Source organism: Amia ocellicauda, chromosome 12, assembly GCF_036373705.1.
Source record: "Amia ocellicauda isolate fAmiCal2 chromosome 12, fAmiCal2.hap1, whole genome shotgun sequence".
In the NCBI taxonomy this organism is placed as follows: Eukaryota; Metazoa; Chordata; class Actinopteri; order Amiiformes; family Amiidae; genus Amia; species Amia ocellicauda.
Window position 1 is genome coordinate 39,228,532 of NC_089861.1, and position 72,089 is coordinate 39,300,620.

Genomic DNA, 72,089 nt, shown 5'->3' on the forward strand with positions numbered 1-72,089 from the left:
TTCACTGCTATATCAGCGATGACATCATAGAAATCTCTCACCTGACAGCAATGACATTACAGAGCACATACATTATGTCTCTCGCCACACTGTCAGTGTTGACTTTCTCGCTCAGTATGCCAGCTCTCCCGGAAACACTGCAATACGTGGATGAGTTTGTACCATTTTTGGATGCTCTACCCTGCTGGGGCGGAGCTGTGATCCAGCTGAAAAGCAGGTCAGGCATGTGGGCACCTGGGCAGCGAAAGATGTATTCGTAATGAAGAGAAACCCAGGTCCAACCCTCCGGTTCAGCCACAGACAGCCACAGAAGTAGTATAGATGGCGGCATCACTTATTTTGACAGCTGGAAGTCCCGCCCTCCCTATGAACCTTTGAACGGGAACTCCTCTCTCCTTCCCAGCACCCCCCTTAGGTTACCATTTGACCCTCCCTTGTCAGCCATCTTGGATGATATCGGCTATTTTGGATGTCAGCCATCTTGGCTGATATCGGCCATTTGTAAGGTCATAGGTCATCTGGTAAGATGGTAGCCATTTTGATAGGGTGACATCCATCATGGTGAGTGTCCAAGTGCACCTCACCCTGCTGGTGTGGAGATGTAACGTTTAATAGCGTAAACTGTGTTTTTAAGGTTATATTGTTTTCATGATACTGTGTTGGAAAATTAAGAAATAAGAAAATAAAAGTTTTATATATTTTAGGTTATAATGTTTTATGATACTGTTTAAGTAAATAAAAAGAATAAGAAAAGTTATATATATATATATATATATATATATATATATATATATATATATATATATATATATAGGTTATATTGTTTTATGAAACTGTTTTAGTAAATTAAAAAATAAGAAAAGTTTTAAATATATATATATATTTAAGGTTATATAGAGAATAAGAAAATAGAAGTTTTAAATACATATATATATATATATATATATATATATATATATATATATAAGATTATATTGTTTTATGAAACTGTTTTAGTAAATTAAAAAATAAGAAAAGTTTTAAATATATATATATATATATTTAAGGTTATATAGAGAATAAGATAATAAAAGTTTTATATTCTATTTTAGGTTAAAATGTTTTATGATTTGTTTTAGTAAATTAAAAAATAAGAAAAATAAAAGTTTTATATATATACAAGATTATATTGTATACATTTAAGAAAAATAAAAGTTGTAAATACACATTTATATTTTATTTTAGATTATGTTTGATTATACTGTTTTAGTAAATTAAAAAATAAGAAAAATAAACGTTTTATATATATTTAAGGTTACAATGTTTTATGATACTGTTTTAGTAAATTAAAAAGAAATATGAATATTTACTCACAGTGGGATTTGAACCCACATGTGTTTTTAGTTTATATGTTTTATGATTAGGCTTAGGATGATACTGTGTTTGCAAAATAAAAAGGTAAGAAAAAATCAATTAAGAAATGTATAGACTTACATATATTGCATGTCATTACATATATATTTAAGCAAACACAGATAAACACACATACCTATATCTCTTTAGTTTATATTTATCAATAGACAATAGAGAACAACAGTGAAATGTATAGAATTATATCTGTACATTTTGACCAGCACTGTACTTATTATATTTGTTACATTAGTGAATGCTCAAACGTAGCCTTAACATGTATCATATTTAAGAATATACTGCATTTCATTCCATTACACACACACACACAAACACACAAACATATATATATATATCTTGTTAGGTTTTATTTATCAATAGACACTAAAGACATGCACACCACTTTTCTTAGAGAGACACAGTGAAGCACTATTTGTGAATACTCATATGTAATAAATAATATATGTATATATGATTTGTTTGTGCTTTAATGTATAGAATTAATAAAATACACACACACACACACACACACACACAATGGTGACTTTTATTGTGACAAACAAGCATTTTACAACATGGAACATAGTCAGAAGTAGAAAAAGATACTCCATGAAATGTTTTATAGATACTTGTAATCATTAATTTCTTGTTCACAACACCAACATTGGACAGAAAGAAACACTGACCTGTACAGAGTAATGTCATTTCCAGCATATTCCATATATATTCCCAGTTCCTTCTATTGGGAATCCGGTGTTGGCTTCAGCTGAGTCGCAGTAGCCTGTTAGGCACTGGCTCCTGGCTTTTCTATCCCTGTCTGCCCCTGTTGAGCATGCTTGGGAAAAGCAATGCAGAACCGTTATCCCTTCCTACCGGACTGTGACTTGTATACAGTTCATTCTATAGGTGGGAGTGCATGTGTTTTTTACACGTGTACCCCGCCATTGTACATAGTTCCTTTGTCAGCAGGCCTTGGCCCCTCCCTAGCTATACTAGCTGAGGGCCGCTGCTGCTGTATTCAGCAGTAGGCTTTGAGTTTGCTCTTGTGCCCCGCTGTGTATATAGTTCATTTATTGACATCAGTAGAGCATCTGTTGCCGCTAGCTTCCGCAGTGGGTATCCTGCTCCTGTGTCATGTGTGTGGTGCATGAACTGGCTCCTGCGCCCCGCAGTGTATATAGTTCTTTAGAATATACAGTTGAGCTTGTCCGCTCCTTATTAAGTTTAGAATGGACAACTGCTCCTGTTGTTAGCGAGGGCACTCGTGCTTCGCTATGTATATAGTTCCTTTGCCAGCAGTCTGTGGCCCCGCCCTAGCTATGCTAGTGCTGAGGCCACTGCTGCGGTGTCCAGCGGAAGGCACTTGAGTTGGTTCTTGTTGGTCCACTGTGTATATAGTTCCATTATTCGTAATTGAACTATCCAGCAGTGGCTATCTAGTCTGGGTAGCCCGCTGTATGTTGAGCACGGGCTCAACGGACTGCGACCTGTGCTTATATGGTGTGGTCTGGGTATTGGCCCTGCTCCTAGCCCTGCTAGTAGAGCAGGAGACTGCTATTACTAGGCTTCATGGTAGGCACAAGGTCTTGTTGCCTGTGGATACACCATTGCTTATTTCTTCCCAGTTCAGCGTGACTGTGGTCTTCGCGTCTGAGCAGCCCAGATGTGGCCCAAGGGGCCCCTGTGGTTCTATCATAGAGTTGGTACGGCTCCTAGTAGGTTCGCCTCGGGGCAGGCTCTCTTACCAGCTCGCTGCCTCCTCCCTTGCGACGGTTTGGTTATACTGTAACACCTCCCCCTTGGGCAGTGCTTCTGACTCGAAAGATAACGATAGGTTGCGTATGAAACCCCGGTTATCTGAGAAAACAAGCACTGCCCAAGGGTTGCAAGCTCGCGCAGGAGTTCAAGCTCCCGGCAAAAAGAGGAAGTCCTTGTGCAGACGTCACCTTTTATACAAACAGGAAGTGGAAGGGTCCTGTTTGAGTGACGGGCACAAGGGCCAATGGCAGCTTTGATAGACAAAAGTCTTCGATGCGTTCCAGCGATGCACGCTGAAAACCCCTCCCCCTTGGGCAGTCCTTCTTTTCTCAGATAACCGGGGTTGCATATGCAACCTATCGTTCTTTGTCTATGGTTAAATCCCTCTCACTTTGTAACTTTTACTAGTAAGTCAAATTGAGATTTTAAAAGTTGGTACATGTGAGTCAGAGCCAAGAAGGTTGAATTCAGACTGTAGGTTGTTTATGTACATGGGTAAATTACTTTTGCTAGCCTAGTATAGTACTATATACCAATGCTTTATTGTCCTTCAGGCTAAATCATTTTGTATACCAAACAATGGTGAGTGACATATTCTGAGTAATGTACTTAAACTAGTGCTAATCATGCTCTGAAACCAACCCATAGAGAACAAGGTGAAAACTGGAATTAATGGCAAAGCACAGCCATAAACAGTCAACATAATCAAGCCCAGTTAGAAATATAGATGTCTAATTATTTTGAGCACTAATCTTACATTTCATAAAGAAAAGCATTTAATTCTTAGCAATTGTTAGGTGTATGCTGTACGTATTCCAGTTAGTTCACTGTAATGACAGAAATGAGAAGTTCATTTCTTTAGCACACTCACGGAAAACCATTTATTTTTAAACAGTTACTAGATAGCCAGTTTAGGCCTTCATCTTAGTTATTTCTAATAGCAAGAGTGCTTAAAATTATTAATTGAATTATATATCTTTGTTCCCCCTTTTTCTTACTGCTCTCATAAAATAACATTTTATTCAAGCAATAACAGGGTAGCCTAAATATACAACATATCTTAAAGTACAAGGCATCTGAAAGCTGTGTATGGTCTCAATGCATTTGATGCGGAGGATTAATTCAACTGAAAATGGTCAAAACTGTGGACTTTTATTGAATGTTAAATTTGACAGTGTTCTCTCTTAAGGACCTGTTGCCTGTGGGACGTTGCTGCTTTGGTTGTGTCCAGTGCCATTTCAGATAAGAGAGGCTCTGCAGGACAAGCAGGACAGAAACCCGTCTCACAGACACTCTGCCTGCTCTGCATCTCCATTTCCCCTCTCCACCGCACACAGCTGAACGTTATTCTGAATCTTACACAGAGCGCTCAGCTTCTGACACTGATGGCAACATGGGGCCTGGCTCCGAGCCTGAGGAAAACCATGAGGTAATTCAAACTTATTTAATTTCTATACTGTGAAATGTCAGATTGAAAGTGGTTTCTGTTCTTAATGTTTGTATTGTTTATGTATTTCATGTATTTTTGTACAGTTTTGTGTTGACGAGTCCTACATCAACATGAATGTGAATTTCAATGTGAAGAGCACGTGTCATGCTCTGTAATGCAAGGGAGCAATGAGGGGCTGTAGAGACACTCATAAGAGTAGCAGGAGCACTTTTTTATGAACTACTAATTTGTTATATTTTAATAGAATATGAAATGTAGTAGAAAGTTGTATCAGATCAGACCACTGGACAGAAACACCCCACCAAGACTGAGTTTTCATGTTTCTGCACATGTCACCTACAAACTGTTGACAGAATGGATGAGGGTCTACAGCAGAGGTTCCCCATCCTGAGGTTGTGACAAAGTCAGGGTGAGTTTTGTTTAATATGTTTTTAAATTATTATTATTATTATTATTATTATTATTATTATTATTATTATTATTATTATTAAATTATTATATTGTTATTTTAAATATATTATTCTGTAAGTAAAAATATGATTGCTTAATATGTTTTTGCATTATTATTACTATTATTATATAGTATTTGTTATTTATATATATGAATTTGTAATTAAAAATATGATAAAATTATGTCAAATTAAATAAAAAATTATAAACCACATTAATGTACATAGTATAACAACATGATACATATGATACAAAAAACATGTCTTAGTATTTTAGGGGTTGGAGGCTAATTTGAAAATGTTACAATGGGGTAAGGTTTTAAAGCCCTGGCCTACAAAGTCATTTTAAACCCCACCGCACAGCATTGTCAAAGCCCTGCTACCCGCTATCAATGCAGTTGTTAGCTCTGTATTAGACAAGTGTCTAAAAGTTGCATGAATAGATTAATAATACCCCTGTACTACTGGTAAACCTTTAAGTTTACATCATTAATTTTTGTAAGTGTTGGAATATGTTGAGGGTGAGCCTATTTGTTTCTGTGTCTGTGAAATAAGCCATTTTACAAAACATAGAGTTTGTAGTGATTTTTCAGAGTTTCAGGGTTTAGTAGAATGCAGTTTTGGTTCATATAAATATGACGTTGTGCTTATTTCAGTCTGCTGTGTGTGTTTCCTGAAGACTGACTGCATTTTCACTATGTAGTTTGCAGATTACTCCTAGAAGTTACATAAATAATTTTACAAAACTTAAAATTTGCAGTAAAATACCATTTGTGCTTATTATATCCTTGCAGTGTGGTCCCTATTTCTGTGTTTTGTATGTGTGTCATGCTTGCAGTTGTCACCATGTATTTGTAGGTTTGAAAAATAAGGTATTTCCAAAGGAATAGAAACTTAAGAGTTTCTCACTTTATTTACAATAGATACCTGATGTACTTTGTCGCCAGAACCTGGTATAACTTTGAAAAAGAAGCCAAGAGTGAAAGACTGAATAGAATATATATGGAATATGCTGGAAATGACATTACTCCGTACAGGTCAGTGTTTCTTTCTGTCCAATGTTGGTGTTGTGAACCAGAAATTAATGATTACAAGTATCTATACAACATTTCATGGAGTATCTTTTTCTACTTCTGACTATGTTCCATGTTGTAAAATGCTTGTTTGCCACAATAAAAGTCACCATTGTGTGTGTGTGTGTGTATTTTATTAATTCTATACATTTGAGCACAAACAAATCATATATACATATATTATTTATTACATATGAGTATTCACAAATAGTGCTTCACTGTTTCTCTCTAAGAAAAGTGGTGTGCATGTCTTTAGTGTCTATTGATAAATAAAACCTAACAAGATATATATATGTTTGTGTGTGTGTGTGTAATGGAATGAAATGCAGTATATTCTTAAATATGATACATGTTAAGGCTACGTTTGAGCATTCACTAATGTAACAAATATAATAAGTACAGTGCTGGTCAAAATGAACAGATATAATTCTATATATTTCACTGTTGTTCTCTATTGTCTATTGATAAATATAAACTAAAGAGATATAGGTATGTGTGTTTATCTGTGTTTGCTTAAATATATATGTAATGACATGCAATATATGTAAGTCTATACATTTCTTAATCGATTTTTTCTTACCTTTTTATTTTGCAAACACAGTATCATCCTAACCCTAATCATAAAACATATAAACTAAAAACACATGTGGGTTCAAATCCCACTCTGGGTAAATATTAATTTTTCTTTTTAATTTACTAAAACAGTATCATAAAACAGTGTAACCTTAAATATATATAAAACATTTATTTTTCTTATTTTTTAATTTACTAAAACAGTATAATCAAACATAATCTAAAATAAAATATATATGTGTATATACAACTTTTATTTTTCTTATTTTTTAATTTACTAAAACAAATCATAAAACATTATAACCTAAAATAAAATATAAAACTTTTCTTTTCTTATACTCTTTTTATTTACTAAAATAGTAGCATAAAACAATATAACTTTAAATATATATATGTATTTAAAACTTTTCTTATTCTCTTTTTATTTACTTAAACAGTATCATAAAACAATATAACCTTAAAAACACAGTTTATGCTATTAAACATTACACCTCCACACCAGCAGTGTGAGGTGCCCTTGGACATTCACCATGATGGATGTCACCCTAACAAAATGGCTACCATCTTACCAGATGACCTATGACCTTACAAATGGCCGATATCAGTCAAAATGGCCGATATCATCCAAGATGGCTGACAAGGGAGGGTCAAATGGTAACCCAGGGGGGTGCTGGGAAGGAGAGAGGAGTTCCGGTTCAATGGTACATAAGGAGGGAGGGTCAAAGAGTAACCCAGGGGGGTGCTGGGAAGGAGAGAGGAGTTCCAGTTCAAAGGTACATAGGGAGGGCGGGACTTCCGGCTGTCAAAATAAGTGATGCTGCCATCTATACTACTCACAGACACAGTTAGCCACAGCCACGGCTTCTTCCAATTCTCGTCAGTGTTCCAGATTCGATGTTTTTTTTCTTCAGTGACGTTGTAAACACGCACGTGGGGAGCACATCAAAACCCAGTTTTGTGATTCAGTTACAGAAACAACTGACACAGCGGAGCAGTAGGGGTTGTAACATTTTTTGGTCCAAGGTCTGGACCACAGCGACTGAGTGGTCCGGACCTCGGCACTGTGGTCCACGGAGTGGTCCCGATCACGTAACGCAAATTGGGATGGGTTTTTGTTTAGTTTTTTTGGACACACCGTATAAAACCCATTTACTGTCAAATATATTATCGACATATCCAAACTACAAACATAATGATCATAAATGTACAATATTAATAGTATAATTCTCATTTGTAACATAGCCGATAGCTGATTTCTTTTTTAATCTTATCTATCAGACAATTTGTAGGAAGCTGTGCTAACGTTACTCTGAAAAATGCGCTTACATTGAGCAACTTTGTCATTCTGAATGAAATTATTCAAGTTATCAATTTTTCCTCATCATGACTGAAGAGAAAAGATAGCTTATTTAGAATCTTATCTTTAATTTAATGTCAGCCTATTTACATGTCCTCTGTTTGCGCTCTGCCAAGAAATGTTTTATCAACTTTTTTGGTTAAACCATATCTTCCTTATTTTATCACTGTGAGATCTAGCAACATTAAAAACAAAAGCATAGGTTGTTTTGTTTATGTATGGTTAACATTGTAATAGTTGGTATTTTAAAGAGAGATTATAAGAGATGTATTAACGTATTGATCATCTGATGCCCTTTGTCTTTTCTTGAAGGATAATGTCATTATGAAGAAGATAAAACTTTTTTTTTTTAAACACCTCCCCCCAGCAGGATTTGGGTCGCCTCCGCACTGTTTCTGCTGAAACAAAAAAACAAGTGTCAATCTCTGCAGGAATCTACTCCGGCTCCCCCTTCTGGTGATGAAGAGGAACCCGAGTCCAAGATGCTTCCAACCAGCCCTCAGGCGCTCCCTTCGGCTGTAGGTCACGCTCCAGGGGGCCGGGGGAGTTAAGAGGGTGTCACTGGACGGGGACGACAAATGCCTCCAGTGACAGACGGACGCACACAGAGAGAGAAAGAGACAGAGAGAGAGAGTTGCACTTCCTCCTGCAATGCAATAAATATGCCCAAAATAAGGGACACATTCCTTAACAAAATAATGAATGCCACCCTACCTTTGACAAAACTGAGAAAAAATAAAAATGGTCAGTCCTCCTGGAGGAGGGACACACAGCCTCCCTGGCTGCCCAATATGTCACCGCCTGCCACAGCCTGAGGGGCACAGTGACACATGAGCACCAGCTGTAAATAAAATGTAAATACTCATTTGTAATGCATGTCATTGTATTTCCAAAAAGGAATCTGTAAACACTAAACCTATTTTCTTTAGTTCTATGTATTAAAGATCATTTATAGTTTATTACATTTTGTTTTTCTGTACTTTTATACATCTTATTGTGATTTTGGCAGGACGCTGTCTGTCACGGCATGGCTGCTGCTGACGCACACTAATTAGGTGCTCATGTGTTGCAGCCGTGTTGTCCGCTGCTTCGCAGACAGCTTGTGAGCTCACGGCTGCAGGCAATGATCACTGAGGCGACTGTGACGTCATTGGCAGGTGTGCTTCATCTATTTAATCCCTCTCCTTCCCCGAGGGAGACTTTATTGTGACTGCCCGGAGCACCCTGTTTGTGTGGATGTTTTGTGTGCTGGTTTTGCCTTGTTTTCCCCTTTTTGTGTTTTTTTCTGTTGGACTATTGTGAACCCCAATAAAGCTCGGACACCGCCGGAACCCGAGACTCTCTCCGTTTATTGTGTCCGGCATTTACATTTGGTGGCCAATGTGGGGAAGCTTTGTGACATACTTACCCTGAACTCTGTACCCGGAAGGACAGCTATGGAGGCGTCTCCAGTGGAACAGTTGTTGGCCCCAGTGATGAAGCTGCAGGCTCAAAAACAACAAACTCTCGAGACGCTTGTCCAGCAACTTCAAGTACCAGCTCCTGCACCTAACCCTGCTGTGGCCGCAGCAAACCCGGCTTGGGAAGGTCTGCAGATTCCAAAGATGGGACCGGAGGACAACCCAGAGGCTCTGAATTTCTGTCCAATATTAAAGATCCTAGGCTCTCATTGTCTGATTTGGCTGGGGCACAATTGGGACATGTCTCTGGGGACCGATCACCATTAGTGACTGCAGGTGATGAGAGGGGCAGGGACAGCCTTCCCTCTGACTCCAGTCGTGTAGCAGCCAACAGTACCCTGTTGGACCCATGGGAAGGAACGAGTTCTGGGACTCACCTCCTCTCTCCTTCTTCCAGTGGAAGGCCCGACACTGGATCCCGCCTTCAACCGGGTATCCGATTTCGCTATGGACCAGACACAGGATGATGCCCTGGGACATATATATGACCAGGTCAGAGTTGTTGATGGTTGCATAGTGAATACACAGAGGGCACTTTGTGTTTCTCTCCAAACCAGCAGTCAAACCGATCATGCTGGATGATGTTGCAGACAGAATAACGTTCACCACGGTGCCTCCAGACTTTTTCACGAATACCAATCGAGCTGCACGGTGCTGGGCTGTGAGCACAGGTCCCACTAGAGGATGACGGGCCCTCGTGCCACCCTCATAGAGTCTGTTTCTGACAGTTTAGTCAGAAACATGCACACCAGTAGACCGCTGGAGGTCATTTTGGAGGGCTCAGGCAATGCTCCTCCTGTTCCTCCTCGCACAAAAAAGCAGATACTGGTCCTTCTGGTTCTTCTGATAGCACGGATGAATGTGACATCCTGAAGGAGCTGGACTACCTGTGCAACCTGAATGGGCTGCAGGGAGCGCCTCATAATACCAGTAGTGACAAGGACACTAGCAAAAGGCAAAACTAGAGAAGAATCAGTCAGGAAGGATAAGGAGAGAGCAATCGTCTGTGGCCACCACCTGCAAAACCATTCCCTTTTTGGGGTTGTCTTGCAGTTGCCTCTCTCCGGTGCACCTGCTGTCACTTTAATTTGCACCAAAAAAGGAGAGAGTGATTCACCACCGCTTTGGATTCTTAACTGTACAGATTGATATGCCTGAAGTGTAATTGACTTGGTGTTATGCTGTGATGATTACGTGTTCCCTTATTTTTTTGAGAGGTGTATTATAGAAGATAGCCTTGAGAATGAGGCCACAGAATTGCGGGAATCCGTGACTTTCCATACTTATGCAACCGAGTCGAGGTGACCAACAGCTTAGTGTCAGAAAATAAAAGAACACTTTTGCAATTCCTAGCATTGGTCATGCTATAAATCAGTCTGTCAGAAGTGGTATTTGAACCTACGCCTCCATCAGGAGACCAGAAAACTCTTCTACACTCTTCAAGAAAACAACTGCATTTCCGTCCTTGCACTCTCTCATTAATCCAATCTTGCCCAGTCAGCGAGAGAAGCCATGTACATGCTTTGCCTTCCTCTCCCTCTCCCTTCACTGCCAGTTCAGCGATGACATCTCAGAACTCTCTCACAGCTGACTTCTATGACATCACAGAGTGCATCAATTCCGTGGCTTCTCATCTGTCGCGACACTGTCAGGGTTGACTTTCTCACTCACTATGCCAAGCTTTCTCGGAAACACTGGAATACGTGGATGAGTTTGTACCACTTTTGGAGGTTTTGCCCACCTGGGGCGAGGCTGTGATCCAGCTGAAAAGCAATTCGGGCATGTGGGCAGCGAAAGATGTATCTGTGATGAAGAGAAACCCAGGTCGATGATGTTTCCAATCAGCCCCATCGGTCCAGCCACAGACACACACACAGACAGCCACAAGCACAGACTGCCACAGACACACAGACAGCCACAGATAGACAGACAAACACACAGACAGTGTGCCTGACAAAAACTTTCCCTCACAGTCAAGTCAACATGAGTCGTATTATCTAAAAGAAGAACCCATCATTTCCTTTCATCTCTATATCAGAGAGAGCGATTAAAAAAACACATCTGTAAATGCTACTTGTACAAGCACGCTGAGATGCCCCATCATCAGTAGGCATGCTCTGTGGCGCAATGGATAGCGCGTTGGACTTTTAGTGAAAAGGGCAGTGGTCATTCAATGGTTGTGGGATCGAGTACCACCGGAGTCAGTGCTCACTTCATGACCCGGAGGCTTTTCTTGCCATCTTCAAGCGCACTGCCCGGTGTTGCGACTGGCCGGAGTCGGAGTGGGCGGTACGCCTGGCTCCCCTGCCACCCGAGTGCTTCGTCCCGAGGATGCCCTAGACTACAAAAGTCTGAGGGACAGTGTCCTGGACCGGGTCGGTCTGACGTCGGACGGCCAGCGCCGAAAGCTCAGAAGCCTCCGGTTCGAACCTGGCTCCCGGTGCCTGCCACCGCTGGCTCAAGCCACGGAAGTTGCCGACCTGGTGGCCTTGGAGCAGTTCATCTGCCATCTCCCACGTCCAACCTGAAGGCTGGCACCAGGCTGGCAGAGAACCATCATTGCCCGGGACGATGCCACCTTCTGATGCCCGACGGCGGGCACCCTCCCTTCCATTCCCAAGACCCCCTCTGACCCGACTGTCCTGGATACCAGCATGTTGCCAAACACCACACCTAAACATGTTTCTCCCTGACCCACTTCCCCTTCTCGCCTTGCCTGTCCCAAAAACAAATCTGCCTCCTTAGCTCCTTCTTTTTCTCTCTCCCCCGGCAGTGTGTGGTCCCCTGGAAAAACCACGGTGACGTTGCGGGCAGCCTGGACATCGCCCGGCCGGGTGCTCGCTAGTGAAAACTATCTATCTAATATTAAGGATCATAGGCTCTCATCTGATTTGGCTGGGGCAGGTCACCTGTGTCGTGACAAGACCTTAAGCCGGATAATGGACCGATTCTTCTGGCCAGGCATCAAAAAGGAGGTAGAAAGATGGTGTGCTGCCTGTCCGGAGTGCCAGAAGACCAATGCCAGTGCAGTACCGTGAGCTCCGCTGGTACCGCTGCCTCTCATGGAGATACCATTTGAGCGCATTGGGATGGATTTGATCGGTCCGTTGGAGAAAAGCTCCGCGGGGTATCAATTTGTGCTGGTCATAGTAGACTATGCCACTCGGTACCTGGAGGCAATTCGTCTACGGACAATGTCAGCGACTAGGATCGCCGAGGAGCTGTTTAAGGTCTTCACTCGGGTGGGGATCCCAAAGGAAATCCTGACAGATCAGGGCTCTCCATTCATGTCACGCGTGATGCGAGACCTCTGTAGGCTGCTGGGGATAAAGTCCATCAGGACCTCAATCTATCATCCCCAGACAGACGCCCTAGTGGAGCTCTTTAATAAAACCCTAAAGAACATGATCTGTAAGTTTGTGAGCACAGACGCTTGGGACTGGGACAAGTTATTGCCACCCCTGCTGTTCGCTGTACGCGAGGTGCCCCAGACGTCCACTGGCTTCTCTCCCTTCGAGCTGCTGTACGGGAGGCGGCTGAGGGGCATCCTCGACTTAATAAAGGAGGACTGGGAGGCGACCGCCCCCTCCCAGACCTCTATGGTACAGCACATCCTGGACCTGAGAGATCGGCTATCGGCACTGGGGAAACTTGCACAGTTGCATCTCTTACAGGCCCAGGAGCGACAACAGCGCATGTACAACAGGAGAGCCCGGTTACGATCATTCACCCAAGGACAAGGTACTGGTGTTATTCCCAAATTCAACATCTAAACTGCTGGCTAAGTGGCAGGGACCCTTTTTGGTCACACGCCGCTTAGGGGATGTTGATTATGAGGTGTGTCGCCCAGATCGTCGGAGGTAAAAGCAGATCTATCATCTGAACATGCTGAAGAAGTGGCGAGAGCAGGAAGCATTGGGTGCTTTTAGTTCCCCCACAATAAAGAGTCTGAAGCCGCTGTTTCTGAGGTTCGCACTGAACTCAATTTAACAAACGCCCATTTAACAAACGCCCAGAAACAGCACGTTTGCTCTTTATTGTGCCGCTTCCAGCATGTCTTTTCTCACCGACCCGTGCTCACACCTCTCATTGAACACCACATCCACACAGCACTGGACCACTGCGTGCGTGTCAAACCCTATCGCACCCCCTATTACAAAAAGTAGGCTGTCAATGAAGAGGTGCAGAAGATGTTGGAGCTGGGAGTCATTGAAAAGTCACAATCGGAATGGTGTAGCCCTATAGTCTTGGTGCCAAAGCCTGACGGCAGCACTAGATTCTGCGTTGATTATAGGGAGCTCAATGCAGTGTCTAGGTTTGATGCCTATCCGATGCCCCGTGTGGATGAGTTGCTGGATCGGCTGGGCGCTGCTCACGGAAAACCCGGGCAAGTGAACAGTTGGGAGGAGGGAGACCAAGTATCTGGGGTACCTCTTAGGAGGGGGGCAGGTACGGCCAGTCGTTGACAAGGTGACCGCTATTGCCTCCTGTCCGCCTCCTAAGTCCAAAAAGGAAGTTCGGCAGTTTTTGGGGTTTTCCGGGTATTATCGCCAGTTTCTGCCGGACTTTGCCACACTGGCTTACCCCCTGACCGAACTGATGCGAAAAGGTGCTCCAGATACGGTCCAGTGGACGGAGCAGTGCCAGGTGGCTTTCCAGGCGATTAAGGACCGCCTCTGCCAACATCCTTTTTTTAAATGCCTTGACTTCTCTCTCCCTTTCATTCTACAGACCGACGCCTGAGAAGTTGGAGTGGGCACGGTCCCGTCCCAGAGTGTTGGGGGTCAGGAACACCCCGTCCTCTATCTAAGCAAACAATTATCGCCCAGGAGCGTAAATATAGCACCATTGAAAAGGAGTGTCTCGCTATAAAGTGGGCTGTGCCCTGTTTATTTAATCCCTCTCCCTCCCCGACGGAAGCAGCTAACCGACAAGAAGGTGGACTGAGTCTATTACCCCTGTCTGCCCGGAGCACCCCGATTGTGGACACTTTTTGCTTTTGCTTTTGATTTTGTTTTTGTTTTGTATCTCCGCCCTTTTTTGACATACCTGAACAAAATAAAGCCCGGACACAACCGAAACCGGAGACTCTCCCTCTCTCTCTCCAAGTTATTTGTGTCCGGCTTTCACAGTAGGCTATTCAAGAAGGGGGGCTCAAAGATGGCCAGATATAAATTTATCTATTTTATTTTATTTTATTTATTGTGCTTTGTTGGCACAGTGTTTAATGTTCAGTCTTAAATACATATTTTTTAATTGTAGTTTTGTAATTGATTTTGTCTTTGAAAAGCAAGACAAAATAATAAAAAGCACATTTTAGATTATTTAATTTATGCAATGGTGAAAAAATTGTCAAATTAACTGAAATGTAAAAAACAACAAACAAAAAAAACTATCAAAACAATCTGATGCATTTAAAAGAACAATAACGGTCAATGCATTTGACAAATAAAAAAAACATCAAAACATTCAAAAACAGTGAAACCAGTGCTATTTAGAAATAATTAATACAATCATTTCCATAATTTCTTTACGTACTGTTGGAAATATACCATCTGGCCCAGGTGATTTGTTTGTTTTTAATTCTGCTAGTCCCTTTACTACCTCCTCCTCATTTATCCTGATCTCTCTTAGGGTTTGACTGGACTGGTTGTTAACCTGTGGCATGTTATCTGTTTTTTCTTTAGTAAAAACCTCAATATCGTCAGCTCAGCATACCTTAGTATAACTTAATATAAGCAACAGAGACGCTGCTGTGAAGGAGCGCAATAGTCTCTATAGCCACTCTGTCACAGCCACCTCAATAAATACATCAATTCATTAATCACTGGATTGACTTCAACCATTTAAACACATGTAATGTTTTGCTTTATGCTAGGGGTGGCTAACCCTGGTCCTGGATTTGAGCCCCCACCTCCCCAGGGATCTGTATTGGCAAACTGCTGAGCTGATGATATTGACTGCAAAGGGGAATCTCTCTGGAATGGTCCATTACACAGGGGAGCTAAAGACCTCCAGGAAAGCACTAACCTGTGGCCCTGGGGCCCTGGGGTTTGTCTGCCTAACGCTCGTCCTCTGTTCTTTGGGTCTGCACTGGTTCTGGTCCTATCTGACCAACCTGTTCTGAATAGGGCAGTGGTTCTCGACCTGCGGCCCGTCACACATGGAAGTGCGGCCCACGATATGACACCCACATTTAACACTACAAGCGCAGAGCCGGTCAATTTGACCGTTTTGGTTATTCAAATTTGAATTATACTGTGTTCCAAAATACACTGCGCATATACCCATTCGTGACTATTCCTAACTATATGTATTAAACATGCCTACAGCGTTTTAGCTGCATAAACATGAAAATAAATAAGTTATAAACACATTTACCTAGAATAGCCAAAATCGGGTTATTTTGACTGGTCATTTAAATACATAATAACTCAAATATAACACATAATCCTGCCTTCCCTTTACAATAGAGTCAGTCTGGCACTCAAGTGGCGATCTCTACCTGTCTACAATCTTTCATGTGCTTGAAAAACACATGCATTTGTACAGCATTACAGGTGTTTTCTTACAACTGTAGTAAGATTGAGTGGATACAGTGATTACCCGCAAATCAACATGGATTTGAAACGGAGATTGAAGAGAGCTCGTTTTGGAAATTGGACAAGTAAAATCATGTTCTGTGAAATTGCAGTGTCTCACCACACAATAAGATGAGTTACAACAACCTCAACTTGAACAGAATTGTAAAACTTTAAATAACGTGCTCAGGTAACCACAAAACATATGTTCTATGAACGTTTTGTGTAATGCGCATGTGCCAAAACCATCACGTCATGATGACATACTACTTTACCGGAGTTGAGAAATTTTTTGTATTAATTAGCATGGGATAAAGTTGCTGATCATGCAAGAAAAGATGAAGTAGCCCGCGTTTGAATGATTATAGATGGACTTTGTGGATTGCAAATAATGAAATTAATAGTCATTCTTCCTCAACTTTCATTACTTACAGTGGGGGAAAAAAGTATTTGATCCCCTGCTGATTTTGTACGTTTGCCCACTGACAAATAAATGATCAGTCTATAGTTTTAATGGTAGGTGTATTTTAGCAGTGAGAGACAGAATAACAACAAAAAAATCCAGAAAAATGCATTTCAAAAGTTATACATTGATTTGCATGTTAATGAGGGAAATAAGTATTTGACCCCTTCGACTTAGTACTTGGTGGCAAAACCCTTGTTGGCAATCACAGAGGTCAGACGTTTCTTGTAGTTGGCCACCAGGTTTGCACACATCTCAGGAGGGATTTTGTCCCACTCCTCTTTGCAGATCCTCTCCAAGTCATTAAGGTTTCGAGGCTGACGTTTGGCAACTCGAACCTTCAGCTCCCTCCACAGATTTTCTATGGGATTAAGGTCTGGAGACTGGCTAGGCCACTCCTTGACCTTAATGTGCTTCTTTTTGAGCCACTCCTGTGTGTTTTGGGTCATTGTCATGCTGGAATACCCATCCACGACCCATTTTCAATGCCCTGGCTGAGGGAAGGAGGTTCTCACCCAAGATTTGACGGTACATGGCCCCGTCCATTATCCCTTTGATGCGGTGCAGTTGTCCTGTCCCCTTAGCAGAAAAACACCCCCAAAGCATAATGTTTCCACCTCCATGTTTGATGGTGGGGATGGTGTTCTTGAGGTCATAGGCAGCATTGCTCCTCCTCCAAACACGGCGAGTTGAGTTGATGCCAAAGAGCTCGATTTTGGTCTCATCTGACCACAACACTTTCACCCAGTTCTCCTCTGAATCATTCAGATGTTCATTGGCAAACTTTAGACGGGCCTGTACATGTGCTTTCTTGAGAAGGGAGACCTTGCGGGCGCTGCAGGATTTCAGTCCTTCATGGCGTAGTGTGTTACCAATTGTTTTCTTGGTGACTATGGTCCCAGCTGCCTTGAGATCATTAACAAGATCCTCCCGTGTAGTTCTGGGCTGATTCCTCACCGTTCTCATGATCATTGAAACTCCACGAGGTGAGATCTTGCATGGAGCCCCAGACCGAGGAAGACTGACAGTTATTTTGTGTTTCTTCCATTTGCGAATAATCGCACCAACTGTTGTCACCTTCTCACCAAGCTGCTTGGCGATGGTCTTGTAGCCCATTCCAGCCTTGTGTAGGTCTACAATCTTGTCCCTGACATCCTTGGACAGCTCTTTGGTCTTGGCCATGGTGGAGAGTTTGGAATCTGATTGATTGATTGCTTCTGTGGACAGGTGTCTTTTATACAGGTAACGAGCTGAGATTTAGGAGCGCTCCTAATGTCAGCTCATTACCTGTATAAAAGACACCTGGGAGCCAGAAATCTTGCTGATTGATAGGAGATCAAATACTTCTTTCCCTAATTAACATGCAAATCAATTTATAACTTTTTTGAAATGAGTTTTTCTGGATTTTTTTGTTGTTATTCTGTCTCTCACTGTTAAAATACACCTACCATTAAAATTATAGACTGATCATTTCTTTGTCAGTGGGCAAACGTACAAAATCAGCAGGGGATCAAATACTTTTTTCCCTCACTGTAAGTAATGAAAGTTGAGGAAGAATGACTATTTTGTCAATTAGACTTGGTTTATAGTTGTGAAAACTTGAAAAATTAAGTTCAATTAATATGTTTTTCAGTTGACTTAACTAAAAATTCTAAATGCTTATTAATTGATAGAGTACGTTGGCTCAATTTACTGCATGTTATTTCAACAGTGAGTGAACTTAACACTTCATGTTTGCTAAACTGAGTCAAAGCAACAAGATGACTTGACTAAGTCACGTTGCGTCAACAAATAATTTTTACAGTGTAGCGGTTACATTTATGATTTTAAGAAATGTGGCTTCATTTTTAGTAATAGGCTCTACTGAGTGTAGGTCCTTGTTTTGTGAAAGTATGCCTCAAAGCTAACCATATTGTGACCGCAGTTCACCATTGGTCGTTTGAAAATATCAAATAGCATGTGCTCTCTCTGGTTGGTTCCCTGACTAATTGAGGTAGAAAGCAGTCGTTTGCCCTCTAAAACATTTCTACTACTGCTTCTGTAGTCTCAACTGGGCTTTCCCAGTCAATGTTAGGAAATCTAAAACCCCATTATAACAGCCACTATAGCCCAATTGAAAAATCGTTTAAAGTGGTAATGTTATCTCTGAATAACTAGTTGTGTGCAAGTTTCTATCAGCTACTTTCAGAGAACAAAAGTAGTGAGGGAGTTCAAGGGTGACGATCTCGAGTCATTGTACATTTTCCCTGCATGCTTTGAAGACACGCGATACTCATAATACACAATACTTCAGGTCCAAGTTCAGAACCGGACAGCCGTCTTTAGACTCTTTAATAAAGGCAACCTAAATTAATCAGTGGGCCGTAAGTCTGGGTGTCAAATAAGCAACTGGGCCACAACAGGAGCGTAGCCATGGGTGGGCCTGGGTGGGCCTGGGTGGGCCATGGCCCACCTACTTACCTCTCAGGTCCACCCAATCAGAGAGTGTAAAATTTCTCCCGCGTGTTAAAAAAACATTATAAATACAAGATTCTGAAGCAATAACGTGTTTCGGAAAATCACAGGCTTTATTCCAAAGCATGGGGGCTGGTTCTTTTCAAGTCTAATGGTTACATTTTGGCTAAGTTATGCACAAGCAGGTTATAACTGGCTGTGGTAAATGTTTTTTTACGTAGTGCATCACACCATGACAACTGAACAAATGTAGTTGTGAACGGAGTTCCTACAAATGGTGAAACAAAATTATTTGTTGAATTATTTCAAAAGACGAGAAGAGAACTATCAGAACAGCACATTACACAACCTGATAAATCACCAACTGCATCGGAAGAAACCAATATAAGCACTGCTTTGCATCCACAGGCCAGTGTTGAATTCGGTAAGGAAACATTTTACTGTCCCTCGGATTTATAAGGAATAGATGAGTCACCTACACGGCCAAAATTGCAGGCATTTGCTTTAATTTGTGTTAAATCCCAAAGTTTTTCATCACAGCGGTGGTATGAGAAGTATCGCTGGATGGAATACAGCATAGCCAGAAATGCAATTATCTGTAGATATGCAGGCATTTGTTCTGATTCCCACACCGAAGAAACATTCACTAAAAATGGTTTTAAAGATTTTAAGCATTTGAATCAGAGCCGTTCAAAACATGAAGCAAGCAACTGGTACTGTCCATCCGAAGGTTACAGACAAAGCCACACAGAAACATTTTTAATTGGTTAAATCGGGATTCCAGGAAGGCTTATTTGAGAGGAATTGTGATTAAAGCTGTGACTGACATTCTGATGTACTGCACAAAGCAGTGAATTCCAATCAGGGGTCTCAGAGAAGCTCTAAATAAAGGACATTTCTCTGAGCTATTTAAAGTAAACATGATAGTGAAATACAAACCTGTGTTGAAGAACTCCGCAAAAATGCAACACTATGAGCCCTGATACTCCAAAAGAGCTACTGCTTTACCATCACGCACACCTCATCACAGGGTACATTTCATGACCAGCATCAGTTCAGTATAGACCAGTGTCTCTATGGTTACCTTGTCCCAGTACAGACCAGTGTGTCTCTATGGCTATTATTATAATTGTTATTATTATTATTATTATTATTATTATTATTATTATTATTATTATTATTTCTTGGCAGATGCCCTTATCCAGTGCTATACAAATTGCAAGAATACAGTTAAGGCATCAAATATTACAAATACAAATTTACATTGTACAAAGCAATTCAAAATATAATACATTTTACAACTTCCAATTTACACAGGTAAGTACAGTAAGTTAGGTCATACATCCTGGAACGTAAAAGCTAAGTGCTGTCAAGATGTAAGGTCACAGTCAAGGGTTACGGGAAAGGGAGCAAGGGGGAAATCAATCAATAATACAAGTATTAGTAACACAAGAAGCATGATCAAATGCTGTGAAGTGCTATCTTCCAGGGAATAAAAGGACTAATACGTAATATTACTAATGGTTACCTATGTAGAAGCCCCAGTATAGAACAGTGTCTCTATGGTTACCTATGTAGAAGCCCCAGTATAGAACAGTGTGTCTCTATGGTTACCTAATCCCAGTATAGACCAGTGTGTCTCTATGGTTAGCTATATAGAAGCCCCAGTACAGAACAGTGCGTCTCTGTGTGTAGAGTCACAAACACACAGAGGGAATTCTAGATGGGCAGGAACCAGAACCCTTGGATGATCTAGAGCAAGAGAGGGAGGATTCCCCTGTTGTGAGACGCTCCTAGAGATATAACAAGGGTACACTTCCAGTAAGCTTAATAGAAGGGTATTTACAAAAAATATGCAGTGTATTGTCATTATAGATCACAGACCCCTTAAAAGGTATCCTGAAATTGCCTTGAATGTTTTGATATATAACCTGTATTAATTCAGCAGATTTTCAACAGGGGGGATACTGTAAGGGATACTACTTTGTTCAGAATACGGTATTGTTACATTAAGAACACCAGAGAGGTCTAATGTAATGGATGGCTTCGCAAACCAACTGAATTACTGAATCGCCTAACCTGCTGTCCAATCGGAATGTAGCTTTCTCGAGAAAAAGGGTGGGCTGTAGTTCGGGAAGAGTAGTCGCCATGATTAGTTGAGTGTGCAAATTGGAGCTGTGTAGTGTGCAGAGGAAATAAACATGTTTTTTATATGAAAACAATGAACTTTGTTTTTGAACACTGGCCTGGAATTGTGTATCTTTTCAAGTTTTTTTTTAGAAGAGACTGTTCTAGGTGCAAAGTGAACGGGACCCGTGTGACACGCAGTTAAGGAGAGCCCGCGTTGAACTAAGATGACTACAGTGAGATTTCCTGGACAAAGCTCGGGCAAAGGATAGCGCAGGGTGCACCTGCACCTGAGTTTTTGTCAAAAAGCATTGTGATCAGAGAAGGTAAAAAGGGAAAAACGCAAGTAAGCAGCAATAGCATTTTCTTTCTTTGAAGCATAGCATGACCATAGTTTTTCTATTGTATAAGTATCTTGGTGTAGTGGTGTCTCGCCTGTCCTGTAAGATTCGGGAGGGTAGGAATAGTTTAGTTATCCTCTCTGTTTACTTTTTGTGTGCCCCATTACTGTTAGTTCAGGTAGCCATTGTGAATTTAAATCTTGAACCCTACTTTGCCAAATTAGGTCACAGCTATACTTCGGTATGTAAAAAAATATATAACGCAGGATGGGCACATACCTCAAATTTGGGGGGTATAGGGACAAACTGTGTTGGGGGCGCGGACTTAGATCCTTTAGTTTCTCATCCATCCAAGATATCTAGCTTAGAACCCCTACAACAGCAGGACATTTACTAACTCCTCGTTACATATGGTTACCTATGTAGAAGCCCCAGTATAGACCTGATGCTGATGAAGTGAGGTCCGGGGGAGCTGGGGGGCTGCGAAAGTGAGGTCCGGTGGGGTCCAGGTTTCCTTCTTTGTTACCATCACTTAAGTTTACAAAGTGATCAAACACAAAGGCTTCTCTGACATTGTGAAAGTGTTTGTCCAAATCAGTAGGCAGTGGGTCCTCAGCCATTCCAGGTTCAATCACAAAATTAGGGTTCTCAGTAAGAGTCCAAATCAAAAACGCAAGCAATCCTTAAAATATATATATATATTAACACAGTCAAAACCACCACAATCTTTCTACCCAACAAACAAGGAGAGCGAGGTAGGTCCTTATATAGTAAGTTTTAGAACAGTGGGTAATTTAAGATGGTTCTTGTGATATATCCTTCCCAACAAGAGCGCAGGACTAGGACACTGTCTTGTATGAGTGTCTGTTAGGTGACTCATTGGCTGAGATTCAGATAATTATTACAAAATAAATTTTTCAGCACTTCCAAATCTCACAGCCACTGCAAATCTCGCAGCTGCTGTTTTATTTTTTCAGCAGTTGCACTTCAGGGCCACCGTAAGAAAGAAACTAGGTGTAACTCAAGTAACAGAAAGGTTGAGTACTTGTATGGTTTAAACAGGTCCACTGTGCCATCCTTAATGGACAAGTTTTCGGTCCAGAAATGTACCAGCTGAATGTCTCCATCCTGCCATCGGCTCCAGTGCGTCTCTTCAGTTTTCTGTGTCATTGTGCCCGCACCGTGTGAGTTCACCCGTGCACATGTTGCAGCAAACTCTCCAGTGTAAATTCAATGTAAAGTGCTCCTTTACTTTCCACGGGTGAAGCTGTTTCCTCTCTCAAGGTTTTTTCTAGTAGCTGCGCCCCAGGTAGATCCAAGTAATCGACGATTAATTACATTTTAAGATTTTATTCGATTTTAATCAACTTTATCGCTAAGTCGTTGGCAGCCCCGCTGTCGCTGAGTACTACTGTATCTGTAAGTGTGTTTTAATGACGAGGCGGCTAACGCCAGATGGTAGGTGATTGGATGTCGAACCAAATGTACCGCTGCAGCACTGGGTCATGAACGTCATTCACGGTTCTTGTAGTTTTCATTGCCTTCTCGGTTAATTGCGACAATCCACAACCGAACTACATTTCCCACATTTTCTAACGTAATAATGATTAGTGTAAAATATAATTATTATCAAAATCCTGTCAATGTAGTGTTTACTTATAGAGTTCAAATATTGTATATGCACTGTGCGCCCAAATTGTATTTCACACTCGCACAACATTATTTTCACTCACAAATTCGAGCATAACGCTCACACTGTAGAGCCCAGGGTTACCTATGTAGTAGCCCCATATAGACCAGTGTGTCTCTATGGTTACCTATGTAGTGGCCCCAGTATAGACCAGTGTGTCTCCATGGTTACCTATGTAGTAGCCCCAGTATAGACTAGTGTGTCTCTATAGTTACCTATGTAGTAGCCCCAGTATAGACCAGTGTGTCTCTATGTTTACCTATGTAGTAGCCCCAGTATAGACCAGTGTGTCTCCATGGTTACCTATGTAGTAGACCCAGTATAGACCAGTGTGTCAGGAAAAGAAAATTGTTGAAAATATTGTCAATTTGTATTATTTAAAACTGTAACAAACTTTGTTATTTCTTATTTAATTTGCACTCACTGTCACTCAATGTTTTGTCAATTTGCTGCATCATTCAGGCTTCTAAATGTGCTGTATTTGAACAATACCACTTAAAACACATGAAATACAGAGTATTCAAATTCCAGCTGCCATTTGGCCTGAACTGTAATACTCATTATTAAGAAGTCACACACATTGAGTGACATTGCCTTCAAGAATCAAAACATTTCATAAACATGGAACCATCGATCTTCATCGATTTTTACCAATCATTGTTTCATTATCAATTCACATCTGATTCATATACTCCTGAGCATTCTGAGGCACAACGTGAAAAGTACATTTTAAAATCAAAAGTCTGAGAGTAGAACATCAACTGGACTAGAATCTGAGCCCTCATTAAAACAACAATCCATTCAACAATAGGCTAGTCATAGGCAGGACCATACTGGACTAGACCCAAAGAGAAACAGTTCCCACTGACTAGTGACTGACTAATGCAAGCCAGCTTGACTACTGTATAATTAACAGACTTCTCACTACGTTTGACACAACATTTGGCACAATGTGACAATTATAAGTCTAACTCTATAATACAGTCCATCTAATATCTATACTGGGGCTTCTACATAGGTAACCATAGAGACACACTGTTCTACTACAGGGGTCGATCTTAACGCAAGCCCGCTTGCCAATGGCTAGTGCAGCTCGGTGCGGGCCAGTACAGATTCTCTAGAACTAGTCCGTGTGGCTAGTGCATATTATCTTACGTTTTACAGCTGTTACGATTTAAATCCTCAGATTTTTCCTCGGTGCGCTATTCGGTGCGCTAGTTTCACGAATGCGTGCAACTGACAATGTGCCAGCGGTTGCGTTCGGTTTGTGTCCTCCAGCCTAACTCCGGTAGTATTTTATATAGAAATGTACTGGAAACGATCGCTACTAGCGCACGTCAAGATGTAATCGAATGTACCACTTGCAGCAGACAACAGAGGCAGTCTGTGGAGTGACCAGAGCATCATTAAACGTGAGTATAACCCTAAAACAAAGCCAAAAGACAAGAAAACGTGTGTATCAATCCTTAAATACAGTTGCATAGACCATAAATAAGCTACGTTAAAATACAAGTAAACGTATAGAGTGATATTGTGCAGTTAGGGATGGGCCATTTGGTATTGGGGGGGGGGTACTGGATTAAACTGAAGAAACCTTGTACATAAATCCTTTAACACAGTTGCATACACCATAAATAAGCAACACCGTATTTAAGTCAATATATAAGCAAACATATATGATATAGATAGTGATATTATGGAGCTAGGGATGGGCCATTTGGTTTGTTGGGCGCTCACTATGGGTCGACCCTGGAGAGCTGTGGTGCAGGTGAGCGTTTCTCTCTCCTTATTTCCCTTTCTTCCTTTTCACTCTCGTCCTTTCTTGTGTTTGGTTTCAGCGCAGGGCACACACCCTGATTTCCAGTAACCATTCTGAACCGTTTTATTTTATTTCTCCAGGTATGGTGAGGACAATGACACTTTTAAAGTGGAGAGTTTCCCCAGCAGCGGCGATGATGACAATAACTAAGGAAGTGACGAGTGCCACAGAGAAGGTGACGTCAGACTACCACTCGGGCTCCACCTCGGTCTAAGACAGCAGCACCTGGGATTCCCAGCACGCCCCCCCCGCCACCCCACACACACACACACACACACACACACACACACACACACACACAGTGTACCGGTACTGAGCCAGCACTGTCCCCAGTCCCCTGGATCCAGCGATAATATAGAGAGCACAGAATTCAAGTGAGAAAAGTAAATTCGGATAATTGTGAAAGTCTACAGAAGCCCCCGCACTGCGACTGTCTGTTTACTCTGATGGTGCTCAATTCATGTTGCCGTTCTAGACAAGCGGCCTGTGTCATTAATGCTGGCTGAACACGGCTGATCGTGGCACAGAGCGCCAGCAATTGTGAAAAGGCACATTAAATGGTTATGGTTCCTTTCATCGCTTAGCTGGCTTGCCCTGTGTGATAAATGTCTGAACTTTTATCGAGATCATGTATTCTACAATTTATGACAGTTGAGCAATAACATATAAACTGTTTTGCAGGCGCCTGATTTTGTGTGCCAGCCTGTTCCAGCATGGCAGCAGCTACCCAGGAATAAGTGTGTTCTGTACATAGCGTAGTGCTTTGCCAAACATAGTGAATTGTTTCTCTGACAGCAGATGGTGAAAGTTATCTAATATGTAAACATTGGTACAGGATTAAGTTAGTAACTCAAAGGTGTTGCCCTTTGGGTCAGATTGCAACACAAGTGCAGGATACGCACTAAATTGCAGCCTAGTATATAATTTCCTGGGGGATTGTACACACCTGGGGCTTATACCAATCAATTAGCAACAAACAAATGATCCGGAGGTCCGATATAGAGCAGAGGAACAGCTTTCCAAAGCCCAGTGGGTCATAGGGAACATGTTGCCTTTGTGATTGAAAGATGCTTCTTAAATAATGCTCAATTTGCTCTGCTTGTGCAACCAATGCATATATTGTTAGAAAGTGAAATTGATACGCGGGATACTCATTTTGCTGCCCTTATCCTTGTAGAATTTGTAATTCGTGTTCAGATCCTTTATGGAGAAAAAAATATGACATTCAATGTGCATCAATTTACTCCTCTGGCCTCAAATGTCAATAATTGGGGAGCCCTGTGAGCACATTCTGCTTCTTATTTTGAAAATGGAAATGGAAAGCTTGTTAAGCTGTTGAGGTGCACCACTACACAGTTAATATGTTTATGCTGTCAAAGACTCTCCATTTAGCAATCTACACAACATTACTGAGAGGGTATCGAATTTCTGTAGCAAATTAACTGAACCACCAGTTTTTTTTTAAAAAGGAAAATTAATAAAATCGTCTTGAATGGTTCAAAAACTGTACTCCTTGGTTTAAGTACATTTGAAGAAAGAAAAGAATGAAATTATTAGAAGGGAAACCACAAAACTTGAGACAGGGGTGACAGGTAGCGGTGATCTGGGGAATCCATGCAGCAGGTCCGACAACGAGACACTTGGCACCGGCAGCACATGCTTCAGTGCTCTGGGAGTGTTTACAGCCTGTGAGTTTAACACTTCATGACCGACAGCTGCCCTTCATGCCAACACAATACACATCAACAATGACTTTCATCACCATGTTCATCTGGACACTATGCACTCAGGGTGGGAATTATTTTGATTTTATTATTTCCATTTTGTATGTATTTCTTTGTAATATCTAAACAGGCACACATCAAACTCATAGACCAAATCAGATTGTTTTCATGTATATTACATATATATGTAAGCATTATTTTTATTCTTCGTTTCCAGAATCCAGCGGACAGTATACTGTGACTCAGACTCCATCAGTGAAATCTGTTCAGCCAGGAGAGACACTCACTGTGACCTGTAAACCCAGCAGTGCAGTGTATATTAACAACATCCTACACTGAGACCAACAGAAAACTGATTTATTTTGCCACTACCCGTCAGTCTGGGATCCCCATTATAGTGTTGGGCTGTGGTGAATGAGGGCCCAGAGTGTGAGCCATCTCTGAGTGACTGTGCTACACTGCTCCACAATATCACAATATGTACTGCTGGTCATAGCAATACAACAATAACAATACCCTGCACACAACACATGCCCTTAATAAGCTCCTTCTCTGTCAGAGGGCAGCCTGAGACACGTCTTGGAATCCAGCATGACTTCACTATTGACAAATAGTACATAGATTAAAAAAAAAAAGTTTCTACCTACTTTAGTCAGCTAATGTGTCACCTCACCCCTTTCTAGAAAATAAAATGATATTTGTTACATCAGTAATACTTGCATATCATATGAAAGAGGGAGACTGGGACACAGATTAATCTGATTAGACATTAGTATTAAACTGGGATCTCTGACAGGGGTAAAAATAGAAGAAAACCAGGAAAGTGTCCCACCCCTATCAAGTCCCACCTGTGTTCACAGCTCCCAACTCATCTAACTCTGTGACAGGATTTGGATGAAGGAAGCTGCTCTGCATACCTGTCCTCCCCGAGGTAACTGGATTTAAACTGCATTTTAGGTAACTTTTGTTTAATCATGCTGACAATGGATTTTATGTATTTTTTTCTTTGTTTTTATCCATCTTTAAACTATTGTTATATTATGATTTGTAACGTACAATAGTTTTAAAAGTCATCTGTCTAATTGCCACTTGGTGAACAGGTAGTTGGGGTTTCTTATTTGAATGGTTTCTTTTTTGGAGTTGAGTTGTTACAATGATCACGATTTGTTTTCACATTTAGAGTTTGGTTTGTAGTGTGGTTTATTTGTTTATTTTACTTCACTAACCCCAGTTCGCCTGTGGCATTTAAGATGAATAATTATTGAATCGTTTATTGCATATCCTGCTTTTATTCTTGGATTTTTGCTTGTAATAAACTGTTAAACATTTTGTACAATTTATTCCGGTCTCTGCTTACTTTTATTTGATTAAAAAGATCTTGTAGGGGGAAACCTGAGTTGTGCGCATTATATCTAAAACTATTTGGGCGAAACGAGTGGCATGGTCAGTAATTTAGCCAAGGGTAGAGTGTACACATCAGCCACCTGGTTACAATTATTATGATGCACAAGACAATATGAATTATTGTGAAAAAAAATATATATAGAGAGAGTCTGCCCATGATGACATCTGTCTAGGTCACTCACAGCAATAATTGCCCTCATAGAAATCTTGCACAGCGTCAGGGGTGGCGGCGGGGTATGGCTTGGTTAGGCTACAGCCCCACTTTTGCACCACCATGGAACAACCAAGAATATCACCGAGCAGAATAAGTGCCAGCCAGTTCCATTTGTGTCACTGCGTCATTGCTGCGTGAAACTGCGGGCGTTAGCATGCAGTGTAGTGATGCAGCGCATCACACATTACACTGATCTGAGTAAAATTAGTTAACGCTAGCTAGCTATGTAAGTTGGTAAATTGGAACATTGTTAGCATTATTATGGATCGATCCAACCACGACAACCGGCAGATTGTGCTCCTTTGAAAACGTAAATGCCGAGTTTGAATATATTTTAAATAATAGGGTCGATTTGGAAACTGTGCTGACTTTGTCGTGTTTTGTGTGGCCTCGGCGGCCACCTCTTGTGCTCCGTTAATTACTGTAGCGCTCTCTCTCTCTCTATCTGTCTCTCTCTGTGTCTCTCTATATCTTTCTTTGTGTGCATCTGTGTGAGGGGAGTGTGATGCGTGATGTACAATCCGCTGGGTTTGCCAGACAATGTGAACGACTTTAAATAGCATGCATAATAATTATTGCCTGAACTCAGTAGTAGTGACCGTCCATGTCTGTTGCTCTCGATGTAATTTTGCGTGTGAAAAAAGGAGTCAGTGCAATCGTCTAACCCAGTGGTTTTCAAACCGGTCCTGGAGTACCCCCTGCCCTGCTGGTTTTTGTTCCAACTGCAGCGTACATTTTGTTGTCTCAAATTTGCATAGTAGTTATGCTAATCAAATATAATTTTGCTTAGCAACACGAGTTGCTTGATTAGCAACTTAAATTGGTCTACCAATTATCAAAAGTGGTGATTATTTGTTCTCACACAAACCCGCAGCGCAGCCAAGTACTCGGATATGGGCGTGTCTGGTGTAATTGGAAAGCTACAGCCCTGCCCTGTATGAGTGACAGACCCGCTGGCCAATGAGGGACGGGATTCGGGTAACAGGGCACGGAGTGCGGGCCGCCTCTCGGGCGTCACAATAAAATAAAAAAAATACGCGTATCTTAAAGGGGAGGTACCTCAGCATTGCTTATACGCATTTTTGATGCTTGATTTGGGACGGAAAAACGTATTTTAATGCATCGCAGAATCAGCGAATCGATGAAGAAAATACATCGCAAATGGAGGTGAATTTGTCTCACATTTTGCGATGTGAACCCTGACAAAATGTTCACTGCAACTGAGGTCTTAAATTGCTTAATTGAATCCTTAATTGACCTAACAAAGCAATATACCATTCAATTAAGTAATTAAAACCTAAATTGGAACAAAAACCAGCAGGGCAGGGGGTACTCCAGGACCGGTTTGAAAACCCATGATCTAACCCATAGCAGCCTAATGCGTGGTATTTCTAGCTACTGGGAAGGGTGCTATTTTATTGTGTATGTATTCACACTGAAATTCAGATGTTGCATTACGGGTTCGCCATCCCTGCCATAGTGTGTGTGTGTGTGTGTGTGTGTGTGTGTGTGTGTGTCAGTCCGACAGAGCAGAGCAGCGGCTGCAGCTGCGTGATTTCCAATGACACCGACACGTTCAAAAGAACCGTAACGTCGGAGCTCATCAATACTACAGTCTTTAATCATTTAGCACCGGGGCCCGTTTAATACCGGGTTGGTACACAGCCCTTCTCATGGCCAGTGAAGCAGTGTTTTTTTTTCTTATCTAGTGAAGTGAATGTGCTAACGTTACTTAAAGGTTAAGCTTTCTAGCTGACGTTTTATTTGCGAGTCTACCAGCTCCTCACTTTTGCCATGTTCAGCTTCGCCTATCATACCTGGTGTTCATGCCTTGCAAGAAATGTGGCCATTGCCTCTCTGCTTCTTTCGATTCCTTTTCCTCTCTGTCCCCTGATTTTTGCCTTTGGTGAGGCATTTTGACTCGCTAGTCAGTTTCCGCTTTGCTGAGCTGCAAAATGCACATCAGTGTGTTCCGCACATCTGACTGGCCAAGTGTTTCGACCGCACCATTTTCACAATAACAGCGGGGGAGTGGGGTATCAGATGTCCCGCTGCGTGAGGCTTCCTCTAGTTCAACTGCGTGTTGAGCTTTCTTTTCATACTTTCCCTACCATGGAAGATACTCTCAAAAAGTGGATACAAAATATTTGGTGTGAGCAGTTCAGCATAACCCCTCATACTATCGTCTGCAGTCGCCACTTTCAAGAGGAAGATATGAGTGAGCCTAAGCTCCAGGCTAAACGGTCCCGAATTAATAAATTGGACAGTTTACTGTACAACCATGATAATAAGAAATCAATTCTGTACAACATGAAAAACAGGACAAAAATCATTTCACTGATTCTAGGATTTTGAAAATGGGGCGGGGGCCATAAGGAGGCCATGATTATTACAGAGAGGTCTGCTAGGGGGGTCTGGGGGCATGCTTTTAAAATTGGTTTTAAAAACTCAGTTTGTAAGTCAAGATTGAAGCAAATTACAAGGATAAGCTGGGCTATTCATAACAATCCAGCATTAATGTACCACCATATTTGCTACCATTTGCTAGTGACAAATGTATTTTAAAATGAACACAATAGACAACGGTGATGCCTTCTTGCCATGAACACAAGACAATACAGACAACTTTTCCACCCGCCTCACCCCCAAAAGTGCTTCAATATGGACACATTCCTTGAGCATGTGTTCAGTGCAAGAGGGAATGGTATTAGTGAACAAAATAGGGTCCCCTTAATATGCAAAAATAAAGAAAATGCCTGACTGGAGAGAATGGGTACACAACTCCCCCCAACATCACTAGAATGCATCTTTAACACTGTATGTTAAGAAGTACCTTTTACAACAAAGTGTTATGACGTCAAACAAGTATTTACATGCAAAACAAAATCTATGTATTAATGTCTGAACAATAAGTTATGAGTGTAACATTCAATCCCTGGACCCTTATGTAACATTATATACTGTGCAAATATATACAAATAGGTCAAATAAAAAACAGCACTTATTTGTTCAATACATGGCAAAAAGGTGCTAAAATGATTTACCAAGAAAAGAACACAAAAACTTGTGAGCTAAAACATATTTTTTTAACAATCAATAACAAACAATAAATAACATTAACGATTAGTATTATTTTTACTAAAAAGAAAATCATATTTGTTTTAGTTAATATGATTAATGTATATAAAAAGTATTTACTTTGAAAAACCACACTATTAAATGAAAATACATTTTAACACTATAACAAGGTAATATAGTACAAATATAACTGAAGAAACAGTAACAGCTAAACACTCAAAGATAGAGGAGGAGCAACCTCCTCTGCCTCTGTGGACCAGCCTCCTCTGATGTATGGTAACCCTAAACTAGCTATCACCATTCATCAAATTGTCAGTGTCATAGCAGAAATAAAATCCAGCACAGCAAGAGTATTTCAATGGTCAACTTACTGCGCACTGTCTGGTCCTGAGACTGACCTGCAGTGCGCATTGGAGAGCAGAGCGCAGCAGCAGGTGTGTTTGATCCAGAACTGCTCTCTCGCACCTCTATGCACCAGCCTCCTCTGGTATGTAGGTAGGTAGCAGTGGCCACACTGAACACAGGGCCCGATCTGTAATCAATGTATACCAGTGATGGCACCAGTGACTTTTCTAGTCTTAAACCCCCCCCACCAAGAATTGGGTCTGAGTTCATGGTCATTGTGCTTGTACATTAGTGTATGCATACAGTTACAATTTACAGTATCCTTGTATGTGCTCGCTTTGCTTTGTGGAATGATGTTCGTTGCTTTATTGTTGTGTGTTTCAGATGATCATTTTATCATTTTCAGAGTTAACATAACTATAGATTCAGCAATAATTTGGTGTTCATATGTGTGTAGTGTTATCGCTATTCAATATAGTGTGCCCAGTGTGCATAATGAGAAACATGTTCAGCTCATCTGCTCTGATGTTATGGATATCAAAAATGTCAACCCTCCACAGACACACACACACAGAGACACAGACACAGACGCACTTATAGGGACAAATTTTACTCCCTCAATAAACAGGCGGACAAGGAATAATCAGGACCTGATTTAACTGAAATAATACCAAAAAAGTTTATTGAGCTACAACGAAGCGCTCCGGAGATGGTCACTGGGCAAGACACATCTAAAGTTTTTCTAAAGAACTTGCTATCATATACAAGAGGACTCCCTTTGGTTTCTGGGCAACTAGATGATGGTAATGAGGTACCTCAAACTTTAACACACACGTCTCCTGTGTCTTACATTATGTTCTTTCTATGTCCTTGGATGAAAATGTTTTTCTAAAAATCACCTGCACAGAACTACTGTACCTGTCCTCTCCGGAGCCATTCACAAAGCTTAAATTCATATATGGGTTACACAATCTTGCTGCAACAATGGTGGGAATATAATATATTTGGCACTCAGACAGGGCACTGTCCCACATCACACACAGAGACACACACACACAAGCACAGACACACACAGACAGCCAGACAGACACAGACAGTGTGCTTGACAAATACTTCCCCTCACAGTCAAGTCAACATGAGCCGCATTATCTAAAAGAAGAACCCATCATTTCCTTTTGTGTCAATATCAGCGAGACAGGGATTAAAAAACACATCTGAAAATGCTACTTCTACAAGCACGCTGAGATGCCCCGTCATCAGTAGGCGTGCAGAACAGTATGGTGACAAATGTCTTGTGTGGCTCTGTGGCGCAATGGATAGCGCGTTGGACTTCTAGTGAAAAGGGCAGTGGTCATTCAAAGGTTGTGGGTTTGAGTCCCACCAGAGTCAGTGCTCACTTCATGAAACTTAGAGCTTGCTGGGCTTCCTCGTGACAGCCAGAGGTATCTTGCAGTCAAGTGCCTCGCTGATGCCTTCACTTCTTACTTTTCTGGAATGCCAACTTTGTCCCAAATCCTTGCTTGACTATCAAGACCTCATACGCTGCTTCTTTTCCTAGCCACTGTCACTGTACCAGTCCCCCTCCGTGTCAGTTGCATCTCCGGGAACAGCTGGATCAGGTGGCCTTGTACTTAAGGCCATGGACTACTAAGCCGTTGTATTTTGCACCCGTGGCTTTCTATCCCACCATCGTTGTGGGCATTCCTTGTTTGACATTTCTTGACGACTGACGCCGTGTACGTCCAATGGACAGTTCCAAGATTCGCAAGACAGAGCTACTTGTGCATTATTGCCCGCTTAACCTGGCTGCCTCTCGAGTGAGCAAAGCCATTTTACCAAATAGAAGAACCCATCATTTCCATCCGTCTCAAAATCAGCGAGACAGGGATTTAAAAAACACAACTGTAAATGCTACTTGTCAAATCACGCTGAGACGCCCGGTCATCTGCAGGCATGCAGAAGAGTATCTTCGTCGTACAGTTTTGTGGTTCTGTGCCACAATGGATAGTGTGCTGGACTTCTAGTGACACACACACACACACACACACACACACACACAGACACTACAATTCAATATTCAATGTGCAAACAAGTTTAGCCAGAAGAAACAGAACTCTTTCAATCAATAAATCATGAATATACATTACAAATCGATTCAGAATATGCATAATACAATGTAAAAGCCAGACACAGGGATGGAGAGAATCTCTGGTTCCGTTGGTGTCCGGGCTTTATTGTGGTTCACAGGGTAAACGGGACAAAATACAAGGGGTAAAAACAACCAAAACGAAACATCCACACAAAACAGGGTGCTCCGGGCAGTCAGGGTTGGGAGTGTCAGTCCTCCTTCTCAGCGGGTTAGCTGCCTCCATCTGGGAAGGAGAGGGATTAAATAGAGAAGGCACAGCTGCCACTGACGTCACAATCGCCTCGGTGCTCATTGCCCGCAACCGTGAGTCCACAGCCTGTTAGCGAGGGAGTGACAACACAGCTGTGGCACATGAGCACCTCATCAGCAGACGTCAGCAGCAGCCGTGCCGTGACAGACAGCGGCCTGTCACATACAATTGTATATTTCCTGCATTCCGTTCCTGCACTCTCTCATTCACCCATTCTAGCTGAGGCAGCCAGTGAGCCCACACACGTGCTATCCCTTCCTCTTCCTCTCACTTCACTGCTATATCAGCGATGACATCATAGAAATCTCTCACCTGACAGCAATGACATTACAGAGCACATACATTATGTCTCTCGCCACACTGTCAGTGTTGACTTTCTCGCTCAGTATGCCAGCTCTCCCGGAAACACTGCAATACGTGGATGAGTTTGTACCATTTTTGGATGCTCTACCCTGCTGGGGCGGAGCTGTGATCCAGCTGAAAAGCAGGTCAGGCATGTGGGCACCTGGGCAGCGAAAGATGTATTCGTAATGAAGAGAAACCCAGGTCCAACCCTCCGGTCCAGCCACAGACAGCCACAGAAGTAGTATAGATGGCGGCATCACTTATTTTGACAGCTGGAAGTCCCGCCCTCCCTATGAACCTTTGAACGGGAACTCCTCTCTCCTTCCCAGCACCCCCCTTGGGTTACCATTTGACCCTCCCTTGTCAGCCATCTTGGATGATATCGGCTATTTTGGATGTCAGCCATCTTGGCTGATATCGGCCATTTGTAAGGTCATAGGTCATCTGGTAAGATGGTAGCCATTTTGTTAGGGTGACATCCATCATGGTGAGTGTCCAAGTGCACCTCACCCTGCTGGTGTGGAGATGTAACGTTTAATAGCGTAAACTGTGTTTTTAAGGTTATATTGTTTTCATGATACTGTGTTGGAAAATTAAGAAATAAGAAAATAAAAGTTTTATATATTTTAGGTTATAATGTTTTATGATACTGTTTAAGTAAATAAAAAGAATAAGAAAAGTTATATATATATATATAGGTTATATTGTTTTATGAAACTGTTTTGGTAAATTAAAAAATAAGAAACATTTTAAATATATATATATATATATATATATATATATATATATATATATATATATATATATAAGTTTATATAGAGAATAAGAAAATAGAAGTTTTAAATACATACATATATATATATATATATATATATATATATATATATAAGATTATATTGTTTTATGATACTGTTTTAGTAAATAAAAAGAATAAGAAAAGTTATATATATATATTAGGTTATATTGTTTTATGAAACTGTTTTAGTAAATTAAAAAATAAGAAAAGTTTTAAATATATATATATTTAAGGTTATATAGAGAATAAGATAATAAAAGTTTTATATTTTATTTTAGGTTAAAATGTTTTATGATTTGTTTTAGTAAATTAAAAAATAAGAAAAATAAAAGTTTTATATATATACAAGATTATATTGTATACATTTAAGAAAAATAAAAGTTGTAAATACACATATATATTTTATTTTAGATTATGTTTGATTATACTGTTTTAGTAAATTAAAAAATAAGAAAAATAAACGTTTTATATATATTTAAGGTTACAATGTTTTATGATACTGTTTTAGTAAATTAAAAAGAAATATGAATATTTACTCAGAGTGGGATTTGAACCCACATGTGTTTTTAGTTTATATGTTTTATGATTAGGCTTAGGATGATACTGTGTTTGCAAAATAAAAAGGTAAGAAAAAATCAATTAAGAAATGTATAGACTTACATATATTGCATGTCATTACATATATATTTAAGCAAACACAGATAAACACACATACCTATATCTCTTTAGTTTATATTTATCAATAGACAATAGAGAACAACAGTGAAATGTGTAGAATTATATCTGTACATTTTGACCAGCACTGTACTTATTATATTTGTTACATTAGTGAATGCTCAAACGTAGCCTTAACATGTATCATATTTAAGAATATACTGCATTTCATTACATTACACACACACACACACACACACAAACATATATATATATCTTGTTAGGTTTTATTTATCAATAGACACTAAAGACATGCACACCACTTTTCTTAGAGAGACACAGTGAAGCACTATTTGTGAATACTCATATGTAATAAATAATATATGTATATATGATTTGTTTGTGCTTTAATGTATAGAATTAATAAAATACACACACACACACACACACACACAATGGTGACTTTTATTGTGACAAACAAGCATTTTACAACATGGAACATAGTCAGAAGTAGAAAAAGATACTCCATGAAATGTTTTATAGATACTTGTAATCATTAATTTCTTGTTCACAACACCAACATTGGACAGAAAGAAACACTGACCTGTACTGAGTAATGTCATTTCCAGCATATTCCATATATATTCTATTCAGTCTTTCACTCTTGGCTTCTTTTTCAAAGTTATACCAGGTTCTGGTGACAAAGTACATCAGGTATCTATTGTAAATAAAGTGAGAAACACTTAAGTTTCTATTCCTTTGGAAATACCTTATTTTTCAAACCTACAAATACATGGTGACAACTGCAAGCATGACACACATACAAAACACAGAAATAGGGACCACATTGCAAGGATATAATAAGCACAAATAGTATTTTACTGCAAATTTTAAGTTTTGTAAAATTATTTATATAACTTCTAGGAGTAATCTGCAAACTACATAGTGAAAATGCAATCAGTCTTCAGGAAACACTCACAGCAGACTGAAATAAGCACAACGTCATATTTATATGAACCAAAACTGCATTCTACTAAACCCTGAAACTCTGAAAAATCACTACAAACTCTGTGTTTTGTAAAATGGCTTATTTCACAGACACAGAAACAAATAGGCTCACCCTCAACATATTCCAACACTTGTTATGATGTAAACTTAAAGGTTTACCAGTAGTACAGGGGTATTATTAATCTATTCATGCAACTTTTAGACACTTGTCTACTACAGAGCTAACAACTGCATTGATAGCGGGTAGCAGGGCTTTGACAATGCTGTGCGGTGGGGTTTAAAATGACTTTGTAGGCCAGGGCTTCAAAACCTTACCCCATTTTAACATTTTCAAATTAGCCTCCAACCCCTAAAATACTAAGACATGTTTTTTTGTATCATATGTATCATGTTGTATTACTATGTACATTAATGTGGTTTATAATTTTGATTTAATTTGACATAATTTTATCATATTTTTAATTACAAATTCATATATATAAATAACAAATACTATATAATAATAGTCATAATAATGCAAAAACATATTAAGCAATCATATTTTTACTTACAAAATAATATATATAAAATAACAATATCGAGCGTGGTATTGACGGTATGGAGAGACCCCGTTCCTCCTCCTCCCGTCCCCGCTGCTGTGCCACGTGTGGCCACCGCATGCTACCGGCTTGGAGTGGTGACGTGATCTGCCCCCTCTGTCAGGGACCGGACCCGCGGGGTCCTAGTCACGTCCTGAAAGACAGGGGGCGAGATGCTGCACCAAGATGGACCAGATCTGTGCCCTACTGGCTGCTCAAGGTTTATTTAGCCGCCCTCTCCTCATGTCATGTCAGGATTGATGGCGAGCCTCCGGACCCTCATTTTTTAGCAGCGCAGTTTCTGAAAGGTGCACGTAGGCAGAGGCCTACCCACGCTCCTTCTTTGCCCGCATGGCGCCTTAATGTAGTGCTGGACACGCTTTCTAAGGCCCCATTTGAGCCCTTGCAGTCATATGACTTAAGGTTTGCGTCACTGAAGACGGCATTTTTGCTGGCAATCACGTCAGCGAGTCACATGCCCTGTCTGTTCACCCTGTGTGTGTCCGTTTTGCAGGAGATGGTTCCAGGGTTACACTTTGACCTAATCCTGCATTCCTCCCGAAGGTGCTGTCTCCTTTCCATATCAACAGGCCTATTGAGTTGATGGCTTTCCATCCTCCACCCTTCTCTTCGGAGGAGGAGAGTAGGCTACACCTGTTGACCTGCTGCGGGCTCTCAGGTGCTATTTGAAGCGCACCAAGGACATTCGATGTTCGGACCAATTGTTTGTGGCCGGGCGCTTTCAAAGCAGCGCCTCTCGCACTGGATTGTGGACACCATTACCACGGCTTATGAGTCAACTGGAGCCCCAGTGCCTGAACACCTGGTGGCCTACTCGACTCAAGGTGTAGCCACGTCGTGGGCCCTTTTTCCAAGGCGCCCCACTGGCAGACATCTGTGCGGCTGCGAGTTGGGTCTTGCCACACACCTTTGTTCGGTTGTACAGGCTGGACGTGACGGGCCCAGTTCCTTCTATTGGGAATCCGGTGTTGGCTTCAGCTGAGTCGCAGTAGCCTGTTAGGCACTGGCTCCTGGCTTTTCTATCCCTGTCTGCCCCTGTTGAGCATGCTTGGGAAAAGCAATGCAGAACCGTTATCCCTTCCTACCGGACTGTGACTTGTATACAGTTCATTCTATAGGTGGGAGTGCATGTGTTTTTTACACGTGTACCCCGCCATTGTACATAGTTCCTTTGTCAGCAGGCCTTGGCCCCTCCCTAGCTATACTAGCTGTGCTGAGGGCCGCTGCTGCTGTATTCAGCAGTAGGCTTTGAGTTTGCTCTTGTGCCCCGCTGTGTATATAGTTCATTTATTGACATCATTAGAGCATCTGTTGCCGCTAGCTTCCGCAGTGGGTATCCTGCTCCTGTGTCATGTGTGTGGTGCATGAACTGGCTCCTGCGCCCCGCAGTGTATATAGTTCTTTAGAATATACAGTTGAGCTTGTCCGCTCCTTATTAAGTTTAGAATGGACAACTGCTCCTGTTGTTAGCGAGGGCACTCGTGCTTCGCTATGTATATAGTTCCTTTGCCAGCAGTCTGTGGCCCCGCCCTAGCTATGCTAGTGCTGAGGCCACTGCTGCGGTGTCCAGCGGAAGGCACTTGAGTTGGTTCTTGTTGGTCCACTGTGTATATAGTTCCATTATTCGTAATTGAACTATCCAGCAGTGGCTATCTAGTCTGGGTAGCCCGCTGTATGTTGAGCACGGGCTCAACGGACTGCGACCTGTGCTTATATGGTGTGGTCTGGGTATTGGCCCTGCTCCTAGCCCTGCTAGTAGAGCAGGAGACTGCTATTACTAGGCTTCATGGTAGGCACAAGGTCTTGTTGCCTGTGGATACACCATTGCTTATTTCTTCCCAGTTCAGCGTGACTGTGGTCTTCGCGTCTGAGCAGCCCAGATGTGGCCCAAGGGGCCCCTGTGGTTCTATCATAGAGTTGGTACGGCTCCTAGTAGGTTCGCCTCGGGGCAGGCTCTCTTACCAGCTCGCTGCCTCCTCCCTTGCGACGGTTTGGTTATACTGTAACACCTCCCCCTTGGGCAGTGCTTCTGACTCGAAAGATAACGATAGGTTGCGTATGAAACCCCGGTTATCTGAGAAAACAAGCACTGCCCAAGGGTTGCAAGCTCGCGCGGGAGTTCAAGCTCCCGGCAAAAAGAGGAAGTCCTTGTGCAGACGTCACCTTTTATACAAACAGGAAGTGGAAGGGTCCTGTTTGAGTGACGGGCACAAGGGCCAATGGCAGCTTTGATAGACAAAAGTCTTCGATGCGTTCCAGCGATGCACGCTGAAAACCCCTCCCCCTTGGGCAGTCCTTCTTTTCTCAGATAACCGGGGTTGCATATGCAACCTATCGTTCTTTGTCTATGGTTAAATCCCTCTCACTTTGTAACTTTTACTAGTAAGTCAAATTGAGATTTTAAAAGTTGGTACATGTGAGTCAGAGCCAAGAAGGTTGAATTCAGACTGTAGGTTGTTTATGTACATGGGTAAATTACTTTTGCTAGCCTAGTATAGTACTATATACCAATGCTTTATTGTCCTTCAGGCTAAATCATTTTGTATACCAAAAAATGGTGAGTGACATATTCTGAGTAATGTACTTAAACTAGTGCTAATCATGCTCTGAAACCAACCCATAGAGAACAAGGTGAAAACTGGAATTAATGGCAAAGCACAGCCATAAACAGTCAACATAATCAAGCCCAGTTAGAAATATAGATGTCTAATTATTTTGAGCACTAATCTTACATTTCATAAAGAAAAGCATTTAATTCTTAGCAATTGTTAGGTGTATGCTGTACGTATTCCAGTTAGTTCACTGTAATGACAGAAATGAGAAGTTCATTTCTTTAGCACACTCACGGAAAACCATTTATTTTTAAACAGTTACTAGATAGCCAGTTTAGGCCTTCATCTTAGTTATTTCTAATAACAAGAGTGCTTAAAATTATTAATTGAATTATATATCTTTGTTCCCCCTTTTTCTTACTGCTCTCATAAAATAACATTTTATTCAAGCAATAACAGGGTAGCCTAAATATACAACATATCTTAAAGTACAAGGCATCTGAAAGCTGTGTATGGTCTCAATGCATTTGATGCGGAGGATTAATTCAACTGAAAATGGTCAAAACTGTGGACTTTTATTGAATGTTAAATTTGACAGTGTTCTCTCTTAAGGACCTGTTGCCTGTGGGACGTTGCTGCTTTGGTTGTGTCCAGTGCCATTTCAGATAAGAGAGGCTCTGCAGGACAAGCAGGACAGAAACCCGTCTCACAGACACTCTGCCTGCTCTGCATCTCCATTTCCCCTCTCCACCGCACACAGCTGAACGTTATTCTGAATCTTACACAGAGCGCTCAGCTTCTGACACTGATGGCAACATGGGGCCTGGCTCCGAGCCTGAGGAAAACCATGAGGTAATTCAAACTTATTTAATTTCTATACTGTGAAATGTCAGATTGAAAGTGGTTTCTGTTCTTAATGTTTGTATTGTTTATGTATTTCATGTATTTTTGTACAGTTTTGTGTTGACGAGTCCTACATCAACATGAATGTGAATTTCAATGTGAAGAGCACGTGTCATGCTCTGTAATGCAAGGGAGCAATGAGGGGCTGTAGAGACACTCATAAGAGTAGCAGGAGCACTTTTTTATGAACTACTAATTTGTTATATTTTAATAGAATATGAAATGTAGTAGAAAGTTGTATCAGATCAGACCACTGGACAGAAACACCCCACCAAGACTGAGTTTTCATGTTTCTGCACATGTCACCTACAAACTGTTGACAGAGTGGATGAGGGTCTACAGCAGAGGTTCCCCATCCTGAGGTTGTGACAAAGTCAGGGTGAGTTTTGTTTAATATGTTTTTAAATTATTATTATTATTATTATTATTATTATTATTATTATTATTAAATTATTATATTGTTATTTTAAATATATTATTCTGTAAGTAAAAATATGATTGCTTAATATGTTTTTGCATTATTATTACTATTATTATATAGTATTTGTTATTTATATATATGAATTTGTAATTAAAAATATGATAAAATTATGTCAAATTAAATCAAAATTATAAACCACATTAATGTACATAGTATAACAACATGATACATATGATACAAAAAACATGTCTTAGTATTTTAGGGGTTGGAGGCTAATTTGAAAATGTTACAATGGGGTAAGGTTTTAAAGCCCTGGCCTACAAAGTCATTTTAAACCCCACCGCACAGCATTGTCAAAGCCCTGCTACCCGCTATCAATGCAGTTGTTAGCTCTGTATTAGACAAGTGTCTAAAAGTTGCATGAATAGATTAATAATACCCCTGTACTACTGGTAAACCTTTAAGTTTACATCATAATTTTTGTAAGTGTTGGAATATGTTGAGGGTGAGCCTATTTGTTTCTGTGTCTGTGAAATAAGCCATTTTACAAAACATAGAGTTTGTAGTGATTTTTCAGAGTTTCAGGGTTTAGTAGAATGCAGTTTTGGTTCATATAAATATGACGTTGTGCTTATTTCAGTCTGCTGTGTGTGTTTCCTGAAGACTGACTGCATTTTCACTATGTAGTTTGCAGATTACTCCTAGAAGTTACATAAATAATTTTACAAAACTTAAAATTTGCAGTAAAATACCATTTGTGCTTATTATATCCTTGCAGTGTGGTCCCTATTTCTGTGTTTTGTATGTGTGTCATGCTTGCAGTTGTCACCATGTATTTGTAGGTTTGAAAAATAAGGTATTTCCAAAGGAATAGAAACTTAAGAGTTTCTCACTTTATTTACAATAGATACCTGATGTACTTTGTCGCCAGAACCTGGTATAACTTTGAAAAAGAAGCCAAGAGTGAAAGACTGAATAGAATATATATGGAATATGCTGGAAATGACATTACTCCGTACAGGTCCGTGTTTGTTTCTGTCCAATGTTGGTGTTGTGAACCAGAAATTAATGATTACAAGTATCTATACAACATTTCATGGAGTATCTTTTTCTACTTCTGACTATGTTCCATGTTGTAAAATGCTTGTTTGCCACAATAAAAGTCACCATTGTGTGTGTGTGTGTGTGTATTTTATTAATTCTATACATTTGAGCACAAACAAATCATATATACATATATTATTTATTACATATGAGTATTCACAAATAGTGCTTCACTGTGTCTCTCTAAGAAAAGTGGTGTGCATGTCTTTAGTGTCTATTGATAAATAAAACCTAACAAGATATATATATGTTTGTGTGTGTGTGTGTGTGTAATGGAATGAAATGCAGTATATTCTTAAATATGATACATGTTAAGGCTACGTTTGAGCATTCACTAATGTAACAAATATAATAAGTACAGTGCTGGTCAAAATGAACAGATATAATTCTATATATTTCACTGTTGTTCTCTATTGTCTATTGATAAATATAAACTAAAGAGATATAGGTATGTGTGTTTATCTGTGTTTGCTTAAATATATATGTAATGACATGCAATATATGTAAGTCTATACATTTCTTAATCGATTTTTTCTTACCTTTTTATTTTGCAAACACAGTATCATCCTAACCCTAATCATAAAACATATAAACTAAAAACACATGTGGGTTCAAATCCCACTCTGGGTAAATATTAATTTTTCTTTTTAATTTACTAAAACAGTATCATAAAACAGTGTAACCTTAAATATATATAAAACGTTTATTTTTCTTATTTTTTAATTTACTAAAACAGTATAATCAAACATAATCTAAAATAAAATATATATGTGTATTTACAACTTTTATTTTTCTCAAATGTATACAATATAACCTTGTATATATATATATATATATATATATATACACTCACCTAAAGGATTATTAGGAACACCTGTTCAATTTCTCATTAATGCAATTATCTAACCAACCAATCACATGGCAGTTGCTTCAATGCATTTAGGGGTGTGGTCCTGGTCAAGACAATCTCCTGAACTCCAAACTGAATGTCTGAATGGGAAAGAAAGGTGATTTAAGCAATTTTGAGCGTGGCATGGTTGTTGGTGCCAGACGGGCCGGTCTGAGTATTTCACAATCTGCTCAGTTACTGGGATTTTCACGCACAACCATTTCTAGGGTTTACAAAGAATGGTGTGAAAAGGGAAAAACATCCTGTATGCGGCAGTCCTGTGGGGGCGAAAATGCCTTGTTGATGCTAGAGGTCAGAGGAGAATGGGCTGATTCAAGCTGATAGAAGAGCAACTTTGACTGAAATAACCACTCGTTACAACCGAGGTATGCAGCAAAGCATTTGTGAAGCCACAACACGTACAACCTTGAGGCGGATGGGCTACAACAGCAGAAGACCCCACCGGGTACCACTCATCTCCACTACAAATAGGAAAAAGAGGCTACAATTTGCACAAGCTCACCAAAATTGGACAGTTGAAGACTGGAAAAATGTTGCCTGGTCTGATGAGTCTCGATTTCTGTTGAGACATTCAGATGGTAGAGTCAGAATTTGGCGTAAACAGAATGAGAACATGGATCCATCATGCCTTGTTACCACTGTGCAGGCTGCTGGTGGTGGTGTAATGGTGTGGGGGATGTTTTCTTGGCACACTTTAGGCCCCTTAGTGCCAATTGGGCATCGTTTAAATGCCACGGCCTACCTGAGCATTGTTTCTGACCATGTCCATCCCTTTATGACCACCATGTACCCATCCTCTGATGGCTACTTCCAGCAGGATAATGCACCATGTCACAAAGGTCGAATCATTTCAAATTGGTTTCTTGAACATGACAATGAGTTCACTGTACTAAACTGGCCCCCACAGTCACCAGATCTCAACCCAATAGAGCATCTTTGGGATGTGGTGGAACGGGAGCTTCGTGCCCTGGATGTGCATCCCACAAATCTCCATCAACTGCAAGATGCTATCCTATCAATATGGGCCAACATTTCTAATGAATGCTTTCAGCACCTTGTTGAATCAATGCCACATAGAATTAAGGCAGTTCTGAAGGCGAAAGGGAGTCAAACACAGTATTAGTATGGTGTTCCTAATAATCCTTTAGGTGAGTGTATATACAACTTTTATTTTTCTTATTTTTTAATTTACTAAAACAAATCATAAAACATTATAACCTAAAATAAAATATAAAACTTTTCTTTTCTTATACTATTTTTATTTACTAAAACAGTATCATAAAACAATATAACCTATTGATTATATATATATATCTGTATTTAAAACTTTTATTCTCTTTTTATTTACTAAAATAGTAGCATAAAACAATATAACTTTAAATATATATATGTATTTAAAACTTTTCTTATTCTCTTTTTATTTACTTAAACAGTATCATAAAACAATATAACCTTAAAAACACAGTTTATGCTATTAAACATTACACCTCCACACCAGCAGTGTGAGGTGCCCTTGGACATTCACCATGATGGATGTCACCCTAACAAAATGGCTACCATCTTACCAGATGACCTATGACCTTACAAATGGCCGATATCAGTCAAAATGGCCGATATCATCCAAGATGGCTGACAAGGGAGGGTCAAATGGTAACCCAGGGGGGTGCTGGGAAGGAGAGAGGAGTTCCGGTTCAATGGTACATAAGGAGGGAGGGTCAAAGAGTAACCCAGGGGGGTGCTGGGAAGGAGAGAGGAGTTCCAGTTCAAAGGTACATAGGGAGGGCGGGACTTCCGGCTGTCAAAATAAGTGATGCTGCCATCTATACTACTCACAGACACAGTTAGCCACAGCCACGGCTTCTTCCAATTCTCGTCAGTGTTCCAGATTCGATGTTTTTTTTCTTCAGTGACGTTGTAAACACGCACGTGGGGAGCACATCAAAACCCAGTTTTGTGATTCAGTTACAGAAACAACTGACACAGCGGAGCAGTAGGGGTTGTAACATTTTTTGGTCCAAGGTCTGGACCACAGCGACTGAGTGGTCCGGACCTCGGCACTGTGGTCCACGGAGTGGTCCCGATCACGTAACGCAAATTGGGATGGGTTTTTGTTTAGTTTTTTTGGACACACCGTATAAAACCCATTTACTGTCAAATATATTATCGACATATCCAAACTACAAACATAATGATCATAAATGTACAATATTAATAGTATAATTCTCATTTGTAACATAGCCGATAGCTGATTTCTTTTTTAATCTTATCTATCAGACAATTTGTAGGAAGCTGTGCTAACGTTACTCTGAAAAATGCGCTTACATTGAGCAACTTTGTCATTCTGAATGAAATTATTCAAGTTATCAATTTTTCCTCATCATGACTGAAGAGAAAAGATAGCTTATTTAGAATCTTATCTTTAATTTAATGTCAGCCTATTTACATGTCCTCTGTTTGCGCTCTGCCAAGAAATGTTTTATCAACTTTTTTGGTTAAACCATATCTTCCTTATTTTATCACTGTGAGATCTAGCAACATTAAAAACAAAAGCATAGGTTGTTTTGTTTATGTATGGTTAACATTGTAATAGTTGGTATTTTAAAGAGAGATTATAAGAGATGTATTAACGTATTGATCATCTGATGCCCTTTGTCTTTTCTTGAAGGATAATGTCATTATGAAGAAGATAAAACTTTTTTTTTTAAACACCTCCCCCCAGCAGGATTTGGGTCGCCTCCGCACTGTTTCTGCTGAAACAAAAAAACAAGTGTCAATCTCTGCAGGAATCTACTCCGGCTCCCCCTTCTGGTGATGAAGAGGAACCCGAGTCCAAGATGCTTCCAACCAGCCCTCAGGCGCTCCCTTCGGCTGTAGGTCACGCTCCAGGGGGCCGGGGGAGTTAAGAGGGTGTCACTGGACGGGGACGACAAACGCCTCCAGTGACAGACGGACGCACACAGAGAGAGAAAGAGACAGAGAGAGAGAGTTGCACTTCCTCCTGCAATGCAATAAATATGCCCAAAATAAGGGACACATTCCTTAACAAAATAATGAATGCCACCCTACCTTTGACAAAACTGAGAAAAAATAAAAATGGTCAGTCCTCCTGGAGGAGGGACACACAGCCTCCCTGGCTGCCCAATATGTCACCGGCTGCCACAGCCTGAGGGGCACAGTGACACATGAGCACCAGCTGTAAATAAAATGTAAATACTCATTTGTAATGCATGTCATTGTATTTCCAAAAAGGAATCTGTAAACACTAAACCTATTTTCTTTAATTCTATGTATTAAAGATCATTTTTAGTTTATTACATTTTGTTTTTCTGTACTTTTATACATCTTATTGTGATTTTGGCAGGACGCTGTCTGTCACGGCATGGCTGCTGCTGACGCACACTAATTAGGTGCTCATGTGTTGCAGCCGTGTTGTCCGCTGCTTCGCAGACAGCTTGTGAGCTCACGGCTGCAGGCAATGATCACTGAGGCGACTGTGACGTCATTGGCAGGTGTGCTTCATCTATTTAATCCCTCTCCTTCCCCGAGGGAGACTTTATTGTGACTGCCCGGAGCACCCTGTTTGTGTGGATGTTTTGTGTGCTGGTTTTGCCTTGTTTTCCCCTTTTTGTGTTTTTTTCTGTTGGACTATTGTGAACCCCAATAAAGCTCGGACACCGCCGGAACCCGAGACTCTCTCCGTTTATTGTGTCCGGCATTTACATTTGGTGGCCAATGTGGGGAAGCTTTGTGACATACTTACCCTGAACTCTGTACCCGGAAGGACAGCTATGGAGGCGTCTCCAGTGGAACAGTTGTTGGCCCCAGTGATGAAGCTGCAGGCTCAAAAACAACAAACTCTCGAGACGCTTGTCCAGCAACTTCAAGTACCAGCTCCTGCACCTAACCCTGCTGTTTACCGCAGCAAACCCGGCTTGGGCAGGTCTGCAGATTCCAAAGATGGGACCGGAGGACGACCCAGAGGCTCTGAATTTCTGTCCAATATTAAAGATCCTAGGCTCTCATTGTCTGATTTGGCTGGGGCACAATTGGGACATGTCTCTGGGGACCGATCACCATTAGTGACTGCAGGTGATGAGAGGGGCAGGGACAGCCTTCCCTCTGACTCCAGTCGTGTAGCAGCCAACAGTACCCTGTTGGACCCAGGGGAAGGAACGAGTTCTGGGACTCACCTCCTCTCTCCTTCTTCCAGTGGAAGGCCCGACACTGGATCCCGCCTTCAACCGGGTTTCCGATTTCGCTATGGACCAGACACAGGATGATGCCCTGGGACATATATATGACCAGGTCAGAGTTGTTGATGGTTGCATAGTGAATACACAGAGGGCACTTTGTGTTTCTCTCCAAACCAGCAGCCAAACCGATCATGCTGGATGATGTTGCAGACAGAATAACGTTCACCACGGTGCCTCCACACTCTTTCACGAATACCAATCGAGCTGCACGGTGCTGGGCTGTGAGCACAGGTCCCACTAGAGGATGACGGGCCCTCGTGCCACCCTCATAGAGTCTGTTTCTGACAGTTTAGTCAGAAACATGCACACCAGTAGACTGCTGGAGGTCATTTTGGAGGGCTCAGGCAATGCTCCTCCTGTTCCTCCTCGCACAAAAAAGCAGATACTGGTCCTTCTGGTTCTTCTGATAGCACGGATGAATGTGCCATACTGGAGGAGCTGGACTACCTGTGCAACCTGAATGGGCTGCAAGGAGCACCTCATAATTCCAGTAGTGACAAGGACACTAGCAAAAGGCAAAACTAGAGAAGAATCAGTCAGGAAGCATAAAGAGAGAGCAATCGTCTGTGGCCACCACCTGCAAAACCATTCCCTTTTTGGGGTTGTCTTGCTGTTGCCTATCTCCGGTGCACCTGCTGTCACTTTCATTTGCACCAAAACAAGAGACAGTGATTCACAACCGCTTAGGCTTCCTAACTGTACAGATTAATATGCCTGAACTGTAACTGACTTGGTATTATGCTGTGATGATTACTTGTTCCCTTATTTTTTTGAGAGGTGTATTATAGAAGATAGCCTTGAGAATGCGGCCACAGAATTGCGGGAATCCGTGACTTTCAACACTTATGCAACCGAGTCGAGGTGACCAACAGCTCAATGTCTGGTTGGCACCATGGCTTAGATGTGCCATTCATGAAACTTGCGTTGATTCTTGAAGCCACTGGCATTGCTTCCCTCTCCAAGTCTGTGTAATAAGGAATTGGCAGGAGCCCACGAGTTGAAACTATCAGAGGACAGAATGCAAATGAAGTGTTCTGAGAAAAGCAAAGCGGCGAAAGGACATTTTCCCGTGTGCATGTAGATGGCCGACTTTGACACGGCTTGATGAAGTCTTGTGGATCCTACCACTGCTTAAGTGCACTACTACGCTTGCCTTCAGGGAGTTTCATGTCAAACATTAAAAAAACAGGACTCCAACTAGACGGATGAGCACCTACGATCGGTCTTGGCCGATGTGGGGATCGAACCCAAGACCTTGGCGTTATTAGCACCACACTCTAACCAACTGAGCTAACCGGCCATCAAAAGGAGTCTCTCTGCCAGGCATTTCCTCATGTTTATGTAATTTGGCTGCAAAATGCATTACACACAAGTGTGAAAAGAACACTTTTGCAATTCCTAGCATTGGTGATGCTATAAATCAATCTGTCAGGAGTGGGATTTGAACCCACGCCTCCATCAGGAGACCAGAAAACCCTTCTACACTCTTCAAGGGAACAACACCTTAAGTCTGGCAAATTAGACCACTCGGCCATTCTGAGAGGATGTATACGCCCACCGGGAGATTATATACTGATCAAGAAAACTGCGGGAACTCTTAAATCACACATCGGATCTCCGTGATCGAAGTCTAGGAAACCTCAAGATCTTCACCGTACATTGCATAATTCGTAACTCTCCCACCTCCATGCTTTTGAGACTGTACTGGGAGACACAGCAAACTTTCTTCAGACGGCACGTATGGATGTGCCATACTGGAGGAGCTGGACTACCTGTGCAACCTGAATGGGCTGCAGGGAGCGCCTCATAATACCAGTAGTGACAAGGACACTAGCAAAAGGCAAAACTAGAGAAGAATCAGTCAGGAAGGATAAGGAGAGAGCAATCGTCTGTGGCCACCACCTGCAAAACCATTCCCTTTTTGGGGTTGTCTTGCAGTTGCCTCTCTCCGGTGCACCTGCTGTCACTTTAATTTGCACCAAAAAAGGAGAGAGTGATTCACCACCGCTTTGGATTCTTAACTGTACAGATTGATATGCCTGAAGTGTAATTGACTTGGTGTTATGCTGTGATGATTACTTGTTCCCTTATTTTTTTGAGAGGTGTATTATAGAAGATAGCCTTGAGAATGAGGCCACAGAATTGCGGGAATCCGTGACTTTCAACACTTATGCAACCGAGTCGAGGTGACCAACAGCTTAGTGTCAGAAAATAAAAGAACACTTTTGCAATTCCTAGCATTGGTCATGCTATAAATCAGTCTGTCAGAAGTGGTATTTGAACCCACGCCTCCATCAGGAGACCAGAAAACTCTTCTACACTCTTCGAGAAAACAACTGCATTTCCGTCCTTGCACTCTCTCATTAATCCAATCTTGCCCAGTCAGCGAGAGAAGCCATGTACATGCTTTGCCTTCCTCTCCCTCTCCCTTCACTGCCAGTTCAGCGATGACATCTCAGAACTCTCTCACAGCTGACTTCTATGACATCACAGAGTGCATCAATTCCGTGGCTTCTCATCTGTCGCCACACTGTCAGGGTTGACTTTCTCACTCACTATGCCAAGCTTTCTCGGAAACACTGGAATACGTGGATGAGTTTGTACCACTTTTGGAGGTTTTGCCCACCTGGGGCGAGGCTGTGATCCAGCTGAAAAGCAATTCGGGCATGTGGGCAGCGAAAGATGTATCTGTGATGAAGAGAAACCCAGGTCGATGATGTTTCCAATCAGCCCCATCGGTCCAGCCACAGACACACACACAGACAGCCACAAGCACAGACTGCCACAGACACACAGACAGCCACAGATAGACAGACAAACACACAGACAGTGTGCCTGACAAAAACTTTCCCTCACAGTCAAGTCAACATGAGTCGTATTATCTAAAAGAAGAACCCATCATTTCCTTTCATCTCTATATCAGAGAGAGCGATTAAAAAAACACATCTGTAAATGCTACTTGTACAAGCACGCTGAGATGCCCCATCATCAGTAGGCATGCTCTGTGGCGCAATGGATAGCGCGTTGGACTTTTAGTGAAAAGGGCAGTGGTCATTCAATGGTTGTGGGATCGAGTACCACCGGAGTCAGTGCTCACTTCATGACCCGGAGGCTTTTCTTACCATCTTCAAGCGCACTGCCCGGTGTTGCGACTGGCCGGAGTCGGAGTGGGCGGTACGCCTGGCTCCCCTGCCACCCGAGTGCTTCGTCCCGAGGATGCCCTAGACTACAATAGACTGAGGGACAGTGTCCTGGACCGGGTCGGTCTGACGTCGGACGGCCAGCGCCGAAAGCTCAGAAGCCTCCGGTTCGAACCTGGCTCCCGGTGCCTGCCACCGCTGGCTCAAGCCACGGAAGTTGCCGACCTGGTGGCCTTGGAGCAGTTCATCTGCCATCTCCCACGTCCAACCTGAAGGCTGGCACCAGGCTGGCAGAGAACCATCATTGCCCGGGACGATGCCACCTTCTGATGCCCGACGGCGGGCACCCTCCCTTCCATTCCCAAGACCCCCTCTGACCCGACTGTCCTGGATACCAGCATGTTGCCAAACACCACACCTAAACATGTTTCTCCCCGACCCACTTCCCCTTCTCGCCTTGCCTGTCCCAAAAACAAATCTGCCTCCTTAGCTCCTTCTTTTTCTCTCTCCCCCGGCAGTGTGTGGTCCCCTGGAAAAACCACGGTGACGTTGCGGGCAGCCTGGACATCGCCCGGCCGGGTGCTCGCTAGTGAAAACTATCTATCTAATATTAAGGATCATAGGCTCTCATCTGATTTGGCTGGGGCAGGTCACCTGTGTCGTGACAAGACCTTAAGCCGGATAATGGACCGATTCTTCTGGCCAGGCATCAAAAAGGAGGTAGAAAGATGGTGTGCTGCCTGTCCGGAGTGCCAGAAGACCAATGCCAGTGCAGTACCGTGGGCTCCGCTGGTACCGCTGCCTCTCATGGAGATACCATTTGAGCGCATTGGGATGGATTTGATCGGTCCGTTGGAGAAAAGCTCCGCGGGGTATCAATTTGTGCTGGTCATAGTAGACTATGCCACTCGGTACCTGGAGGCAATTCGTCTACGGACAATGTCAGCGACTAGGATCGCCGAGGAGCTGTTTAAGGTCTTCACTCGGGTGGGGATCCCAAAGGAAATCCTGACAGATCAGGGCTCTCCATTCATGTCACGCGTGATGCGAGACCTCTGTAGGCTGCTGGGGATAAAGTCCATCAGGACCTCAATCTATCATCCCCAGACAGACGCCCTAGTGGAGCTCTTTAATAAAACCCTAAAGAACATGATCTGTAAGTTTATGAGCACAGACGCTTGGGACTGGGACAAGTTATTGCCACCCCTGCTGTTCGCTGTACGCGAGGTGCCCCAGACGTCCACTGGCTTCTCTCCCTTCGAGCTGCTGTACGGGAGGCGGCTGAGGGGCATCCTCGACTTAATAAAGGAGGACTGGGAGGCGACCGCCCCCTCCCAGACCTCTATGGTACAGCACATCCTGGACCTGAGAGATCGGCTATCGGCACTGGGGAAACTTGCACAGTTGCATCTCTTACAGGCCCAGGAGCGACAACAGCGCATGTACAACAGGAGAGCCCGGTTACGATCGTTCACCCAAGGACAAGGTACTGGTGTTATTCCCAAATTCAACATCTAAACTGCTGGCTAAGTGGCAGGGACCCTTTTTGGTCACACGCCGCTTAGGGGATGTTGATAATGAGGTGTGTCGCCCAGATCGTCGGAGGTAAAAGCAGATCTATCATCTGAACATGCTGAAGAAGTGGCGAGAGCAGGAAGCATTGGGTGCTTTTAGTTCCCCCCACAATAAAGAGTCTGAAGCCGCTGTTTCTGAGGTTCGCACTGAACTCAATTTAACAAACGCCCATTTAACAAACGCCCAGAAACAGCACGTTTGCTCTTTATTGTGCCGCTTCCAGCATGTCTTTTCTCACCGACCCGTTCTCACACCTCTCATTGAACACCACATCCACACAGCACTGGACCACTGCGTGCGTGTCAAACCCTATCGCACCCCCTATTACAAAAAGTAGGCTGTCAATGAAGAGGTGCAGAAGATGTTGGAGCTGGGAGTCATTGAAAAGTCACAATCGGAATGGTGTAGCCCTATAGTCTTGGTGCCAAAGCCTGACGGCAGCACTAGATTCTGCGTTGATTATAGGGAGCTCAATGCAGTGTCTAGGTTTGATGCCTATCCGATGCCCCGTGTGGATGAGTTGCTGGATCGGCTGGGCGCTGCTCACGGAAAACCCGGGCAAGTGAACAGTTGGGAGGAGGGAGACCAAGTATCTGGGGTACCTCTTAGGAGGGGGGCAGGTACGGCCAGTCGTTGACAAGGTGACCGCTATTGCCTCCTGTCCGCCTCCTAAGTCCAAAAAGGAAGTTCGGCAGTTTTTGGGGTTTTCCGGGTATTATCGCCAGTTTCTGCCGGACTTTGCCACCCTGGCTTACCCCCTGACCGAACTGACGCGAAAAGGTGCTCCAGATACGGTCCAGTGGACGGAGCAGTGCCAGGTGGCTTTCCAGGCGATTAAGGACCGCCTCTGCCAACACCCTTTTTTTAAATGCCTTGACTTCTCTCTCCCTTTCATTCTACAGACCGACGCCTGAGAAGTTGGAGTGGGCACGGTCCTGTCCCAGAGTGTTGGGGGTCAGGAACACCCCGTCCTCTATCTAAGCAAACAATTATCGCCCAGGAGCGTAAATATAGCACCATTGAAAAGGAGTGTCTCGCTATAAAGTGGGCTGTGCCCTGTTTATTTAATCCCTCTCCCTCCCCGACGGAAGCAGCTAACCGACAAGAAGGTGGACTGAGTCTATTACCCCTGTCTGCCCGGAGCACCCCGATTGTGGACACTTTTTGCTTTTGCTTTTGATTTTGTTTTTGTTTTGTATCTCCGCCCTTTTTTGACATACCTGAACAAAATAAAGCCCGGACACAACCGAAACCGGAGACTCTCCCTCTCTCTCTCCCCGTTATTTGTGTCCGGCTTTCACAGTAGGCTATTCAAGAAGGGGGGCTCAAAGATGGCCAGATATAAATTTATCTATTTTATTTTATTTTATTTATTGTGCTTTGTTGGCACAGTGTTTAATGTTCAGTCTTAAATACATATTTTTTAATTGTAGTTTTGTAATTGATTTTGTCTTTGAAAAGCAAGACAAAATAATAAAAAGCACATTTTAGACTATTTAATTTATGCAATGGTGAAAAAATTGTCAAAATAACTGAAATGTAAAAAACAACAAACAAAAAAAAACTATCAAAACAATCTGATGCATTTAAAAGAACAATAACGGTCAATGCATTTGACAAATAAAAAAAACATCAAAACATTCAAAAACAGTGAAACCAGTGCTATTTAGAAATAATTAATACAATCATTTCCATAATTTCTTTACGTACTGTTGGAAATATACCATCTGGCCCAGGTGATTTGTTTGTTTTTAATTCTGCTAGTCCCTTTACTACCTCCTCCTCATTTATCCTGATCTCTCTTAGGGTTTGACTGGACTGGTTGTTAACCTGTGGCATGTTATCTGTTTTTTCTTTAGTAAAAACCTCAATATCGTCAGCTCAGCATACCTTAGTATAACTTAATATAAGCAACAGAGACGCTGCTGTGAAGGAGCGCAATAGTCTCTATAGCCACTCTGTCACAGCCACCTCAATAAATACATCAATTCATTAATCACTGTATTGACTTCAACCATTTAAACACATGTAATGTTTTGCTTTATGCTAGGGGTGGCTAACCCTGGTCCTGGATTTGAGCCCCCACCTCCCCAGGGATCTGTATTGGCAAACTGCTGAGCTGATGATATTGACTGCAAAGGGGAATCTCTCTGGAATGGTCCATTATACAGGGGAGCTAAAGACCTCCAGGAAAGCACTAACCTGTGACCCTGGGGCCCTGGGGCCCTGGGGTTTGTCTGCCTAACGCTCGTCCTCTGTTCTTTGGGTCTGCACTGGTTCTGGTCCTATCTGACCAACCTGTTCTGAATAGGGCAGTGGTTCTCGACCTGCGGCCCGTCACACATGGAAGTGCGGCCCACGATATGACACCCACATTTAACACTACAAGCGCAGAGCCGGTCAATTTGACCGTTTTGGTTATTCAAATTTGAATTATACTGTGTTCCAAAATACACTGCGCATATACCCATTCGTGACTATTCCTAACTATATGTATTAAACATGCCTACAGCGTTTTAGCTGCATAAACATGAAAATAAATAAGTTATAAACACATTTACCTAGAATAGCCAAAATCGGGTTATTTTGACTGGTCATTTAAATACATAATAACTCAAATATAACACATAATCCTGCCTTCCCTTTACAATAGAGTCTGTCTGGCACTCAAGTGGCGATCTCTACCTGTCTACAATCTTTCATGTGCTTGAAAAACACATGCATTTGTACAGCATTACAGGTGTTTTCTTACAACTGTAGTAAGATTGAGTGGATACAGTGATTACCCGCAAATCAACATGGATTTGAAACGGAGATTGAAGAGTGCTCGTTTTGGAAATTGGACAAGTAAAATCATGTTCTGTGAAATTGCAGTGTCTCACCACACAATAAGATGAGTTACAACAACCTCAACTTGAACAGAATTGTAAAACTTTAAATAACGTGCTCAGGTAACCACAAAACATATGTTCTATGAACGTTTTGTGTAATGCGCATGTGCCAAAACCATCACGTCATGATGACATACTACTTTACCGGAGTTGAGAAATTTTTTGTATTAATTAGCATGGGATAAAGTTGCTGATCATGCAAGAAAAGATGAAGTAGCCCGCGTTTGAATGAATATAGATGGACTTTGTGGATTGCAAATAATGAAATTAATAGTCATTCTTCCTCAACTTTCATTACTTACAGTGGGGGAAAAAAGTATTTGATCCCCTGCTGATTTTGTACGTTTGCCCACTGACAAATAAATGATCAGTCTATAGTTTTAATGGTAGGTGTATTTTAGCAGTGAGAGACAGAATAACAACAAAAAAATCCAGAAAAATGCATTTCAAAAGTTATAAATTGATTTGCATGTTAATGAGGGAAATAAGTATTTGACCCCTTCAACTTAGTACTTGGTGGCAAAACCCTTGTTGGCAATCACAGAGGTCAGACGTTTCTTGTAGTTGGCCACCAGGTTTGCACACATCTCAGGAGGGATTTTGTCCCACTCCTCTTTGCAGATCCTCTCCAAGTCATTAAGGTTTCGAGGCTGACGTTTGGCAACTCGAACCTTCAGCTCCCTCCACAGATTTTCTATGGGATTAAGGTCTGGAGACTGGCTAGGCCACTCCTTGACCTTAATGTGCTTCTTTTTGAGCCACTCCTGTGTGTTTTGGGTCATTGTCATGCTGGAATACCCATCCACGACCCATTTTCAATGCCCTGGCTGAGGGAAGGAGGTTCTCACCCAAGATTTGACGGTACATGGCCCCGTCCATTATCCCTTTGATGCGGTGCAGTTGTCCTGTCCCCTTAGCAGAAAAACACCCCCAAAGCATGTTTCCACCTCCATGTTTGATGGTGGGGATGGTGTTCTTGAGGTCATAGGCAGCATTGCTCCTCCTCCAAACACGGCGAGTTGAGTTGATGCCAAAGAGCTCGATTTTGGTCTCATCTGACCACAACACTTTCACCCAGTTCTCCTCTGAATCATTCAGATGTTCATTGGCAAACTTTAGACGGGCCTGTACATGTGCTTTCTTGAGAAGGGGGACCTTGCGGGCGCTGCAGGATTTCAGTCCTTCATGGCGTAGTGTGTTACCAATTGTTTTCTTGGTGACTATGGTCCCAGCTGCCTTGAGATCATTAACAAGATCCTCCCGTGTAGTTCTGGGCTGATTCCTCACCGTTCTCATGATCATTGAAACTCCACGAGGTGAGATCTTGCATGGAGCCCCAGACCGAGGAAGACTGACAGTTATTTTGTGTTTCTTCCATTTGCGAATAATCGCACCAACTGTTGTCACCTTCTCACCAAGCTGCTTGGCGATGGTCTTGTAGCCCATTCCAGCCTTGTGTAGGTCTACAATCTTGTCCCTGACATCCTTGGACAGCTCTTTGGTCTTGGCCATGGTGGAGAGTTTGGAATCTGATTGATTGATTGCTTCTGTGGACAGGTGTCTTTTATACAGGTAACGAGCTGAGATTTAGGAGCGCTCCTAATGTCAGCTCATTACCTGTATAAAAGACACCTGGGAGCCAGAAATCTTGCTGATTGATAGGAGATCAAATACTTCTTTCCCTAATTAACATGCAAATCAATTTATAACTTTTTTGAAATGAGTTTTTCTGGATTTTTTTGTTGTTATTCTGTCTCTCACTGTTAAAATACACCTACCATTAAAATTATAGACTGATCATTTCTTTGTCAGTGGGCAAACGTACAAAATCAGCAGGGGATCAAATACTTTTTTCCCTCACTGTAAGTAATGAAAGTTGAGGAAGAATGACTATTTTGTCAATTAGACTTGGTTTATAGTTGTGAAAACTTGAAAAATTAAGTTCAATTAATATGTTTTTCAGTTGACTTAACTAAAAATTCTAAATGCTTATTAATTGATAGAGTACGTTGGCTCAATTTACTGCATGTTATTTCAACAGTGAGTGAACTTAACACTTCATGTTTGCTAAACTGAGTCAAAGCAACAAGATGACTTGACTAAGTCACGTTGCGTCAACAAATAATTTTTACAGTGTAGCGGTTACATTTATGATTTTAAGAAATGTGGCTTCATTTTTAGTAATAGGCTCTACTGAGTGTAGGTCCTTGTTTTGTGAAAGTATGCCTCAAAGCTAACCATATTGTGACCGCAGTTCACCATTGGTCGTTTGAAAATATCAAATAGCATGTGCTCTCTCTGGTTGGTTCCCTGACTAATTGAGGTAGAAAGCAGTCGTTTGCCCTCTAAAACATTTCTACTACTGCTTCTGTAGTCTCAACTGGGCTTTCCCAGTCAATGTTAGGAAATCTAAAACCCCATTATAACAGCCACTATAGCCCAATTGAAAAATCGTTTAAAGTGGTAATGTTATCTCTGAATAACTAGTTGTGTGCAAGTTTCTATCAGCTACTTTCAGAGAACAAAAGTAGTGAGGGAGTTCAAGGGTGACGATCTCGAGTCATTGTACATTTTCCCTGCATGCTTTGAAGACACGCGATACTCATAATACACAATACTTCAGGTCCAAGTTCAGAACCGGACAGCCGTCTTTAGACTCTTTAATAAAGGCAACCTAAATTAATCAGTGGGCCGTAAGTCTGGGTGTCAAATAAGCAACTGGGCCACAACAGGAGCGTAGCCATGGGTGGGCCTGGGTGGGCCTGGGTGGGCCATGGCCCACCTACTTACCTCTCAGGTCCACCCAATCAGAGAGTGTAAAATTTCTCCCGCGTGTTAAAAAAACATTATAAATACAAGATTCTGAAGCAATAACGTGTTTCGGAAAATCACAGGCTTTATTCCAAAGCATGGGGGCTGGTTCTTTTCAAGTCTAATGGTTACATTTTGGCTAAGTTATGCACAAGCAGGTTATAACTGGCTGTGGTAAATGTTTTTTTACGTAGTGCATCACACCATGACAACTGAACAAATGTAGTTGTGAACGGAGTTCCTACAAATGGTGAAACAAAATTATTTGTTGAATTATTTCAAAAGACGAGAAGAGAACTATCAGAACAGCACATTACACAACCTGATAAATCACCAACTGCATCGGAAGAAACCAATATAAGCACTGCTTTGCATCCACAGGCCAGTGTTGAATTCGGTAAGGAAACATTTTACTGTCCCTCGGATTTATAAGGAATAGATGAGTCACCTACACGGCCAAAATTGCAGGCATTTGCTTTAATTTGTGTTAAATCCCAAAGTTTTTCATCACAGCGGTGGTATGAGAAGTATCGCTGGATGGAATACAGCATAGCCAGAAATGCAATTATCTGTAGATATGCAGGCATTTGTTCTGATTCCCACACCGAAGAAACATTCACTAAAAATGGTTTTAAAGATTTTAAGCATTTGAATCAGAGCCGTTCAAAACATGAAGCAAGCAACTGGTACTGTCCATCCGAAGGTTACAGACAAAGCCACACAGAAACATTTTTAATTGGTTAAATCGGGATTCCAGGAAGGCTTATTTGAGAGGAATTGTGATTAAAGCTGTGACTGACATTCTGATGTACTGCACAAAGCAGTGAATTCCAATCAGGGGTCTCAGAGAAGCTCTAAATAAAGGACATTTCTCTGAGCTATTTAAAGTAAACATGATAGTGAAATACAAACCTGTGTTGAAGAACTCCGCAAAAATGCAACACTATGAGCCCTGATACTCCAAAAGAGCTACTGCTTTACCATCACGCACACCTCATCACAGGGTACATTTCATGACCAGCATCAGTTCAGTATAGACCAGTGTCTCTATGGTTACCTTGTCCCAGTACAGACCAGTGTGTCTCTATGGCTATTATTATAATTGTTATTATTATTATTATTATTATTATTATTATTATTATTATTATTATTATTATTATTATTATTATTATTATTATTTCTTGGCAGATGCCCTTATCCAGTGCTATACAAATTGCAAGAATACAGTTAAGGCATCAAATATTACAAATACAAATTTACATTGTACAAAGCAATTCAAAATATAATACATTTTACAACTTCCAATTTACACAGGTAAGTACAGTAAGTGAGGTCATACATCCTGGAACGTAAAAGCTAAGTGCTGTCAAGATGTAAGGTCACAGGAAAGGGAGCAAGGGGGAAATCAATCAATAATACAAGTATTAGTAACACAAGAAGCATGATCAAATGCTGTGAAGTGCTATCTTCCAGGGAATAAAAGGACTAATACGTAATATTACTAATGGTTACCTATGTAGAAGCCCCAGTATAGAACAGTGTCTCTATGGTTACCTATGTAGAAGCCCCAGTATAGAACAGTGTGTCTCTATGGTTACCTAATCCCAGTATAGACCAGTGTGTCTCTATGGTTAGCTATATAGAAGCCCCAGTACAGAACAGTGCGTCTCTGTGTGTAGAGTCACAAACACACAGAGGGAATTCTAGATGGGCAGGAACCAGAACCCTTGGATGATCTAGAGCTAGAGAGGGAGGATTCCCCTGTTGTGAGACGCTCCTAGAGATATAACAAGGGTACACTTCCAGTAAGCTTAATAGATGGGTATTTACAAAAAATATGCAGTGTATTGTCATTATAGATCACAGACCCCTTAAAAGGTATCCTGAAATTGCCTTGAATGTTTTGATATATAACCTGTATTAATTCAGCAGGTTTTCAACAGGGGGGATACTGTAAGGGATACTACTTTGTTCAGAATACGGTATTGTTACATTAAGAACACCAGAGAGGTCTAATGTAATGGATGGCTTCGCAAACCAACTGAATTACTGAATCGCCTAACCTGCTGTCCAATCGGAATGTAGCTTTCTCGAGAAAAAGGGTGGGCTGTAGTTCGGGAAGAGTAGTCGCCATGATTAGTTGAGTGTGCTAATTGGAGCTGTGTAGTGTGCAGAGGAAATAAACATGTTTTTTATATGAAAACAATGAACTTTGTTTTTGAACACTGGCCTGGAATTGTGTTTCTTTTCAAGTTTTTTTTTAGAAGAGACTGTTCTAGGTCCAAAGTGAACTGGACCCGTGTGACACGCAGTTAAGGAGAGCCCGCGTTGAACTAAGATGACTACAGTGAGATTTCCTGGACAAAGCTCGGGCAAAGGATAGCGCAGGGTGCACCTGCACCTGAGTTTTTCTATTGTATAAGTATCTTGGTGTAGGGGTGTCTCGCCTGTCCTGTAAGATTCGGGAGGGTAGGAATAGTTTAGTTATCCTCTCTGTTTACTTTTTGTGTGCCCCATTACTGTTAGTTCAGGTAGCCATTGTGAATTTAAATCTTGAACCCTACTTTGCCAAATTAGGTCACAGCTATACTTCGGTATGTAAAAAAATATATAACGCAGGATGGGCACATACCTCAAATTTGGGGGGTATAGGGACAAACTGTGTTGGGGGCACGAACTTAGATCCTTTAGTTTCTCATCCATCCAAGATATCTAGCTTAGAACCCCTACAACAGCAGGACATTTACTAACTCCTCGTTACATATGGTTACCTATGTAGAAGCCCCAGTATAGACCTGATGCTGATGAAGTGAGGTCCGGGGGAGCTGGGGGGCTGCGAAAGTGAGGTCCGGTGGGGTCCAGGTTTCCTTCTTTGTTACCATCACTTAAGTTTACAAAGTGATCAAACACAAAGGCTTCTCTGACATTGTGAAAGTGTTTGTCCAAATCAGTAGGCAGTGGGTCCTCAGCCAGTCCAGGTTCAATCACAAAATTAGGGTTCTCAGTAAGAGTCCAAATCAAAAACGCAAGCAATCCTTAAAATATATATATATATTAACACAGTCAAAACCACCACAATCTTTCTACCCAACAAACAAGGAGAGCGAGGTAGGTCCTTATATAGTAAGTTTTAGAACAGTGGGTAATTTAAGATGGTTCTTGTGATATATCCTTCCCAACAAGAGCGCAGGACTAGGACACTGTCTTGTATGAGTGTCTGTTAGGTGGATGAGGAACTCATTGGCTGAGATTCAGATAATTATTACAAAATACATTTTTCAGCACTTCCAAATCTCACAGCCACTGCAAATCTCGCAGCTGCTGTTTTATTTTTTCAGCAGTTGCACTTCAGGGCCACCGTAAGAAAGAAACTAGGTGTAACTCAAGTAACAGAAAGGTTGAGTACTTGTATGGTTTAAACGGGTCCACTGTGCCATCCTTAATGGACAAGTTTTCGGTCCAGAAATGTACCAGCTGAATGTCTCCATCCTGCCATCGGCTCCAGTGCGTCTCTTCAGTTTTCTGTGTCATTGTGCCCGCACCGTGTGAGTTCACCCGTGCACATGTTGCAGCAAACTCTCCAGTGTAAATTCAATGTAAAGTGCTCCTTTACTTTCCACGGGTGAAGCTGTTGCCTCTCTCAAGGTGGTTTTTTCTAGTAGCTGCGCCCCAGGTAGACCCAAGTAATCGACGATTAATTACATTTTAAGATTTTATTCGATTTTAATCAACTTTATCGCTAAGTCATTGGCAGCCCCGCTGTCGCTGAGTACTACTGTATCTGTAAGTGTGTTTTAATGACGAGGCGGCTAACGCCAGATGGTAGGTGATTGGATGTCGTACCAAATGTACCGCTGCAGCACTGGGTCATGAACGTCATTCACGGTTCTTGTAGTTTTCATTGCCTTCTCGGTTAATTGCGACAATCCACAACCGAACTACATTTCCCACATTTTCTAACGTAATAATGATTAGTGTAAGATATAATTATTATCAAAATCCTGTCAATGTAGTATTTACTTATAGAGTTCAAATATTGTATACGCACTGTGCGCCCAAATTGTATTTCACACTCGCACAACATTATTTTCACTCACAAATTCGAGCATAACGCTCACACTGTAGAGCCCTGGGTTACCTATGTAGTAGCCCCATATAGACCAGTGTGTCTCTATGGTTACCTATGTAGTGGCCCCAGTATAGACCAGTGTGTCTCCATGGTTACCTATGTAGTAGCCCCAGTATAGACTAGTGTGTCTCTATAGTTACCTATGTAGTAGCCCCAGTATAGACCAGTGTGTCTCTATGTTTACCTATGTAGTAGCCCCAGTATAGACCAGTGTGTCTCCATGGTTACCTATGTAGTAGACCCAGTATAGACCAGTGTGTCAGGAAAAGAAAATTGTTGAAAATATTGTCAATTTGTATTATTTAAAACTGTAACAAACTTTGTTATTTCTTATTTAATTTGCACTCACTGTCACTCAATGTTTTGTCAATTTGCTGCATCATTCAGGCTTCTAAATGTGCTGTATTTGAACAATACCACTTAAAACACATGAAATACAGAGTATTCAAATTCCAGCTGCCATTTGGCCTGAACTGTAATACTCATTATTAAGAAGTCACACACATTGAGTGACATTGCCTTCAAGAATCAAAACATTTCATAAACATGGAACCATCGATCTTCATCGATTTTTACCAATCATTGTTTCATTATCAATTCACATCTGATTCATATACTCCTGAGCATTCTGAGACACAACGTGAAAAGTACATTTTAAAATCAAAAGTCTGAGAGTAGAACATCAACTGGACTAGAATCTCAGCCCTCATTAAAACAACAATCCATTCAACAATAGACTAGTCATAGGCAGGACCATACTGGACTAGACCCAAAGAGAAACAGTTCCCACTGACTAGTGACTGACTAATGCAAGCCAGCTTGACTACTGTATAATTAACAGACTTCTCACTACGTTTGACACAACATTTGGCACAATGTGACAATTATAAGTCTAACTCTATAATACAGTCCATCTAATAGACCAGAGACACACTGGTCTATACTGGGGCTTCTACATAGGTAACCATAGAGACACACTGTTCTACTACAGGGGTCGATCTTAACGCGAGCCCGCTTGCCAATGGCTAGTGCAGCTCGCTGCGGGCCAGTACAGATTCTCTAGAACTAGTCCGTGTGGCTAGTGCATATTATCTTACGTTTTACAGCTGTTACGATTTAAATCCTCAGATTTTTCCTCGGTGCGCTATTCGGTGCGCTAGTTTCACGAATGCGTGCAACTGACAATGTGCCAGCGGTTGCGTTCGGTTTGTGTCCTCCAGCCTAACTCCGGTAGTATTTTATATAGAAATGTACTGGAAACGATCGCTACTAGCGCACGTCAAGATGTAATCGAATGTACCACTTGCAGCAGACAACAGAGGCAGTCTGTGGAGTGACCAGAGCATCATTAAACGTGAGTATAATCCTAAAACAAAGCCAAAAGACAAGAAAACGTGTGTATCAATCCTTAAATACAGTTGCATAGACCATAAATAAGCTACGTTAAAATACAAGTAAACGTATAGAGTGATATTGTGCAGTTAGGGATGGGCCATTTGGTATTGGGGGGGGGGTACTGGATTAAACTGAAGAAACCTTGTACATAAATCCTTTAACACAGTTGCATACACCATAAATAAGCAACACCGTATTTAAGTCAATATATAAGCAAACATATATGATATAGATAGTGATATTATGGAGCTAGGGATGGGCCATTTGGTTTGTTGGGCGCTCACTATGGGTCGACCCTGGAGAGCTGTGGTGCAGGTGAGCGTTTCTCTCTCCTTATTTCCCTTTCTTCCTTTTCACTCTCGTCCTTTCTTGTGTTTGGTTTCAGCGCAGGGCACACACCCTGATTTCCAGTAACCATTCTGAACCGTTTTATTTTATTTCTCCAGGTATGGTGAGGACAATGACACTTTTAAAGTGGAGAGTTTCCCCAGCAGCGGCGATGATGACAATAACTAAGGAAGTGACGAGTGCCACAGAGAAGGTGACGTCAGACTACCACTCGGGCTCCACCTCGGTCTAAGACAGCAGCACCTGGGATGCCCAGCACGCCCCCCCCGCCACCCCACACACACACACACACACACACACACACACACACACAGTGTACCGGTACTGAGCCAGCACTGTCCCCAGTCCCCTGGATCCAGCGATAATATAGAGAGCACAGAATTCAAGTGAGAAAAGTAAATTCGGATAATTGTGAAAGTCTACAGAAGCCCCCGCACTGCGACTGTCTGTTTACTCTGATGGTGCTCAATTCATGTTGCCGTTCTAGACAAGCGGCCTGTGTCATTAATGCTGGCTGAACACGGCTGATCGTGGCACAGAGCGCCAGCAATTGTGAAAAGGCACATTAAATGGTTATGGTTCCTTTCATCGCTTAGCTGGCTTGCCCTGTGTGATAAATGTCTGAGCTTTTATCGAGATCATGTATTCTACAATTTATGACAGTTGAGCAATAACATATAAACTGTTTTGCAGGCGCCTGATTTTGTGTGCCAGCCTGTTCCAGCATGGCAGCAGCTACCCAGGAATAAGTGTGTTCTGTTCATAGCGTAGTGCTTTGCCAAACATAGTGCATTGTTTCTCTGACAGCAGATGGTGAAAGTTATCTAATATGTAAACATTGGTACAGGATTAAGTTAGTAACTCAAAGGTGTTGCCCTTTGGGTCAGATTGCAACACAAGTGGAGGATACGCACTAAATTGCAGCCTAGTATATAATTTCCTGGGGGATTGTACACACCTGGGGCTTAAACCAATCAATTAGCAACAAACAAATGATCCGGAGGTCCGATATAGAGCAGAGGAACAGCTTTCCAAAGCCCAGTGGGTCATAGGGAACATGTTGCCTTTGTGATTGAAAGATGCTTCTTAAATAATGCTCAATTTGCTCTGCTTGTGCAACCAATGCATATATTGTTAGAAAGTGAAATTGATACGCGGGATACTCATTTTGCTGCCCTTATCCTTGTAGAATTTGTAATTTGTGTTCAGATCCTTTATGGAGAAAAAAATATGACATTCAATGTGCATCAATTTACTCCTCTGGCCTCAAATGTCAATAATTGGGGAGCCCTGTGAGCACATTCTGCTTCTTATTTTGAAAATGGAAATGGAAAGCTTGTTAAGCTGTTGAGGTGCACCACTACACAGTTAATATGTTTATGCTGTCAAAGACTCTCCATTTAGCAATCTACACAACATTACTGAGAGGGTATCGAATTTCTGTAGCAAATTAACTGAACCACCAGTTTTTTTTTAAAAAGGAAAATTAATAAAATCGTCTTGAATGGTTCAAAAACTGTACTCCTTGGTTTAAGTACATTTGAAGAAAGAAAAGAATTAAATTATTAGAAGGGAAACCACAAAACTTGAGACAGGGGTGACAGGTAGCGGTGATCTGGGGAATCCATGCAGCAGGTCCGACAACGAGACACTTGGCACCGGCAGCACATGCTTCAGTGCTCTGGGAGTGTTTACAGCCTGTGAGTTTAACACTTCATGACCGACAGCTGCCCTTCATGCCAACACAATACACATCAACAATGACTTTCATCACCATGTTCATCTGGACACTCTGCACTCAGGGTGGGAATTATTTTGATTTTATTATTTCCATTTTGTATGTATTTCTTTGTAATATCTAAACAGGCACACATCAAACTCATAGACCAAATCAGATTGTTTTCATGTATATTACATATATATGTAAGCATTATTTTTATTCTTCGTTTCCAGAATCCAGCGGACAGTATACTGTGACTCAGACTCCATCAGTGAAATCTGTTCAGCCAGGAGAGACACTCACTGTGACCTGTAAACCCAGCAGTGCAGTGTATATTAACAACATCCTACACTGAGACCAACAGAAAACTGATTTATTTTGCCACTACCCGTCAGTCTGGGATCCCCATTATAGTGTTGGGCTGTGGTGAATGAGGGCCCAGAGTGTGAGCCATCTCTGAGTGACTGTGCTACACTGCTCCACAATATCACAATATGTACTGCTGGTCATAGCAATACAACAATAACAATACCCTGCACACAACACATGCCCTTAATAAGCTCCTTCTCTGTCAGAGGGCAGCCTGAGACACGTCTTGGAATCCAGCATGACTTCACTATTGACAAATAGTACATAGATTAAAAAAAAAAAGTTTCTACCTACTTTAGTCAGCTAATGTGTCACCTCACCCCTTTCTAGAAAATAAAATGATATTTGTTACATCAGTAATACTTGCATATCATATGAAAGAGGGAGACTGGGACACAGATTAATCTGATTAGACATTAGTATTAAACTGGGATCTCTGACAGGGGTAAAAATAGAAGAAAACCAGGAAAGTGTCCCACCCCTATCAAGTCCCACCTGTGTTCACAGCTCCCAACGCATCTAACTTTCTGTGACAGGATTTGGATGAAGGAAGCTGCTCTGCATACCTGTCCTCCCCGAGGTAACTGGATTTAAACTGCATTTTAGGTAACTTTTGTTTAATCATGCTGACAATGGATTTTATGTATTTTTTTCTTTGTTTTTATCCATCTTTAAACTATTGTTATATTATGATTTGTAACGTACAATAGTTTTAAAAGTCATCTGTCTAATTGCCACTTGGTGAACGGGTAGTTGGGGTTTCTTATTTGAATGGTTTCTTTTTTGGAGTTGAGTTGTTACAATGATCACGATTTGTTTTCACATTTAGAGTTTGGTTTGTAGTGTGGTTTATTTGTTTATTTTACTTCACTAACCCCAGTTCGCCTGTGGCATTTAAGATGAATAATTATTGAATCGTTTATTGCATATCCTGCTTCTATTCTTGGATTTTTGCTTGTAATAAACTGTTAAACATTTTGTACAATTTATTCCGGTCTCTGCTTACTTTTATTTGATTAAAAAGATCTTGTAGGGGGAAACATTTATTATGATGCACAAGACAATATGAATTATTGTGAAAAAAAAAATATATAGAGAGAGTCTGCCCATGATGACACCTGTCTAGGTCACTCACAGCAATAATTGCCCTCATAGAAATCTTGCACAGCGTCAGGGGTGGCGGCGGGGTATGGCTTGGTTAGGCTACAGCCCCACTTTAGCACCACCATGGAACAACCAAGAATATCACCGAGCAGAATAAGTGCCAGCCAGTTCCATTTGTGTCACTGCGTCATTGCTGCGTGAGCATGCAGTGTAGTGATGCAGCGCATCACACATTACACTGATCTGAGTCAAATTAGTTAACGCTAGCTAGCTATGTAAGTTGGGAAATTGGAACATTGTTAGCATTATTATGGATCGATCCAACCACGACAACCGGCAGATTGTTTTCCTTTGAAAACGTAAATGCCGAGTTTGAATATATTTTAAATAATAGGGTCGATTTGGAAACTGTGCTGACTTTGTCGTGTTTTGTGTGGCCTCGGCGGCCACCTCTTGTGCTCCGTTAATTACTGTAGCGCTCTCTCTCTCTATCTGTCTCTCTCTGTGTCTCTCTATATCTTTCTTTGTGTGCGTCTGTGTGAGGGGAGTGTGATGCGTGATGTACAATCCGCTGGGTTTGCCAGACAATGTGAACGACTTTAAATAGCATGCATAGTAATTATTGCCTGAACTCAGTAGTAGTGACCGTCCATGTCTGTTGCTCTCGATGTAATTTTGCGTGTGAAAAAAGGAGTCAGTGCAATCGTCTAACCCAGTGGTTTTCAAACCGGTCCTGGAGTACCCCCTGCCCTGCTGGTTTTTGTTCCAACTGCAGCGTACATTTTTTTGTCTCAAATTTGCATAGTAGTTATGCTAATCAAATATAATTTTGCTTAGCAACACGAGTTGCTTGATTAGCAACTTAAATTGGTCTACCAATTATCAAAAGTGGTGATTATTTGTTCTCACACAAACCCGCAGCGCAGCCAAGTACTCGGATATGGGCGTGTCTGGTGTAATTGGAAAGCTACAGCCCTGCCCTGTATGAGTGACAGACCCGCTGGCCAATGAGGGACGGGACTCGGGTAACAGGGCACGGAGTGCGGGCCGCCTCTCGGGCGTCACAATAAAAAAAAAAAAATACGCGTATCTTAAAGGGGAGGTACCTCAGCATTGCTTATACGCATTTTCGATGCTTGATTTGGGACGGAAAAACGTATTTTAATGCATCACAGAATCAGCGAATCGATGAAGAAAATACATCGCAAATGGAGGTGAATTTGTCTCACTTTTTGCGATGTGAACCCTGACAAAATGTTCACAGCAACTGAGGTCTTAAATTGCTTAATTGAATCCTTAATTGACCTAACAAAGCAATATACCATTCAATTAAGTAATTAAAACCTAAATTGGAACAAAAACCAGCAGGGCAGGGGGTACTCCAGGACCGGTTTGAAAACCCATGATCTAACCCATAGCAGCCTAATGCGTGGTATTTCTAGCTACTGGGAAGGGTGCTATTTTATTGTGTATGTATTCACACTGAAATTCAGGCGTTGCATTACGGGTTCGCCATCCCTGCCATAGTGTGTGTGTGTGTGTGTGTGTGTGTGTGTGTGTGTGTGTGTGTGTGTGTGTGTGTGTGTGTGTCAGTCCGACAGAGCAGAGCAGCGGCTGCAGCTGCGTGATTTCCAATGACACCGACACGTTCAAAAGAACCGTAACGTCGGAGCTCATCAATAATACAGTCTTTAATCATTTAGCACCGGGGCCCGTTTAATACCGGGTTAGTACACAGCCCTTCTCATGGCCAGTGAAGCAGTGTTTTTTTTGTCTTATCTAGTGAAGTGAATGTGCTAACGTTATTTAAAGGTTAAGCTTTCTAGCTGACGTTTTATTTGCGAGTCTACCAGCTCCTCACTTTTGCCATGTTCAGCTTCGCCTATCATACCTGGTGTTCATGCTTTGCAAGAAATGTGGCCATTGCCTCTCTGCTTCTTTTGATTCCTTTTCCTCTCTGTCCCCTGATTTTTGCCTTTGGTGAGGCATTTTGACTCGCTAGTCAGTTTCCGCTTTGCTGAGCTGCAAAATGCACATCAGTGTGTTCCGCACATCTGACTGGCCAAGTGTTTCGACCGCACCATTTTCACAATAACAGCGGGGGAGTGGGGTATCAGATGTCCCGCTGCGTGAGGCTTCCTCTAGTTCAACTGCGTGTTGAGCTTTCTTTTCATACTTTCCCTACCATGGAAGATACTCTCAAAAAGTGGATACAAAATATTTGGTGTGAGCAGTTCAGCATAACCCCTCATACTATCGTCTGCAGTCGCCACTTTCAAGAGGAAGATTTGAGTAAGCCTAAGCTCCAGGCTAAACGGTCCCGAATTAATAAATTGGACAGTTTACTGTACAACCATGATAATAAGAAATCAATTCTGTACAACATGAAAAACAGGACAAAAATCATTTCACTGATTCTAGGATTTTGAAAATGGGGCGGGGGCCATAAGGAGGCCATGATTATTACAGAGAGGTCTGCTAGGGGGGTCTGGGGGCATGCTTTTAAAATTGGTTTTAAAAACTCAGTTTGTAAGTCAAGATTGAAGCAAATTACAAGGATAAGCTGGACTATTCATAACAATCCAGCATTAATGTACCACCATATTTGCTACCATTTGCTAGTGACAAATGTATTTTAAAATGAACACAATAGACAACGGTGATGCCTTCTTGCCATGAACACAAGACAATACAGACAACTTTTCCACCCGCCTCACCCCCAAAAGTGCTTCAGTATGGACACATTCCTTGAGCATGTGTTCAGTGCAAGAGGGAATGGTATTAGTGAACAAAATAGGGTCCCCTTAATATGCAAAAATAAAGAAAATGCCTGACTGGAGAGAATGGGTACACAACTCCCCCCAACATCACTAGAATGCATCTTTAACACTGTATGTTAAGAGTGTAACATTCAATCCCTGGACCCTTATGTAACATTATATACTGTGCAAATATATACAAATAGGTCAAATAAAAAACAGCACTTATTTGTTCAATACATGGCAAAAAGGTGCTAAAATGCTTTACCAAGAAAAGAACACAAAAACTTGTGAGCTAAAACATATTTTTTTAACAATCAATAACAAACAATAAATAACATTAACGATTAGTATTATTTTTACTAAAAAGAATATCATATTTGTTTTAGTTAATATGATTAATGTATATAAAAAGTATTTACTTTGAAAAACCACACTATTAAATGAAAATACATTTTAACACTATAACAAGGTAATATAGTACAAATATAACTGAAGAAACAGTAACAGCTAAACACTCAAAGATAGAGGAGGAGCAACCTCCTCTGCCTCTGTGGACCAGCCTCCTCTGATGTATGGTAACCCTAAACTAGCTATCACCATTCATCAAATTGTCAGTGTCATAGCAGAAATAAAATCCAGCACAGCAAGAGTATTTCAATGGTCAACTTACTGCGCACTGTCTGGTCCTGAGACTGACCTGCAGTGCGCATTGGAGAGCAGAGCGCAGCAGCAGGTGTGTTTGATCCAGAACTGCTCTCTCGCACCTCTATGCACCAGCCTCCTCTGGTATGTAGGTAGGTAGCAGTGGCCACACTGAACAAAGGGCCCGATCTGTAATCAATGTATACCAGTGATGGCACCAGTGACTTTTCTAGTCTTAAACCCCCCCCACCAAGAATTGGGTCTGAGTTCATGGTCATTGTGCTTGTACATTAGTGTATGCGTACAGTTACAATTTACAGTATCCTTGTATGTGCTCGCTTTGCTTTGTGGAATGATGTTCGTTGCTTTATTGTTGTGTGTTTCAGATGATCATTTTATCATTTTCAGAGTTAGCATAACTAAAGATTCAGCAATAATTTGGTGTTCATATGTGTGTAGTGTTATCGCTATTCAATATAGTGTGCCCAGTGTGCATAATGAGAAACATTTTCAGCTCATCTGCTCTGATGTTATGGATATCAAAAATGTCAACCCTCCACAGACACACACACACAGAGACACAGACACAGACGCACTAATAGGGACAAATTTTACTCCCTCAATAAACAGGCGGACAAGGAATAATCAGGACCTGATTTAACTGAAATAATACCAAAAAAGTTTATTGAGCTACAACGAAGCGCTCCGGAGATGGTCACTGGGCAAGACACATCTAAAGTTTTTCTAAAGAACTTGCTATCATATACAAGAGGACTCCCTTTGGTTTCTGGGCAACTAGATGATGGTAATGAGGTACCTCAAACTTTAACACACACGTCTCCTGTGTCTTACATTATGTTCTTTCTATGTCCTTGGATGAAAATGTTTTTCTAAAAATCACCTGCACAGAACTACTGTACCTGTCCTCTCCGGAGCCATACACAAAGCTTAAATTCATATATGGGTTACACAATCTTGCTGCAACAATGGTGGGAATATAATATATTTGGCACTCAGACAGGGCACTGTCCCACATCACACACAGAGACACACACACACAAGCACAGACACACACAGACAGCCAGACAGACACAGACAGTGTGCCTGACAAAAACTTCCCCTCACAGTCAAGTCAACATGAGTCGTATTATCTAAAAGAAGAACCCATCATTTCCTTTCGTCTCTATATCAGAGAGAGCGATTAAAAAAACACATCTGTAAATGCTACTTGTACAAGCACACTGAGATGCCCCATCATCATTAGGCGTCCTCTGTGGCGCAATGGATAGCGCGTTGGACTTTTAGTGAAAAGGGCAGTGGTCATTCAAAGGTTGTGGGATCGTGTACCACCGGAGTCAGTGCTCACTTCATGACCCGGAGGCTTTTCTTACCATCTTCAAGCGCACTGCCCGGTGTTGCGACTGGCCGGAGTCGGAGTGGGCGGTACACCTGGCTCCCCTGCCACCCGAGTGCTTCGTCCCGAGGATGCCCTAGACTACAATAGACTGAG

The 72,089-nt window shown here is 41.6% G+C and overlaps 2 non-coding genes across 2 annotated transcripts; one reads left to right on the forward strand and one right to left on the reverse strand.

Annotated features, from left to right (window-relative positions):
• The first annotated feature begins 33,047 nt into the window (after positions 1-33,047).
• trnar-ucu (transfer RNA arginine (anticodon UCU)) lies at positions 33,048-33,138 on the forward strand. Its single transcript is given in 2 exon segments — positions 33,048-33,084; positions 33,103-33,138. It is a non-coding gene; the product is annotated as a tRNA-Arg (tRNA).
• Positions 33,139-48,919: 15,781 nt separating this feature from the next.
• On the reverse strand, positions 48,920-48,993 carry trnai-aau (transfer RNA isoleucine (anticodon AAU)). The gene has a single exon. It is a non-coding gene; the product is annotated as a tRNA-Ile (tRNA).
• Positions 48,994-72,089: the final 23,096 nt, after the last annotated feature.